Here is a 61,673-nt window from a genome sequence, read left to right as displayed (position 1 = left end):
AGTAAGGTAAGGTGCTTCCACTACGGAACTGTGGTGTAGCTTGCGCTAGCTGTATCTCTATGTATGCATCAGCAAATAATAACATTATAGAATTTTTTTTACATAGAAGACCGTGAAATAGAACTTCATGGGCAAATGTCAGCTTAAGTAATCAATCATTGTAGTAGGTTTTGGCATTAAGCAAATTCGTTCCTCTCACTTGTTCAGCCAATAGTATTATTAAAACATTAAAAAAAGGTTAAGCTAACGTTAATTCAAAGCCATTATTGATCCTCAATTATTCATTGCGTGATGAACGAGTAGTCTTAACATAGATATAATTTGATGATGATTAATTCAGATTGATCACTTTGTTACTTAGAGATAACTTAATTAGTTTAGTTAATTATTCTTATAATCAATTATATAAACTATAATAACCAATTCTTTTGTAAACCAATTCTCATTCTATGCTAATTTCAGTTTTTTTTCTATTTTCTTTCTCCTTTAACCTTCCTCTCTAAGTTTTCTTGCATCCATGGCACACATGGATTATGGATTCTGATAAGTAGAGTACTACAAAGTACTCTAATTTACTTCCTAAATTACTCCTGAGAGGTAAGAAAACAGTTGTGCTGCAATTTTATTTTTATAGATGGGATTTAATTTGGAAATAATTATGTTTCATCATTTTTGCAGCGTTCGAACAAGAACAGAGGACAAGTGCATAGAATGGACGTGATGTCTCTAAGGGTTTTGGGCTCGAGCAGTCCCTCTCTTGAAAAATGAAATTTTTTTATGTATATACGTATTTTTAAGTTAATTAGTATAAAATTATATAAAATTAGTTGTTTGTTATTTATTGTAATGATTAAAGTGTAAAATTATATAAAATTAATTATATGTTCGTTGTTATTATGATAACAATTAAAATTATCATTATTTAATATAAAAATTAGTTATTATTTATTAAAAATAATTAGAGTGAGTCGACAGGGACAACCCCCAACAGCAACACCCTTGTCTCCGCGTTTCCCTGTTTCAGCTTAACAACGCTCTGAATTATGTTGTCGTTTGCTACTGTAGCCTCCACGAACCCCCTTTCTCTCTTTTTCTCTATTATAAAATATAGGTTTAATAGACAAATTACTCCTTCAAAGTGTCTGACAATTTCAAATTAGTCACTAAATGTTACTAATAAACTAGAAAAGAAAAATCTTACTATAAACAATGAGTCAAATTATTCAAAGATTAATTATCGATGAATATTTTTTACAGTAACAATTAACAAAAACAATTTTTATCTCTCACATCCGTCTTTCATGTTATCATCAAAATACAATTTAGTCCATATATATATATATATAAAAGGGAATGAGTAAATTATATTTAATGATAACATACAACAACTTATCTAAATCGAAAAGTATATGCTAAAAATGGAAGCTACTTTCAAGGTCTTTTTGATTTATTTAAATCCATAAACAAACTTGAAAGCATCATATACTTTCAGAAACAAATTGACCATTTAAGCTTGTAATAATAATAATAATGTTAGGCGCTAGATATTAGGCAGACATAGGGTAGTCCTTTTCTGTTGGCTTTGTGCCTTTTATTATTTCCCATTTACAGCGCACGTGTGGCCCACGTGAATGCCGGTGGTTTTGACAGCTGGACACACCGACACACGCTTGAGGTTAAACAAGATTCCACAACATTGGCATTGGAACACTTCTCAACCACAATCACCACTTACCCTTACCCCCCTATCCAAATTGGAAAATGGTAAATTCCCTCTTTTGGAAAAATCTCGTTCTCACAAGTTTTTTTTTATATTATTTATTTGATCCCCCTCTCGAATATTACTAGTATTTTATCCTACCCTTTAACCTAAACTTTGCAATGGCCTCAATTTTATACCATTTGGCAATTGGCCAGTTCTAGATCTTGTTTGTCCCTCCACTAAACCCACATTGGAATTGGAGCCAAGGTTGGTGAAAAGCATCTACCTTTAAAACAACACAAGTTAGTAGTAATGTTGAATCTCTGATCATTGGTCACAACAAGATCTAAAAACTTGACTCGTGGCCATCGCCGGCTCTAGAGGTCCACAAAGAATGGCAATCAACAAACTAAGGCCCACTTAATTAGGATGAGTAGCCATATCACAGCTAACATACAGATCAGCAAACAGCAGCACATCAAACACCGACCATCACAACCTTTTGGACTCTTTTTAGGGTTAGGTGTGTGTGTGTGTGAGAGAGAGTGCCCTCATTTGAAAGAGAGCAACTTCTTAAATGCCCCACATGTGACCTTAACCACGAAGGGCGCACTAGAATGCTTATTTTATAATATTATTCTGTCTTTCATCCATTATCTTAGGGTAAATAAAAAAATAAACTAAGATTTGCTAGGTATATTATTAAATATGACTAAGTGGTCCACCGCCCAATCAAATTACAAAGTTCATGGATGGAGTTATGAATCGTATCAACCACCCGAGACCACACCCCTCTCTATTACATAACCAACCCCTTCATTTAAAACATATGTCCCTTGCCTTTAGATGCCAAACATAACCAAGAAAAGGCCATCAACTTAAATGCCATAACCGACTATTTTTCCAATCCCAAGACCGAGTCAGCTTTTGCAGCCTCTGCCCAATGCATAAATGACAATTCCCTTCTCAACAACACTCTATAGTTATTAATAGTACATGGTTTTAAGTCTTAAAGACAACAACATACAAAGCAAAGAGGAAAAAACCCAAGTAAAAAAAAATGGGAACTTTTTATTGATTAAATGGCTAAGATAGGATAAAAAAAAAACAATGATAATAGTAACATTTTCATCCTCCTTTTGCCAACTCAGTAGCTACCCCACCACTCATCCTATCTCTCCCCCCTCAAAGGCTTCCAGTGTCTTGTATATATCACCACATATATACATTGTACAGATCCCCCCTCTAACTAGCACAACACCCTCCCCCTCCCTTCATTCTATATCTGTCTATATTTGTCTATCTTAAAAGGTAATTTAAACTCATCATTAAATCAATTGTACAGACAAGAAAAAAACAATTTTTTTTTTTTTACTTTTAACCTTGAAGAAACTGGGGGGTACAAGAACAGCTGACCTATTGAACTGAAAAGGAGTGGATAAGACAAAGAAAATCGACAAAAGGGAGTTGGGAGGAACATGGAACCAAAGAGCAATGAGGAACGAATGAATAAATAAAAACTTCAAAAGGAACTACAAGACTATCTCTAGGTTCCAATGGTATTGGCTGCTAAAGAGATTATTATTTGGTTTTGACTATGTCACAGGTATGATATGATGAGGTGATCACTTTATGGTGGGATCAAAAGACTGGAAGAGCTGTAGAGACTAGAGAGTTTAACTGGAGGTTTGGGGAAACAACAAGACGGAAGTGCAGAAGACAACATAGAAGCATTACAAGTCATGAGGTTCTAAAAGCTGTAATGCCTCACAGAGTGTTCCAACATGTCGCGACTAGGGCATACGATTTCCTTCACCCGGCTGCCATTTTTGTATATCTTGAAGGTCGGTACAATCCGAACGTTCTCTGCAGTTGCAACTGTTGGGCTTTGCTGAATGTCCACCTTTGATCAAAGACAAAAAAAACAATTGCATTCATTAGGAAACTCCCATATTGCTCTCTTTTAAATCTAAATTAATAAAATAACAGGTAGTGAAGTTAGAAAAACAACTTCATTTTAAGTTGTAAAGTGAGATACCTTGAGGAAGTTAATAGATGGATATCGACCACATAGTGTATTGACAAATGGCCATATTTGTTTGCATTGCAAGTTAGATGCAACTTCAAAATGGACAACAGATACACCTGCCAAATTATAGATTTATCAGGAGACTTGAAAAATGACTATAATGAGTTGCAGAAGACTCCTCTTTAAACATTTCAATTACCTGGTAAAGAAATTGCAGCTCTAAACTGCTCAAGACCTGAGACTTCTTCCACTTCACCACCAAATTTTAAATTATATACTTCTTCCCCTCGTGATTTCTTTAGGGCAACTTGTGCATGGAAAAGAGATTCAGCAACTTCATTGTCATTTGGAAGTTCTCTCCGCAAGATCTCATAATCTTTGACTGCTTCTTCCCACCTTTCTAGCTGCATTTAACAAAAAGCAACGATGGCATCACAAAACTTCATGACAAAAAACACAGTATCGCAGAATAAAAAATCAATTTACCTTACTGTTTGATGCAGCTCTTCGAAGAAGGGCCTTGGTGTAATTTGGTTGGATATGTAAAGCTTGGTTGGAGTCTTCAATTGACTGTTCCCATTGCCCAAGCTTAAACCAACAAGCTGCTCTATTGCAATATAGAACAGAATTCGAAGGGTCCAGTCTCAAACCTTCCCCATATGCCGAGCAAGCCTCAGTGTACCTTTCAGATTTAAAAAGATCATTTCCGCGCACTCGAGCCCTTGCCACCATCCTCACATTGTTGAGCAAAACAGCAACTTCAACATTCCGGGAATCAATCTGACTTGCTTTCTCAGCAGCTGTAACTGCATTCTCAAACCTGCAATACACCCATCATCCATTTTCACTTTCCAACAGAAACATCTTAGGATTTCAGATGAAGGCTAATAGTGTCTGAACTCACCTTCCCAATGCCATCTCAATCTGAGCTCTGACAAAATAGGAATAAGCCTCTGATAGCATCCCAAAAAACCTTGCCTGAGAAGAGGAATTAGTTTGCAGCTCTGATTTGGGAATACTCAACAAAATTGATTCCGCATCATCAATCTGGTGGAGCTTCAAAAACGCTTCTGCTCTACACATAAAGAGCTGTAAATTCAATTTCCAACCAGTTCAGCCATTCATCCACACCTCAAAAACATATCCAACTCAGATATAAGAAAAAAATTATAACAACCAAAGTTTTAAATAACGGTAATTTCAGCCGCACTGTCCCCACCACAATTGCAGCTGGATCAGCCACATTTGTCAGCAAAGATCGTGACAAAACCACAACTGCAACACAATCTAAAACCATGAAAAATCAATAACAATATTAACAATACCTGAGGCGAAGAATCCGCTCCAGCAGCAACAGCAGCATCAACTTCCCTGAGAACACTCTTCCATTCCCCAACCCTCCGTACATCCCCACATTTGCTGATATGCTTTTCCACCACTTGCAACCTCTGCATCTCAGACGGATCTGGCTGCATCCCAGGATAACAAAGGTGCTTCCTTGCATTCTCAACTTGTCCCAACCTGTCACATTACCACTCCCATTCGAATCAACACAATTCCACACTCCACCCAAAAGCAACCAAAATCTTGTTTAAATAAACTTCTCCATAACCACATATACAAATACAAATGTAAAATAAATTAAGCTTCAAAATCAACTTATGCACTAACTTCTCCATAACTTGAGATGCACAAGTTGATTTTAGCTTAATTAACAAGACCCAAATCAACCAATGCCATCAAATCCTAACAAATAAATAACAACTTCAAAAAAATCAAATCAAAACAATAAAGGGTAAAACAATTCAAACAAAAAATAAAGAACTTGATGAATCATCTCCACCTGAGGAAAAGAGAAGCCAAACGCTGATGAGCCCTTCCATAATTAGGATCCAACCTCACAGCCACCTCACATTCCCTCACAGACTCACCCAACCGTCCGAGGCCCGTCAGCGCCGCCGCGCGGTTGCTCCGGTAAGCGGCACTCGCCGGCGACATCGCAATCGCGCGATCATAGAGACTCAACGCATCAGCAAAGTTCCCCCTTTTGTAACACTCGTTCCCCAACCTCTTCAACTCTTCCGGATCCACACTCTGCACGTGCCCCCCTTTCTTCACCGTCTCATTCCCACCGCCGCCGCCGCGAGAACTCGCCGGCTCCACCTTCCCTCCGCCACGCATTATGCTTCCGTGGCCGTAGTTTCCCATCCCCGACCCCAAAACATCGCTTCTACTAGTTCTGCTACTCCGATTCGCCATCATCCCCGCCTTCAAGATCTTCCCAGATGGACAAATGTTCCCGGTCGGAAGAACATTCATGGCCGGCGAAGTCGCCGTCTGACCGGAGTATATCAACGGCACCAGCGCAGATCCGGAGTCAGATCTCCTGTGACCCGGTTTACGCGCGGTGGGGCTGTTCTCACTTGAACCAGAAAGTTCACCGGAGTTGTTGTTGTTGCTGAGACTATGAGTGTGAGTGTTGGTGTTGCTATTATTTTGAGCCGATTCAGGCTTGCGGGTGGGCCCGGTTCGGCCCGAGAAGGAGCCCGAGGAGCTGGAGCTGCTACTGGCGGCAGGCCCGCGCGTGGTCCGCAATGGCGAGACCGGCGAGCCCAGATCGAGTTCTCGGAAGTCGGGCTTGTTAATATTGTTGTTGTTGTTGCTGCCGTCGTCGCAGGTGAGCGCGTCGCGGAACCGATCGGCGAAGGTGGCGTCTATGCCGACCACCTCGGAAACCGGCTTCCCCGACGAACGCGACATTGCGGAACAAAAGGGGTGGTTCAAAATTCGAACTTGATGAACGAACCTACTCCTCTCTCTCTCTCTGGGTGAGAGTGTGTGTTAGGAATGGGTGGTGGTGGTGTTGGAGGAGTGAGAATTGGGAAGGTCTAAAGAAAAAAGACATGAACGAGAGAGAGAGGAGGGGAAAGAAAGAAAGAGATGGGGATCTCGTGATATATAAAAAGAGCAAGCAAAGAATGAATATGAGTGAGTGTTGGTGGTGGTGAAATTCTAGAGAGAGAGAGGGAGGGAAAATATTAAAATAAAGCTTTTTTTTCTAGAGAGAGAATTTGTGTGAGAGAGAAGAGAATGGAAGAAGAAGGATGGAGAAGAAAAAGATTGAGCTTTTATTTTCTTTTCCTCCTCCTTCACGAGACAAGGTTTGGTTTTATTTTGCTTCTTGCTCTCCTTTTTTTATCTTTTAATTTCATTTTAGGATAAATTACTTGAGTTTAATTGGTATGTATATACTTCTTAGGATAAAATTATGTCCTTAACTAATTTAGAATAATTTTTAGAAGAATTATTGTACTAGCATTTAGATTGAGGGATTAACCTCGTTTAATTGAACAAAGGACATGATGTAAAATCTATTTTTTATTTTTATGGATCAAAAAGTTACTTAATATTTTATAACTTATTTTAATTATTTATCACATTAGATAATTTAATAAAAGTAAATATAAGAATTTTTTTAGAGAAATCAATCTAAAAAACATTTTCAAATTTTTTATTTTTTAAAATAGATATGAAACATAAAAAACAAAAATTCAAAATCAAAGATTTTCAGAAAACCAAAAATGTCTTCCTGTCAAATATCTTCTAAGAGTTAAATTTGTATGGTAAATGTAGAAAAAAATACATTGTAAATTAAGAAGAAAATATTATTAATAAAATTTTAAAAATTATTATAAAAGATAAAAATTAATTATAGGTGAAAACTGCATTGCTGTAATAAATTATTGTGCATAACACTAATTATTCTTAATAATAATTGCCTTATAAAATTTAATTAAATGAGAGTGCAAGAAAATTTATTTTGATAATGTAGGTGTATTAAACTCTTTATTTTATTTATTTAATTAATGTATTCCACATTTTTATTCTGTATTTTTCTACTTCTATAATTCATTTTATTTGTTGTTTTTTCTTAGGGTAAATGTCACCCACTCTCTTTTAGGAGAAGTGAGAATCACTCTATGATCTCATCCTTGCGGCCAAAGCCAAGTTTCTCATTCCATGTCAGTTCTCTATGTCCTCCTTCTTAATTACTTTTTTTTTATAATTATAATATATTTTTTGGGATAAATTGCCAAACTGTTGCAATGAATTTCATTTCTCATGCCCCCCCACCATGAAAACTCATTAATGATATTTCACCTTAGGAAGACGCTCATTAACTTACTAAACTCTTGAAATTCATAATGTACATTCACTGCTTCTAATTCCTCGTAAATCACAAAAGCACAAAAAAAAAATAATTAGATTTTAAGAGCTTCATAAGTTTCGAACCTACCCTGGAATGTTGAGGTAAATGCTTCAATTTTCACCATGCGATGTCAAAAAACGGTCTGAATTAAATACCATATTTAGCTGAAAGGAAAGTCACATGGTCACTATGAAATTCGTTGACAAAACAACAGTGATTAGTACTAATCAATGCTCTAATTCCTGTGTTCAACGACAATTGAAGTGTAATTAAGGCCCCAAAATCCAAATAAAACACTTTTAGAAACATACACCTAGTCTTTGATATTCCTTAAAAAAAAAACATACACCTACGTTACTAAATATCCATGAATGGTATCTGATTCGCTAATAAAAGTTAGTCGATTAGATAAGTATTCTATTCATATTTTAGACTCCCAAAGGTGAAGATTTAATTAATCGATAATGTATAAATATTTGTATAAGCTCTATTTGATTGTTGAAAACACCTATGTGTATGTGGCTTGATGTTTGATATTAAAAATAAAGAGTTTTCCACCAATTAATAAGCCGCTGCATTGCCACCAGAATCCAGAATGACATCCATCTCCATCCCCAAACAAACAAACCCTAGACCACGTGGCAAACAGGAAGGGATGTGGGCTCCACAGCAGCATCAAAATCAACCCTAGAAACAAAGAACAAAAATGTCCCCTCCAAATTCATTGTTTCTCCTTCTCCGTTTAGGAAATGACTCTCCCAAACTGCATCACCATGATGAACCCACATCTTGCTTGAGAATTGAGACCACCACCCCCAGGGACCACACTAGCTCTAAAACAAGTGGATCCCACCTACATCTCACTACACTTACTCTTTTTTAATCTTAGCATATAAATAATTATTATTATTATTATTATTATAATCAAATAAAACAATAAATTCAATAGATCTTAATCATAATACATGAGAAAGGATGAGATTTGATTTCTAAATAATATATTTTTGAGAAAAGTGTGATTAAATTTCAGACAAAGAATTAATTAATTCAAATAATCAAAACTTATAAAAAATACTTTAAAGACTTACCGAGAAATTAAAGAACCTAATTATGTGATTGAAAAAAATTAAATAAAACAACAATTATTTTGTTTGTGTCATTCTATTGAATAGCACTACACTTCACATTTTTCTCAGTCTTACGGATGTTGTGTTTATCTTAGATTCCTGAATTGTCCATATATGTTTTCACCTTCTTACGTAGTTTAATTATATTTTGTATTTTAATTTATTTTTTAGATTTAATTTGATTATCTTATTATTTAAAAGTTCAATTATTGTTTAAAAAAATTCAATTAGACCCTTTATTTTTAAAAGGTTTAATTAAGTTTTTTATTTTTTAGAATGAATTCATGATAATCTCATTTAAAACCAATTTCAGTCTTATTTTAAAAAAATAAACTGATGAAAGAAAAATGAAACCAAATTAGACTCATTTTATAAAATAAAAGACTTAAGTAAACCTTTTAAAAAGTAAAGGATCCAATTGAATTATTTTTAAAAGATACCACACCTAATTAAACCTTTAAGAGGACCAAATTAAACCTAAAATAAATTAGAGTAGAAAAAAGTAATTAAACCTTTTTATACAAACAAGAAGCAACTAACCTCACTAAGTCGAGACTCCTAGTGTTATGACCTCCATGTCCTTTGGTTTTGAGAACATTGAAAAATAGTGTAACATTGTGTGCATAAGGGTTAGGGTAGAGGTATAGGGGCAATATGGGAACTAGCTGGCCATGTGTAAGAGGAGAGTGTGTCAACTGGTCCTTTCAGGGGAATCCAGAGTGTAGTAGCAGCGTCTAAGTCCATAAGGAAGACAATTAAACAACATTAGATTGAAGGAGGCAAATAGTGACCCTGAGAATGATGAGGCACTTGATCTTATTTTTGTTCTTATAACACTTTAAATAATACTTTAAAATGTGAACAGAGTGTTACTTAAAATATTATAAGGATAAACAAAACAAACATGTAAAGATTAAAAAAATTCTACAACAAAAAAAAGATAAAAAAATATTAAATTATAAGAATTAAAAAGATATTTAATTCTTTTTAATTAGATAAAATATATTTTTATTCATCATAAATATGACTAAATTTAGTTTTAATAATCTTTTTTTTTGTTGATTTTGTTATTCATTAATAATCTTTTTTTTTTGTTGATTTAGTTCCTATAAAAAACTTATCTTTTTTTTCCTATAGTCCCTATATGTTTTTTTTGGTTCAAATTAGCTTCTTTAATATAATTTATTTTGTTTTGAACTCCAAGGTTAGTTATATTCCGGTAACATGATACTGTGGCTCATGAAATGTCACATTACCATGTCATATACATAAAATTACACAAGAACACTTAATAATAACATCCTAATGTTAGGGATTAAAATAAAAAATATATATTATAGGAAGTATTTTGAAAAAAAAAATATTAAAGGGACCATGAAGAAAAAAATTATTTTATACATATTAAACCCATAAAAGGGTGGAGATTAATACAATGTGGAGAGGTACAAATCCAGTGAGAGGGGGAGAGAGATAAAATAGAAAAAAAATATACGAGTATGATAGATAATATCACACAATAGAAATAAAATAGAGAATGGATAGGTATTAAATAAGTGTTCAAAAAAATTGAGTGTTTAAATAATATAATTATTGTTTTAAAGAATATAATAAAATATTCAATCATATTTATTTAACATTTCTTTTAACTTATAAGAACAAAGTAAATATAAATTTCACGTTTCATGACTTATAGAAGTTGACTGGGCTTGTAAGATTTAATTGTGCCATACAAAAGTATTCGATTGAATTTTATAAAATTTTTATTAGTAGACATTAATTATGCTGCATCATGCTTTAATTATGGAACAACCTCTTCACCTTTCCCCCTCATTAAAGAAAAGCCTAGTAAGAATCGTACGTATTCCATATAATGTGCGTATTGTATTGTCTATATATAAGTAAAAGATAAATAAAAATGCGCGTATTGCATACATGATAGTATATTATATATAGAATTGTTTTGTAGCCTATGCATCTCTAATTCTCTTCTTTATGTGGGAAGGACAAATGAGTAGTTCAAGCAATTAATTCAACGATGTGCTTGCGAACTGGGTGCTCCACTTCAATTATTTTCTACCAAAAATGGTTGCAACTTCAACTTCCTTTACTTAATGTAAATAGTATATGATATTTTGAAAAAATAAAATACGCTTAATTTCCTTTTATGACAGTCCACTCATCTCTATAGATCTTATTGCAGTGTTGTTAATTAAATGAGGGGTTTTTTTTTTTTTATTATCGAGAATCCTTTACCAAGGACCAAAGAAGAATTAAAAGGTGCAAATTAAGAAAAGAATCAATCTTTCCTAAGCAATACACAACAAAATGGTATATGGTATTTTTTTGTGTGTGACAGAAGTGGTATATATGGTATTCTAGAGAAAGTTCAATGAACTAGACCCTAAGAAAGCATCTACTTGGGATATTGTATCATATTATAATGTAAAATTAATTACTCTCTTACTTTCACCCAAAATAAATAACTATTATCATTTATTGGTTCGTTAAACAAAGCTAGAGTACAAGGCATCTTTTTTTTATGGTATTTCTGCAATTATTACATTAATTATATCAAAGAGTTCAGCCAAAGATATGGTTAACAAGCACTAATTAATTTTGTCTAATAAAAAATCATTATTAATATAAATTATAAGATATTTATTATAAAAATTAATAAATTTATTATTTATAATAAATTATAATTAAATAATAATATAAAATTATTTTATCTGTACATAACTTTTTTTTTATAATTATAATAGACACTGGGATGCGAAGACATTATCACTATTGGGTTGACTAAGATAGTTTTGGTGGTATACTAGGTCTAGGTCCGTGCTGGAGTCAAAATTGTGTATATGCATGCGGTTGATTGATTGGACACTTTTTTACACAATTTATGGCAATTGGCACTTCTATAAGAATTGGGCAACTTTATTATATTAAAAGCTAACACCAGTTTCATAATCTGAAATTTATAGAAGCAGCAAAAGCACTAATAATTTATGCTATAAAATCTATAAATCCTAAGATTGCTTGCCAAATGGTCCCTTAATTCCAACCACCCTAGCTTCCTCCAAATTATAAGGCTCCCTTTGATTGGTGCTGTTGTAATGTTTTTTCTTCTTTCACTCTTATTCTGGCAGATGGGTTAGGTTAGGTAGCAGGATTTATCATGCTGAAGAGTGTTTGACAATTATGTCTGAAAGAAACAAATCAGTTATGATCTCGACCATTGGAGTATGGTAGATCTTCCTATAACCACTCGCTTTTATTACGGTTATAGCTAGACTATAGAGATTAACAATAAGTCATATAAGGTGGAAAAGAAGATTGAAAAAGCATATTCTATTGTGCAAAATGACAATACTATGAATAATGCAATTCGCGTATTCTGGTGAAAATAATGGCTATGGTTCAATAGTCATCATCAATTTTTTTGGGAGATTGACTGAAGAAGAGTCAAAGCCTTGCGTTAACTTGTCAACCTGCTAGCATTTGAGTTACTAATAAAAATTATATAAACACTCATTCTTGACGAAAATTCATACCCCAGAGTACCATTCAAATCCGTCTCGACTTTGACGGATAATATTTGAGTTAATTAGGTATGGGTTCGGGTTTGAGTTTTCCCCCATTAACCAAAAGTTAGGTATGGGTACGGGTATGAGATTACTACATCCAACCTCGATCCCACCCCGTCACTTAATTTTTAGAATTTTTGCATAATTTAATTAAAGGACTTATAATTTTTATTACTAGTTAATTTTATTTTATAATTTTTACATAATTTAACATTTTTTTTAACAATTTTTGTAGACTCATGCACTATAATAAATTTATTGATATATAAGTAGTTAAAAATAAATGTTTAACAATCAATTTATTTTTTCTAAAATCAAATTTTTAATATTCTTTTAAAAAAATTATTTTTCTAATTTGAATCGGGTACGGGACGGAATCGAGGATACCCGATACCCAACGCGTAAAGGATGAGATAATAAATTAAATTTTAACCCATTGGATATCGGATACAGGATATGTTGAGGAGTCGGAGTAGGGGATTGAATTAGGGAAATAATATCCGTCCCCGCCCTATTGTCATGTCTATTCATTCTAGCGATTATTTTAAAGATATTTGTTGATAAATTATGAAATGAAAAAAATAATAAAAATCATATTCATACGTTAATTTAAAAAAAACTTAATTAAATTCTTTATATTCTTACGTTTTCAAAAGAAAATAAGTTTTTAATTTTAAATGATATTTTAATAACATGTTACTAAATTCTAATACTAGTATAGTTTTAAAATATCATTATTTAATTTAAAAAATTAATGATAAAAATATAAAATATTAAAATTTAATCTATTTTTATTTTAAAATTATTAATAATGTCCTAGAAATACTGTTAATATTTTGCAAGTATTAATTTTTTTTTAATCTTGGGTATCTGTTATTAAAATAATGATCAAACAATATAAAAAGATTAAATGGATTACTGTATTTTTTATTTTTAAAAAAATAATACTCTACAACCTACTTTAATTCTTTGAAATTAATCTTTGTCTGCCTTTTTGCAACCACAAGTTACTGTTCTAACTGATGGCATTTACTGAAAGTTAATCCTTGTTACTGAGACACGACAGGAGTAATAAATTGTCATTGTTTTGATTAATGAATTGCGAAGTTAAACGTGCGACAGACTTTGTGCTTTCCAGTTAAGAAAATCATATGGTGTATGTTACGTACAGGGCGTAAATGCCTCTATCATTTCGTGACATTATGTTAGAATATACAAGTTCATTTTATCCGAAAAAAGAAAAAATAAAAACGAATGCTTCAATTAAATTCTTATTCTTTACCTTTTATAATGGGTGCTTGTTTTTACTTGGATCAGAGAAGTACAAGAGTACGTATTTAATGGCGTGTTTGAATTTGTATTGGATTAAAATTTTGTTTAGTTGAAGAGAAAGTAAATAAAAAGTAAGAAGAAACAAATAAATAAAAAATGAAGAGAACTCAGTAGGAAAAATTATATTTTTTGAAGTTGAGAAAAATAAATAAAAAATATGTGAGACTAATTATAAAAAAAATTCTCTCCTAGAGTAGAGATCGAGAAAGAAAATTTGATGAAATAATAAATTTATCCATTTATTTACATACTCATTAAATTTTCCTCTCTTATCTTTTTCTCTGATAAAAAAAAAGAAAGAAACTTTATAATTTTTCTCACTTACTTTTCCTTCATATAAAAAATAAATTCATTTTTATTTCTTCTCATGGAATCCAAAGAAAGCAATTAATGATTTGATTCTTAAACTTTGACTTAGCTAGTAAAATAATAAATTAATCTCTAGGAAATTTTCAAACACGAGTTTATAGAACAATACTGTTCACCCCGTTGATTAAAAACGATGGATAAAGTTTATTCTATTCAACGCGTGCTTGGGTTGGGAGTGTATCCTTAGTCAACTCACAGCAGAGTAACGTTGAAGGTTTATCATTATGACAAAAATCAGAGGGCGTTTTCTAGCAATCAGAAACACTTGTTTTCTGTTTAGTTTAATTTAATGATTTTACCCAAGATTCACTCTTATGTTTCAAGGAAATTGGGAAATTTGTCACATACACACGAATTAATTAAGTTCAATCACCTAAACTAAACAACTAGCACGTGAGATCCCAAGAAACAACAATCAGTACTCAAGTTATTATTATGTGTTTAAATGATCAGTAATATTAGTTTTGAAAGCATTCATATGTAGAAAATAATTTGTTTGACTGGACACTGAATATTTTTTTAGAAATTTTTTCAAACAATACTATTTGATGAAGGAGAAATAGAATGAAGATGAAAGAAATAAGTAAGGAATAAAAAGGTGAATGTGTTTAGTAAGAAAAAAACGACAAAAGACAGAAATTTAAGGGTGCAAGATTAATTCACTAGTTATTTTTATTTTATTTTTTACTTACGTTCTGTTTGATAGTGTTTGAATGGGAGAAAAATGTGAAGAAGGAATTGGTGAATGCACGCGATTACACTGTTTGATATCGAAGAAATAGAGTGGAGAGGTTTAAAAAAAGTGTGAGCTCCACTCAAAAATATTTCGAGACAAGTATGTGAAGAAATGTGTAAAACTGTGCTGGTTTTTTTTTTTTTTTTTTTAGCATTTTATTGTACTAGTCTATCTCACTTCTTCTCACTCGTGTTTGTTATTTGCTTCTTTTTTTTAGAGGTTTTTTTCCTCATAATTAATTTTTGTAGCTCATAACTGATTTTTTTAACCATAATTGAGTGTTCTTAAAAATAAACATAATTGGGTTAGTTGCTTGTGTGAAAATGTATTTCAAGTGACATATTGAACAGATACGTGGTACACTATTATATATTGAGTAGAGAATCGATTTTTATTGTCTCGTAATTGATTATATGTACATATAATTGATTATTTAATTATAAGTATGCATAATCGTATAATCGATTATTTGATTATATGTGCACATAATTGATTATGCATGTGCATTATTATATTAAAAATGCCCTAATATGTTTAGATATCTACATTTGTGTCGTTCCTTTATGTATTTTTATTAAAAATTAATATAAATATTTTTATGCGTCGTCCCTTTATAGTATTTTTATGCCATAATATGTCAATATCAATTATGTGCCATTCTGTTTAGAAGAAAAAAATCCATAACCAATATAATCAATTATGCACTCACATTTGTTTCCAAAATGTCAATTATTCAATTATTCTATTTTTTTTCTTTTTTTAATTGGGTTCTATATTTTTATGAAAAATTAACCAAGATACTTAATTAAAAATACAGATAATAGACCGATATTCCTAAAGTACGTTGTATGCACAGCAAAGTCAAATTGTAATTTTTTTTTTATAAAATTTTATCTTTTGCATAACTAAACAATTGTAAGAGATTTATGCAAAAATATTTTTGAGTTAAATTGACAAAAAATTAAAACTTTCAAAAATAAGTCACAATTAACTTAATCTAAAAAAGATTATTGGGTTGAATTAACCTAAAAATAAATACATCATAGAAGTGACTGAAAACCTAGCTTTTTCTAAGCCTCTTTCTACTTTGCCCACAGATAAGAAGATATATATGAGAATTTGATTATTCCTCCACCGCTGCACCTGCACGTGATAGAAATGAATTGGGGAGTTTGCAAATTTAGAATGTCTAGGACTTTGAAACCTCAGTTTGTAAGATACGGTCATTGAGACTTGAGAACCTTTGAGGATTACACTTCAGACCCAACAATCATGGGTGTCAGATCCAGCAATACATATCACATGAGAGAGAGAGAGAGGGAATTCTGGGGCTTTGGGAAATGAAAGAGGTGATGAAATTTCGTCCTGGCTTTGCTGTTCAATTTTTGTCCCTCATTGTGCATGAGTCAGAGGTGCTAAATGCTAATATTACTATAGCTTTTAGCTTTTGTTCTCACTTGTCCCAATGCAGATGCAAAATGAGATAGTACTGTTTCTTGGCCACAAAATTAGTTTTTTTTATTATTTTTATTGGTCGAAATATTTGCATCAAAAGTTTTATAATAATTTATATACTCTGTTAAATCAAATGACTTAGATTTATTTAGTAGTCCTAAAACTCAGTTTGTAACTTTGCTTTGTGGTTACAAATTAAGGGTCACACTAAAACTATTATTGTCATTTCTAAATGTTGCACAAAGCTAGCTAGCGGTGCTGTTCCATGAAGGGTAGTATCAGATGAGTTTATAGGAACTCCTTTTACATGATCAATTGTAAACCTCAACAATTGTAGTGTGGATAAGAAAATTTTGTCATGGAGCTACAAAGACACGTGATAGGCCATGTGGTAGTGGAAGAGAAATCATAAACCTTTAGGTGGACTTTGCCAGTGTAAAATCCTTTTCTCTAGCTTTTGTATCTGTCTAAAGGAACTACACCATTTCTTATCCTTATCCCTGAACACACATGTTTGATTCTCCTCTCTTCATCTTCCTTGAAATCATGCCAAGCCAACACAATCACAATCTTAAACGCATTATTAACTCAACTCCTTCCCCCAATTTAGTATCTCACCATCAACTACAAAGCTAGAAATGGAAAAAAAGAAGAAGAAAAAGAAACCACTGTGGCTTAGTCTTGGGGGGATTTTTGATAAAATAAACAAAGCCACTGAAACTATGGGTCCACAGAAAATTAGAAACCAAACCAAACCACCGATTACATTTAAAACATTTTTAAGGCATATTTGAAGTTGGTAATTTCCAAGAGGATAAAATGTCATGTGAGTAGCTTGCAAGAAATGGTGCTGGAACTTGGAATGTTGTCTGAAGTAACCTCGAATTATATTAGTACGGGGTTTATATAATTGAAGGGAAATTTTTTGGGACACTATAATCATGGGTGTCAGGAACATTTTATTGATCAATTGCTGTAGTTCTTTAATAGGCATAGACATACCTATCTTTAGGCTTTCATGTCTTGTTCTTTGTCAAAGAAAAAAAAGCAACTAAATGGCACGCTTTTCTTTAGGCCCCATGTCCTTAGATGAATAATCAAATCATCGACCATGATTGTAAACAATATATAATATATTGTACAACTAATACTGCATAGTGCATTTCCTAATTAGTGAATGAGCTAGAAAAACTTTATGATTTGTTTTAGATATGTTCATTCCTTAAGAACACAAAATCCACATATATATATATATATATATATATAGGCATAACTATGAAAATGAAATGAGTAGATAGCCTTTATGTTACAAGATGTTTGAGGAGTTTGTACATGTTCTTGGGGGCACTGATTGTGTGTGGAAACAGGTATAGGGCACATGGCAATTATAATTGGGAAGAGATGGATGAACTTTAGTGTCTGCTGAAGTTAAGGTCATTCTACATTGGATTCTTGGACTGGCAAATAATAGGGCTAATTAGTTTTCTTCAGGGAAGGTCTCTATTGTCCTGTCTTGTTGTGTGTGTTCAGTCTTTGTTTTTATCCTCAACTAGATTTTTTTTACATGCTTTGGATCTAAGTTATTGTGTACATAGAGATGCTATTTTCTACATTAATTTGTGGTTAAATTAAGTATATAGTATAAATAACATAGAGTGGAAAAGTGGCATATAAATGAGGAAAGTGTGTCAGAACACAGCTATTTATCATTGATCCTTGTTATGTGGAATTGGGATAGCCTACTTGTGTGTCTCTATCTGTCTTAGTTCATTGTCACCATTCCCTTCCCTTTGGTTTTGAAATTGAATAGAGAGTTGAGGAACTGCAATGGCACGTGATGCCCGTTAGGAATTAAGAGACATTATCATAGTACTGGTAAATGCAGCAATGGCCAGAAAGAAGAAATAAATAAATAAATGGAAAGGACTTCTTGTGACTGGAATTATTCCACCTAACACTTTGAAAGGAGAAAATTTCATGTACATTTAAAGTGGTTTCAAGATTCTTTCCCATATGGTAATTTGATTGACTCCTATTAATGTCATGTATGATTTTTGCAATAATACCTTTCGATAAGGTTCCTAAGAAGACGTTTCTGTGTTGTGCATTACTGTTAATATTACTTTAGTTTGAATGTAAGCAGGTTAGAAATGTTTTTTAATATTACTTTAGTTTTATAATGGATAGATGTCATTTTCTACCTGTTTGTTCGGTTTCTTTTATCTGCAAAAGGAATAGTTCATTCCCAAATTTTAAATTAGTATATACAAACTTCTTGCCTGCATGTTAATATCGTATCTAAATAGGTTTAAATTGTTAACTCTATTTTATTTTGAAATATTAAAAGAAAAATAAAAGTAACGAATGACTGGTCGATTTTCTGAACTTTTTATTAATCTTGTTGGAGTTACTAATATGCTTTAGTCCTTAATAGTAGCTTTTTTTAATGCTTAAGACATTTGAATAACATGTCATTTTCTTAGAACTTCTTTATGATTAAATTATAATTTTCATCCAAAAAAATTAGTTTAGATTTCACTTTAATTCATTATTTTTTTTATTCAATTTAGTCATTTAAGTGTGTGGGTAGGGGGAGGGGGTTCAACTTTTATTCAATTTAGTCTTCTGAGTTATTTTTTATGACATTATTTCCTTCTAACTTGTTTCGGGTCCCAATTTAATGAAACTTTCTCAAATGACAACGTTTTGATAAGGATTTCTTCTTCCTTTCGTACTTCATCATTAAACCACCATTCAAAGCTTTCAAATCACTACTAGAAAGCACCATTGTCCTGCACAAACTACCCCTATCTAGACCATCTTGTCTCCATTCTCTATTTAAGACACTCAACAATCACCATATAGACCTTTATCTCTATCATTGGTAACCATTTTTACCATAGACTCATACCTATATTAAAAATAAAAACATTTTCTAATTTAGTAAATATTAGAAGAAATAATCTGCTGTAAAAAAAAGCGTGCACGAACAAATAACATAAAAGGCTATATAAAATAAAAAGTTACCAACAAGTCTATGTCAAGGAAGATTAGATTTAATTCTTTTAATATCTTATATTAAAATCTTATGAAAAAAAATATTATTAAAAGAAAATATCTCATTAAAAATTGTCAGTCAAATTTCGATGAAGATTAGTTATTAATAAAACTGATAAATATTATATATATATATATATATATATATATATATATATATATATATTAATGTCATCATGATAAAAGAAGTTAAAAAAAATCAAATTAAATGTAGAGGATAAAATCATAAGAAAACTTGAATTTTACTCTCTTTTTTCATATTTCTAACCAAGAAATTCAGCTATTGTGTATTTATATACGAAAATACTTTAAAAAAATTGGAGGTGGGGGAGTATAATGAGTACGGCAAAATTATTTTCATCAAAATTCAAAACTGAACAGTAACTGCTTCTCATTGGTTACCGACAACTGCAACCTGCAAGGTAAGCCAGTTTGTACCTGGTACTTCCCTTCATCATTTTGTACATCATGTATATATGATAAATAAATGCATTACACATATAAATTAGAAAAACATGCTGTGAAATATATAAAGAAATAGAAATTAATTCCAACTGTATAACTCTATAATGGTCTGACCAACGTATCGGTGATTTGTTATTTTTGTTACTATCTTGAAACAAACTGATAGTTGAATTTATTTCTTACTTTAATATAACATAAATGAACAAGTTTTATTGATACAAACAAAACACTAAATTTGTAAAATCAAAATAAAATAACTTTGACTATAAACCAATTAATATCACCTGAGAAAATAAACCTGAAAGCATGAGTTTTTTTACTGAGTAAAATATTGATACAAAATAATTAAGCTAAAAATAATGATAAATATTCATTGAAAATCATAAACATACACAACATAAGTATTCTTCTCCAACACCACCGGTCATGAGTTATTAAGTCCTCTATTAGGGTTCTGAATGGACAAGCCATACAATGAAATTTGAAAAATAGTATATAATTTTCTCAGGTATATTTATACCAGCATAATGGTATGAATTATGAAATTATTGATCACGAGCCATTCCTTATTTTCAAACCTAATATATGCCATAATGATCGTTCCTTCTCTGTGACAAATCCCATTTCTTCAAAACTTAGGTAGTGCTGTCTGAATCACAGTCCATATCATGAGGCCAGTAAAACCACTATATGTGATAGACAATTAACACAGTAATCAGAGGATAATGTAATGATTAACATAATTATGCAATTTATGCTCTGTCATTTTCCTCCCCCAAATTTTAAAGGTAATAAAAAATTACTGAATCAGGACTCCACAAATTATTTTTTTAGAAGGAAATCAAAGATGGTGTTGGGCTATTAGTGTCATTGTTTAGTTTGAAATTTTCTTTTGGACACAATAACACTACTTTTATTTACTTTTTGTGTTCTTTTCTTTCTTTATTTATTTTGGTAAAGGTCTTTTCCAAATCTAGAAAGCTAAATTATTAACTCCATCTTAACCCACTTTGTTTATCTGAGTTATGTCTGAGTAACATAAGTAAATTAACTCTTAACAGTGTTATGCTTTTCTCGCAAATAGTATATATACATTGTACTTAATGCGAATATAAAAAAGAGTTTGATTTATGGTTAATATAAATTTTTTTATACTGTCAATTAAATAAAAAAATATTATTAGTATGACTTTTATCGCAATTAATATAAAAGTTATTAAGCTTATGGTACACGACAATTTATGAGTTGATAAATTGTATTACACTATTAATACATAGATTATTTACTATTGTAATAATTTGATTTTTTTTTAAACCAGATTCCATGCAACCATATACAATCATGCCAGTAATTTATGCACAATTGTCAAAAACAAATCGTACAGGAAAAAAAACTATTCATTCTGAGCAAGCCATGCCTCAATTATTATTTTTTCATGTCAAATCAGATAAAAAATAGCTTTTAATTTTGCATAAACAATTATGTGAGCAACACTACTCCTCTCATAATATAAATATTTGATTTTGGTTGCCCATAGACCATAGGTTTTAAGGCTTGCAGGGAGCAGAATGTGTCAGCTCCAGATCAGCAGGAAGCAAGTTCACTATTTGTTTTTACTTATTGGAACAGAAAGGTATGTGTTTGATGGGCCACATGGGTCCCTCTGTATCTTGATCCGTTCAAAAGCTTTCCAGAATTAGGAAAATGGCCCAGCATGATTGATTTGATGGCCCAATAATGGGTCCATCATTGGAGGCCCATATTTCCCACTACTTATTAGGAAGTACTCTGAAGCACTGTCTCTCATCCATTCATTGGAAGAAATTGAATGATACACAAAGTTCAACGAAAGGTGATATACCCACTTTTTATGGGGGGGGGGATGTGAAAATAAAATTTCCAAGTTCAGGGGTCTCTTCCACTAAGGCACACTACACTTAATGGGGTCCAATTTCTTTTGCTTTAGGTACACCCGTTCTTTCTGTCAATAATATTCATTCATAATGTTATTTGCCACTTATTTGTTTTTTTGCCTTTATGAACATGGAGGGGCTAGAAACATTGGCAAACCAAGCAACAAGAAGTTCCTATCATACCTTGTAACGGCATCAAGTCACAGTAAACAAAAATTAAAACAGGGTTTTCCTACCAATTTGGCTAGTTTTCTTTTTATGCATGTGGATAAAAGACTGTACAAGAAAATTTACAACACTCACACATCCTATTTGGACAATTGAGATAGACCACCTTGATATTAGACTAGTTTTCTAAAATATAATGATTGATACGAATTTATTTAATGAACAAAAATTGTTGGTCGTTAAAAACACGTGAAAAATTTTAGGATCTAATTTTGTATGTGAAGATAATGTTGTGTGTATTACTAAATTAAAAGAAAGATACACTAAAAAGATATAAAATAAAAATATTTTTTTTAATTTCTTTTTGAATGATCTTCAATGATGATATCAACCTTCAACAAATTTATTCAAGTGAAATCTAATATATTTCTTTACAAAGTCTTTATGAAGAAATTTTTTTGAACAATTGATATACAAGTCTTAAAAATGATCCTACGAGGGAAAGAAATAAATATATTCTGTTTTCTTTTTTTCCTTGTCACAATTTTTTTTCATTAGATTTTTCTAACAAGATTTTAATGAGATAATGTAAGATAATGTACTAGATAATGATGTATTATTTTTTCTTCATTAGTTTTTGAAGAATGAACATCTAAAAGGGGAGTCTTATAAATAATTATTGATTAGTTATCTATCCATATTCTACATATATCATAGAGTAATTATATTTCTTCTTAATGCTATTAAGTTATTTGTAATCCTTCATTTACAATTTGTACCTATAAATAGCCTTCTCTTTCCATTCTCTATACTCTTTATATTTTCTACTTCCAAGTTTATTTAGTCTCTTCGTTATTAGTCGGTGTCATCTAAAGTTGTTAAAAAGGAATTTGGTTCAAGGGGTATTGTGAATTTGTGATGACATTTTCTCATAAATCAGATGACTAATGCAAAACTATCAAGCATTTTCTCATAAACCTTCCTTTTGCGTTCAGTTTCCAATGGTCCGTTGGATTTTGTCTCAAAATTTGTGCAGAATAATCACCACTTGGAATAATTCATAATGATCCAATCAAGAATTTGTTTCTTACATGTATTTTAGTGAGAAAATTATGTATGCATGAGGCTAGATGTATATTACGGTGTCATCTATATCTGAATTTTCTCATCTATACTTTGATGCCAAGTATAAATTTCAGAATGGTAAATTGCTGATATATTACAACACGTATTAAGTACAATTGCATAGTCTTAAAATTACATCAAGATGGAGATTTTTCTTCTTCTGCTTATTATTATTCAATACGGTAACACTAGCAGTCTGTAGACTCGGTAACTTGCTAAGGCAATCTGTCTGTTGAAATCATCCTTGTACCAAAGGGGAAACAAATAAATTGTAGGTAATAAATGAAATTTTAAATTGTATTATTACATCTAGAATAGAATTGAACACCCACAAGAAAGAGTTAAAATGAAATATAAAAGTTGTAGACCTTAATCTGCAGCTGCAAATTATTGTCAAAACCTCAGTAATTATTTGTAGGACCACAACTTCCTTCCCCTCACAAATGGTCAAGACTCAAGATATCTTCCAGTTATACTGTTTACTTCCAAACACACACACACACAGCTCACACTAGTTCATAGCAAAGGCTAGTGCTCCATTTCTTCAAAATAATGACACGATTTACTACTGCATATAATCTTAAAAAAGAATGACATTAAAATTGAGAAATTAGTGAAGTTAAATGGTATCATCAACCGTGAAGTCTATCTATCTTCTTTTGCTCTATATAAACTATAAAGCCTTCCTCCCTAAGGAAGGTAAGGAGAAAAAGGAAAGATGATACAAGGGAAAATTTGACTAGAAATAAAAAAGAGAAAAAGAAAAGAAAATACATCAAAGTGTCTTCAGACATGAAGAAATATGAATCAAAAAGAGAAAGATCAATGGATAGAAAAGGATTGCAATGGTAGCTGCTCACGGCAGTAAAACATAACAAGAGCAGGCAATTCACCTTCGCTTCATAAATATACGGACAAATACTATTCACCAGAGTCCACAGTTGGACTCTGAGTACAACTTTCCGTTTGATGGAGTTCCAACATTCTCTTTTCTGGATTACAAAGACCTGTAGGTAAACAATAACAGTATCATTAGGGAAAATATTTTTCTTTGAACTGCACTACATGTTATCATTATTATTTTTGGAGCCAAACTGCATAAATTTTATGCAATTTTCAGAATGTCCAAGGGAATGCCATCATACAAACTTCTGGAAAATTAGATAGTGGCTCGTACCTGCAAGATTTATCAGTATAGTTATATAATATTTTCAACCCAACAAAAGGAGGTAAAAAAAAAACAATTCAGGTCCCCTGAGGTATATTTTCATGGTTGGAAGGTAAGGTAAGGAAAGAAACCAAAAGAAAAATAAAGAAAAGAGATGAGAAAAGAATGAGAGGTGGAATATTGACTGTCCTTGCCTTTGATTGGATGTTTAAAATCCTCAAAAACTTGAGTAAGTTTAAAATGTTAGAAGTGAATAACAGAGGACCTCAGAGGATAATCATTCATTTTCTTCCCTTTTTATAAACTTCCAGACACATGGAAGGATTACTTAAAGCATTCCCTTGTCTACCTTTTTCCTCTTTTCTTCTTCATCAAAACATCCCTAAAAATCTAATATTGGCAATCCAGTCCATCTAAAAGGCCTATAATTACTTAATCAGTCCCTAGTGAAATGGTGATAGTTTTCCATCTCAGTATGCATGACACTGCTATACAAGAATGATATCATTTTTTACAATTTTCATATTTTTTGTTAGTAGATATATTTATATTTATTAGAACCTTAAAAATCAACATATTGATGTGCGCACACTTCTGCAAATTTGAAATCTGTAGTCTAACTATCCAATGCAGTCACTCATTTTAGCGTGACAGCCAATGAAGGTGGAGTTTAGTTAGCAAACACTTTACATTGTCAACCAATAATAAATAATCAGGTATTTATTATAAAAGTCAACAAACTTATCAGAGGGTTGGTAATTGGATGACAGTGCATGTACTATTCATTCTTAAAGATGTAGGTTAGGAGGAATAAAAGGCCTTACAAGTCTAGTAAGGTCTGATTAGTTATTACTGAATGTTATAGGTCAGTTATAGTATTCAGTGTGGTAGTTATTTGAATGGTTTCTATTTGTTGTAGGACAGTTATCTACTTGTGGTGACAGTTATTAGTGTAAAAATAGATAGAGGAGGAGTCCACAGCAAATATGCTCATTAAGTAGTGGGTTGTTCTGCAGTGACATGGTGAAAGGTGCAGAGTAGGGGAAATTAAGCCAACACAGGATATCATAAATATAAAACATGGAGACAAAATATACTTGATCTAAACAGAACTAACTATTTGAGTTTGGGATCAGTGAAAACAGGGCCCTTTTTCATGCATCCTATGTAAGTCTGAGGGTGAGATAGCTCTTTTGCCAGAAGTAATGAAAGACGGTCTGACATAAAAAATGAAATATGATTCCATAAATCTTAACTATAGGAGTAATCGTTAACCTCATAAACAAAGTTTATCACTATATTCAACCAAGTAAAGCCCTGAAAGATATGGCACCTGGCCTTAAATATATGTCATCATCAGCTTTGACACAAAAGTCAGCTTCAAAAAGTGCATAAGCAGCTTTGAAGAACGCCAACCTGTAATAAATGACCAAATTCTTCTCAGCAACAAACTACAAACATGAAATATGGCAGTTTACTAATTCCAAGCACACACGTTTTTTATGGGAGCTTACTGTACTTCTCTTCAATATCCAGAAAAATGAAATCATCATATTGTGCCACTTCCTTCTGAAGTGCAGACATCTTTGATCTATCACAAACCTAAAAGCCAATCCAGTGGCTTCTTCCAAGCTGCAAGCAAGCAAAAACCACTAGTAAATATAATAGTCCCATTAAATCACATCATATTTAGACACAAACAAATTCCCTCAAAACATGCAATCCAACAACAAATCAAACAAAACACTTTGAGCAGTTCGTGCACAAATGCACCTAACCATTGGCCTACTCATTGCAGTTGAAGCCACATCAGCCACATCTGTCTGCAATTTTAGGTATAGATAGATAAATCTGAGCTAGGCCACACAAATACAGAGAAGAACCTAGCAAGGCTAGCATCAATCATACTAAAACTTTCATGTAACACACAACTTATGAAGACATCACAATAAACACATGACACTCCAAGCAATCGAATAGTTATAAGCACACACACTCACTTTCTCATTCATCTCATCTCTACTTTTAGGACTAGAAAAACAGAAAAGGTTAAAAGGGTGCAATGAGGTAGTGAAGGTGGTGGTGGGTGTAGTCGAGAGGTGGTTCAGAGTGGGAACATGAACTGTGAAAGAGAGAGAGAGAGAAAGGGATGGTCTGGTTTGTGCCTTAGCAAACAAGCATCTGTTATTGACAGTTATATTTATGTTCTCTTCCATATTATAGACCATGTGTACCCTCTGGCTGGATAGGACAATAAAAGCGGCAAAATTGTATGTATTTAACAATGTTACATATCTAATACTAAACAGGAGATTAGTAGCTAAGCTCAAATCAGAGTATTTTTCCTTAGTTTTTATATCTTTGAGACTCATGATTATTTTTTATTTGCATGTTATATAAAAGTTTATTATACGTGTGTTTTATTTTTTGGTGTTATAAGTGTAATTTTTTTACACCATCAATCAATAGCTTTAGAGGATTTTAAAGTAATTTTTTTATAGAAGTTAACAAATTGTATCCTATGAAGAAAAGGATAGATATATTTTATATCAAATTAGATTTTTTAAAATAAAAAATAACGTGTGAGTTGACGTAAACTTACTAATATTAATACCTGTGTTTAATTTATACACATAATAAGAAAATTAAATCTCTTAGGCCCCACCTCTTTCTAATAAAAGAAATTAAAAGGAAATGGAAAGATAGAAGGAAGCCAAAGTCAAATGATATAGAGTGAAAGAGAAATTGAAAAGAGACAGAAAAATAAAGAGATGACATGAAAGGTTAATAGAGTGTAATGTCATTTCTTAATAAATTGTCACTGACATCATGTATTAAAATCGGAAAAAAAATGTTAGATAATAAAATAAATAAAAAATAATAATTTAGGTAATAAAACCAAAATTAACTATTTTACCAATATAAAAAAATATATTTAAGCTAATAAATTAGAATCACTTTATCTGAGGTCTATAGGCAAGTGGAACTGAGTACAGTGAACACAATTAAAATGAATGGTAGAAATTGTTATATGACACGATTCAAAGCACAATGAAGCGTAATAAATAATTTTTTTCTTTGACCTAATAATGTTCTTGGTTTATACAGACTCTTGTACTATATAGTGATCAAGATTGTACAATAGCCTTACAAATAGTGGGAGCAGCCTCAACCAAAAGAAACTAGAAGATAGGAAGTTCCCTTTTTTGTTGTTCGCTTATAATTTGTTATCTCAAGTTGAAATATGATATGAGATTGTAGGAATTAAAACTCATTAAATTTAACATGGTAAACTGTCTAGATCAGCTTGACAGTACAATTATTTAGTGAAACTTCAAATATCTTATTTTAATCTCTCAATTAAATGCATTACTAAAAGACTATCCTCTCAATACTGTTGCGATTACGAAAGCCTCTCAATGATATCCAATTTGAACTCATTTCATTTTTCTATAAGTAAAATTCACTTACATTTCTGATAAACCTCAAATTCCTTTACCATAGTGAAAAAGAAAGGTGTGGATTTTAAAAAGAAATACTATTTTCTATTACTTTTGTTTTTTTTTTCAAATTACCTTTACATGCATAAAATTTTCTATTGTAAGCTTTTAGGGAGTCATTATATAATTTTCTTGGAGTAATAAAAGAAAAAAAAAGTTAAATGTTTCCATTGTACAAAAGATAAAGTGTAATTCCTTCAATAATGAAACTCAGCTCGCATATAATTATCATATTATTGATATCAAAATTATTTCAACTAAGTGTAACAAAATATATTCTGGATTGACAAGAATCAAGATTGCAATTGAAAGAAAAAATTGAAAATAAAAGGAATCAACATCAGAGAAGTCATCGACAATGGAGAATCAAAATCATAAAATAAACAATGATATCTATTATTAGTTGACAAGAGTGAATAGTACTAGTTACTAGTAGTAACCAAAAGTTACTTATAATTGAGACCTTTGTAATATGAGTTAGAACCTTGTCCAATGTTTATAAAGTTTGTTTATAAATACCAGTCGTTACTACATATTTGTTCAATGTAGTTACTAAACAAGTTTCAAAAGTTATCAACCATTTTATTTACAATCACCAATCATTTCAATTTCATTTTGTGCTCTTTCCTTCTTTTTTAGTTATTTTCTTTTTCTTTGCAATCTATCCTCTTCATCAATCACCAACAAATACTTAATAACTAAAAATCTTCGAAAGATCGTCCTTCTTCTTACCTTGAGATCCAAAAGCAAGTTTAAATGAAAGTTAAAAACAGATATAAATAAACATTTTGATGTGTTGTTATACCTGAAATGTTTGCACCTTATTGCATGAGTAATTTTCATCATCTCGTAATAAGTTGTTTTACATCATCGTGCAATCAATTTGTCATAGTTGAAACCTCAAAAGACTAGAATTTATTTTTTAAAATATTTTTCTTAAAAGTAGGTGCATAAATAAAGTGATTTGAACATCCCAACGATGCCTAATTTGTAGCACAACCTCCTTTGACCTCTTATCTTCCTTACCACCAAAGCAAGGCCATAAACATTTTTGTTTGCCTTCATCCTATATGCCGCACTGGTCCCTAGTTACATAGTGTCACAATTTTACCTTACCTAACCGGTTATTTTTCCATATTTTGCAGTTAGTTTCCCTAAGATACCCTACAAGTTTGTTATGAGCATCATCACACCATCTCTCTAAACATCTACTTTCTTTCAACTTCTGATTCAGCTTGCAGACTTTGCAAAAGTCCCAAAAAAAGCTGTTTCATCATACATCACTGAGCATTCAATATTGGAATCCGTGTCAAAATTGCTGCCTAAAAATGTTTTGCAGGACAAATTTGAAAAATGACCCTGCAAAGCATTTTCCTGACACTCACCTATTTTGATATTCTTGTCCTCAACAATACTAATAGCTGGTTCAGCACCATCTTTGTCAGCACAACAATTCTCACTAGATTGCTGTACTGAATCACTTGTCATTTCTGCTTTGTTGCTTGTTCTCAATTCATTCACATTGTTTTCTTCAATAGATTTCTCTGAGTCACCTGACACTTTCAACTGGGTGACCTTCTCTTCTCTAGAAGAACTACTTATTTCTGTTGATTCTTTGGCTTCTATTGCAGTGTCAACAGCTTGTATTTTATCATCTCTGCCTGTTTCACTGCCAGCTTCATAGTCTGATTGATTTTTTCCATCCACAGGTTCATGTTCTGACTTTGCTCCACCTTTGTTGGTAGTTATGTTTCCAACAACTTGTGCAAATGATTCAGAAATGGCCATTCCTTCAGAACAGATACCTGCTTTGATTGATTCATCTGTTGCTAGAATTGATAGATCACACAGTCCTGTTTGAGATGACAAGAAAATGAATGTTAGTATAACAATATTAGTACACTGACAAAATACACCAAACAAAAATACCTTCAATTTTCTCCTTCCCATGTAAGGATTTCACAAGTAACACTGTCCCAGGAAAAACCATCAAGTTAATTTTATTCAATCTTTGCCTTTCAATGTCATCAACAGTTATAAATCCAAAGCCCTTTGTCCATGTCTCGACCAAATCTGGAATGGCTGATACCACAAGCTTTTCCACCTTGAAAGATATTAACATCTGCTAATCACAGATAAATTTAGAAACACAAAAGTCCAAAATGAAGTAAGTGTGGAAACATTTCAAACTCGTAACTATAATATAGGAAAGAAGTCACTAAACGCATGTCTAAATCAATTTTTGAAGAATAATTATTTTGATGGACAAGGGAATAATAAATGAACATGAGCAAACTGCACTATATTTCCGATCCATTTTATTTTACTACAAATTTTTGGACAATCAAATGAAACTGCAGCCAAATTATACCTGTTCAATAGCACTCACAAGGAGTCGGCACATTCCCTGGCGACGATACTGACTGCAAGTAGCAATTAGAGGCATCTCTGCTACTGTAGTTCCATGCACCCTGTAAAGATGTAAAGGGCTTGAGAACAATGCAATAAAACATTCATAGCATTTTGTATAGATCAAAATAAACATAGCTGTAACCTAATTCATTCATAAATCAGCTGGAAGGGTAATTGTCTTTACATATTAGAAAAGTAACTAAAATACAACCATTTACATAAAGGTCAGAAAAAGGATTTTAAAAGCATCAATTTCTACCATAGATTTCATAAGGAAAATATCTATATTTTAAGTTTTACCTGATAGATGCTACAGATATTAATACATCCTTTTTCTCCAATACAATGGTGTAAAACCCTTGAAAGTTTAAACGAGCAAACTCAGACCTGAAAACCATATGAAATAAAGCCTCTCAAATCAAAATAGAAACAGAGAACAGGAACAAAAAACAAGGATTTAAAAAAGGGTACGAGGGGCAGGAGATTATTAAGGTGGTTGTAAATACGAAAGCGCACAAAAAGAGGAGGGAAATTTGTCAGAGGGAAGAGGCACTAACCCCCAGTTGTATAAAACTTGGGGTATCATGTGGATGCCTGTTCTAGGATCAAACATTGACACAAAACACTCCTCCATTATAGTAAGAGCAACGGCTAATTTTGTATTGCATACTGCCTTTAGGGCAAACCACTGTGCAGAATGAACTTTTTGATCATCGTGGATGCATCTAAGAAGGGTCCATGAGATGCCATCAGCAACTTGATTAACTAACCCCACCTGAGTCTGGAGTCCAGAGTACACCTGCACAAACCAAAGTCTCAAGTCATTGAATAGAATGTTGGGGTATTATGGCGTTATTAGGTTATTCTAGTAGTGTACTTAACCTAATTATTAGTAATATAAAATAGGAGTACTAGGTCAAAATATCACAACACATTCTCGTATCAATAATACAGTGTTCATTGCCCACAAAAAAAATTGTATCCACAGGAATAATGCACATTCTGTTGTTCAATAAGAAATCCTGTTGTTCATTAGCATTTGATAATTAAAGCACAAAAAAAAAAGGAATCAAAGGAATAATGCACCCTAATACACCATTAACTATAGTATCCACAGTCATGGAAGCTCCACATTCTGTATGGCTTTGAAAATCTGTCAAATTCGATCTGCTTTTGGAAAAAAACTACAGTCATGGAAGCTTCGATGCTATATTGCTCAATTATTATGAGTTATAACCACTAAAATTATATTTGGGCAGAAGAATTTTAAGTAAATCACTAACATATCGATTACTAATTATTTTTGTCTCACACACAATTTATATCAAAGACTACATTTTAAGTTTTTTTAATCTTAAACTTATTTATCTGAAAAATGCAACCTTTTATAACTATATTTACCACCTACAAATTTTAATCAAACAATCATCATTTAATGTTCAAAAATTTGGTGCAGAGTTTGAAATATAAACCAAATTTTCAAAAAGTTTAGGACATCTAAAATTATGGACAGTAAAATGACCAACTCACATTACAAGCCACTACATTATCATGCAATATAATAGACAATTAGCCAACATTTGCTAAATTCAAGAAATCCATTTCAAATGGAAGTCTAAAAATTTGAGAAATTGTAGTATAGTACCTCCTGACAACTCTGACCACAAAACCAAGTGTCTGAAATTGCTACTTCTTGTTTATCTCTATCTTCAAGGCATTTCTCATGATCTATTTATTACAAGATCATAAAAGTCAGATGGAATCATTGAAGCATTACAAAGGGAAAAAGTGCACAAACTTCATATCAAAGAAATCTTTATTTCAAATTAAGTAATTACTTATTATAACAAATTAATAAAGGAAGCTGAGATCATGGGGCTCCCACTATTGTGGCATTTAGGGAGACTCTGATGTACACAAACTACACTCCAAAATAATAACAATAATTTAAAGCATAGCCTTGGTTATGTCATAATGCAACATGATCATGCAGGCATACTTACATTTATGTTCACACTGTGAACATTGTAATGAATCATGCGCATCTGAAGTGTCTTTGTCAATGACCAAATTTCCACATATCCTACAAGTGCAGTTAGTGCAGTACCAGTCGCCATCTGGGATCTCCTGATGTATGAAAGCAAAAAAATTTGTATATTCTTCCAACATCGGGTAAGAAAACCTTAATAATAATCACATCCTCAAAAATACAAGCTATATATATAAAAAGACCTAATTTACTGCCGAATGCAAACATATAGGAGAAACATAAATAAATGTGTGCAAATGCTGGTAACACTAACAAAAAGCAACACATCCATACCATCAATTGGTTATAATACATAAAACCTGAACCACGAGTCATAGAGCTGACATGTTAGTATGTCAATTTTCTATTATTAAGCCACATTAGTTACTTCTAATTTCTCATGTCTCTAGTTACAGAGGAATCATTTTACAATTATTTTTAGGGGTGAGAATGGAAGATATTAATACATCTAAAATTTTTAAGTAATTATCTAATAAATGAGTTTCTTTTGAAATGGTCAATCTCATGAATCATTTTTTTATTATTTTTTATAAAAAAAGTAACAGAAAGTTAACCTACCATAGGAAGAGATAACCTGCTGCTTGGCAAGTAATATCCCTTGAGATGTTTGTACCAAGCTCCAGCTATTGATTTTATGTGTTCAAGAGCAACCTAATATACTACCTTGCAAACCTTACTTGAATTCGACCATGCTTCTCTAAATTCATTCGTGTGTGAGAAAGAATGATCCAGACATATTGTTAGTAATGGATTTAGGGACAATAAAGGAATAGTATTTTGGTTATGTAATGTCCATATGAGTCTCCACAACTATTAAGGAGCTAACAAGTATAACACTATCAACATAGCTTATTTTTCATTGTGTTTTTTTTATAGTATTTACACTTTTATTTTCAATCTATTTATATCAAACATATTTTGATATGCAGGATATTATGCTGCCATATCAACGATTTAGTTGACATTGCTTTGTAATTAAAAAAGGATTTACTGTAATTTTTAAATATGAAGAAAGCCATATTATATAACTTCTAAAATTTATAGCACTCATGCAATGCACAGGTGGCTATCTAGTTGTCTGTAAAGTGAGAGGATATACTCATTGAACCTATTTATCAAACCACAGCTAAACTAAGCACAAAGTCCATTAATTCATTTGCTACAGTACCATGAAAATTAAAAAACAAGTTAATCACAGTCCACACCCTTGATCAATTATTCATGTTCACAAAAGTGAACCCACTCACCCACCATAGAAAGTCTTAATTACCATATTCTATATTTTCTAGTAATCAGCTAAGTCGGAACAAACACTCCTAACTACAGACTTCAAAACTACATGTGTTATGCTACTGTAAAGACATACATATATACATTATTACATTTACAGTACATATATAGGACTCGCATAGGAACATGTTAAATCAATCACTTAATAGTTAATACTAATAGCATGTCTGAATTCCCAAAACAAATTAAAGAAAGAAACTAGCATAAACCTAAGAGCAGACAGACCTGAGTGGACAAACAAGCTAGGTGAAAAGTAGATGGACAGTTATCGCAACATATCAGCTCACCCCCCTCGCCACACAATCCGCACGAATCATCATTTTTATCATTATCATCAGCATGTACGGCTTGATTTTGGCTTCTCCTGGCTTTGTATTCAGCTGACCAAGCTTGAAGGAGGCAGAGTGTAAAGGGCTCACCAGACTCCATGAAAATATTCAAGCAGGGGCGATTCACTGTAAACCCAGCATGAAACTTGAACTCTGATAATGTGAGCACCTTATCACAACATGTACAAATAAAACCATCTTTGGTGATCCTACCATCCTTAATGACAACATTATCCTTAGGATTTCGGTATTGAATCACATCATTTAAAGATATGACCCCATTATCAATCAACCAGGACAATATTGTCCTAGCACCCAAATAAAACCTATTGCAGTCCTTATTGTGCTTCCCTGCATTACAGGGATTCCTTGGTAGCAACCTGCAACGGCCCTTTTGGCTTTTAAGCTTTCTCTGACCCCTTGATTTGCGGGATTTAGCACTAGAATTACCCCGGATTGCCTTTGGGCTGAAGTCCTTATTCCTGAATATTGCAGACACCAATAAATCATCGTCTTTAATCTGGCATCTGTTAGACTTATCTGTTCCAGCTGTGGGGCAGTTTGTTTTCCTAATATTTCTCTGAATTGCACCAACAGATGATAACTTTCTGCAGTTTCTTTTCTTTCCCGCATTGTCAACTAGATAATCCTGGACCTCTTCCAACCCACTTGCTTCACCATCTAGTAACTGCACCTGGTCAGTAACAGTTGAACCCAGCATGTCACTATGGTAGAACATACTCAGTTTGATTTCAGATACCCTTTTGCACTTCCTCCGCATTTTCTTTTTAAGAATAACATCAGAAGCAGAATATTTGTTATCTTTCCCAAATACAGAATCTACTGAGATTTTGCCACCTTCTTCCTCACTACATTCAGACTGTTGCATATCCCTTGAGTCATGAGAATGAACCAGGCCATGGCTCACACTGGATGCATTATTTTCTTCTGACATGTCCATTGGCAGATCTCCATCAATAATTTTATTTGTTTCCAGATAGTTCTCTGAACTCTGTTTATCAAAACTTTTGGAATTTCTAATTCTGGCTTGATGAACAGCACCTACATTAGACCCTCCAGGTACCTGATTCAAATTCCCAGAGCTTGAACCAATGGGAGCACATGCCACCATATATTTGCTAGAAACTAAACTCCAAGTTGCTTTCACTGCCTCTCCCTTTTTCAGCACACCAATCTTTCTATCAAAAAATATAACTACTACAAAAGGATCCAAAAGCCACCATCGATAAGCCAATACAGCAGCAGGGTCTTCTGACTGCATCTTTGTTTTTTCAACATTTATCAGTGTACTGGATAGATCAGACCAGAATTGACTAATATCAGTCCATTCCTTATAATCTCTGCACATAAAATTGCATTTTTCAACAGACAATAGCTCACCACATAATCTCCAAGCCTTTGTAAACTCCCGAATAGTCTTTCCCTCTGGTGTCCTATAAACTGACTCTGGGTAACGCCTACTAGGCCGTTGACGCTTCTCAATAGACCATCCTGCCATCTTTAGCAACTGCAAAATATGAAACTGCAGTATAGTACGAGGGTCCTCTTCCTCTAGCATTGAGGATGCATTTGAGATGCCTACATTAGAAGATTCCACCATTTCCTCGGGATTTAAAGGAGACCCAGACTTCTTCACAACAGTGGTTGACGGACTGGTAACTACACGCCTGTTCGCAAAGCTTTCCTGGGAAACAGGAGAAGCAGCTGCTTTACTTACACACAACTCTTTTGCAATATTTCCATCTGCTGTTGTTGAGTTAAAATTTGTAACATCTACCTTATCCTTGGCAGCTTGTTTATTTACCTTGTTATGGTTCAATAGATAACAGCTAGATATCACACCATGTTTAGATGATTCAACTAAATGAAATGCAATTGGTTCACTATCACAGCTTGTAGCAGCACGAGACAGGTTAGAAACTACTACTTTTGAAAGTCGTGATGAACTCAATTTTTTTTCTGAATCAGATCTACTACAAGCAAGTTCATGCAGAGAAAATTTCATACGTTTGACATTCACATCCTCGTCATTCTGGTCTTCACAAATGAAACTCTCTGGCACACACCCCAGAGCAGCCTCTTTGGAATGCTGAATTACATTAAAGTCCTCTTCTTCAGGGTGTGTAAGTCTAGAAGATGATGGATGCAATACAACTGAGTTTTCATTACTAGAGCAGAATGATTTAAATGTGTTTTTAGCGGATTCATGTTCAAAGCTGATAGCTACAGGAACAAGACACTTCTGATTAGACTGAAAAATGCCATTACCAGAAAATACCTCTGAAAAAATCTGTCTTTCTTCGTTAGATCCTTCAAAGTTATCATCACATAAATCCTCTGTTTCATTGCTGATCAACATCCCTGCTGACAAGTGTGGTTTCACTATAAAATTTCTATTGGTGGTCTACATGTTGGCACCATTACAAAAAGCTACTTTGGCATATTGTAAACCAATTTATGAAGAAAGCATTTCTTCAGCCATACATTACTGGTTGACAAACTTCATCACTGCCGACCCCAATTAATAGAATAAAATCTTGTGGTAAAGGCTTTGGAATCTGCACAATAAAGTGAGGAATGTTATTAAACTGTCTTCAAAATTATAAGATTCAAAACAAGCTTTAACTTCTTAATTAATAATCAAAAGAAAAAATTTGCACGAATGATAACATTCAACAAAAACAATCATGAATCATGTAAGTATCATTTTCGTTTTTTGGCATCATTTTCCCTCAGAGTCACAGTTGCATTAAATACACTATTGAAACGTAAATGAGGTGAAAGATTATCAGGCAACAGCCAAAATCAATTTTGCACCCATGAGCATCCATCACAAGGATGCATTAAAAGATTCTTTCTCTCTCTTCACTAAAATCTGAATATCTTACTATCTCATTAATAGAAAAAAAAAAGTAAAGTAAGAAAAGGTGTGGGTAAACTATATTTATACACAAACAAGAAGCCACCAAAATAATTAAAGCATTTAAACACCTAAACAAGGAAATTTTTAGTTTTGGAATAAGATAGCTTCCAGTTTATCTTCTAGATATGGAACCATCATTACTCTTTTTGATGCATCAGCGTTCATTGCCTAACTGCCTAAGAAGACCAAGCAAAGCAATAACATCATCTATTGTTTGCCCACAAATTCACATGTGTTTTTCATTATTGATCCATGGCATAAGGGATCAGACATATATTGTCTTTCATGCAACAGTTTCTCCTAGAGAAATATTATCCTCGGACAAAAACAGCATATAGCATATAACCAAGGGATAGGGAATCAGAATTCAGAAATAATATACTTTTCATGCAATAATGTTTTGCAGCAGAGGGAGTCTCATTTCTTCCAGTGCAGTTTGTAGATCTAGTTTTAGTGCTATAGTGATTACTCTCTTCCAAATTAACTAAAAAAGCCTCATTACATTCTTCTTCAAAATATTCATCATGTTTCCCTTGTTAAAAAATTTAAGCCCCACATAGAGGCGATGGAGAATGGTCTTTAAAGGCAACAATTACTAAATCCTGTAATGTTTTCTGCTATTAGCAAATTTTGTGAATATTTACTAATAAGCATCACATTGACAGAGTACATGACCAAATGCAAATACAAATGCAAAGGTTGGCTTGAATCAAAATGAACATGCAATCATACAAAGGTTGGCTTGAATCAAAATGAACATGCAATCATACGAAGATTATGGGTTGCACGAACACAGCTACTTTTTCAAAATACAACGGTTTGGGATATCAAAAGTTGTTGTCAAACTTCAAAAGCTAAAATTTTAAGAACATTTGGTGAGACACCAAATTTTAAATAAAGTATCATTTAATACACCTTGCATGCCTTCAATTATTTACAAAGAAACAACATCAAAAGATTTTTATGTTTCGAATATACTGGTAATAAATATCCTCATTTTCATCAAATACTTAGCATTCCCTTAAATAAAAGAGCAACATACACATTAGTTGAGCAAATCACTTGAAAGAGATGGGAAAACCCTGAATTCCTGAACCAAATTGAAGCATAAAATCCACATGCATGAATAGAGAAGCAGCATTGGCACACAGAACAAACACCAGGTCCAGAAATGGATAATAAAAACGAAAATCACCAGGTCCAGAAATGGATAATAAAAACGAAAATCCAAACCAGTATACACTCACTTTTAACACAGATCACAACCTACTCTACCCATCTCAGATTCTCAGAAAAGAAATACACAACCCATCATCAGAAACCGCCAAAAAACAAAACTTTTCAACAAACAAACACGACCCAGAAACTCTTTTCAGAGAAAAAATCTCAGAGCCGCCCACCAGAACGGCTCAATCTCACCCCCAGAATCAGGGTTCCTCAAAATCCCAAAAGCAATTCAACATTTTCTGAGCTGAGAGCACGAATTGCAATCTTCCCTCGCTTCATTTCTCACCTTCAACCCCACCAGAGATAGAATTGGAAACCCAACAATGCTACCACACTGCAACAGATGGCAAACACAAAGGAACATAAAACTTTCTCTCTCTAAAAAACTTTCTCTCTCTAGGAGCATCTACATGTGAGTGTTGTATCTATGTCATGGGACGGACTACTTACATGTATGTACAGTTGTACCCTCTTGCATTACCACTAGGCCTTGTCCATTTGTGCATCATTTTTCAAACCCTTTTCGAATGAAGCACCTACGCTCTCGTTGAGATCGAGTTCCTCGCTATGGAAATGCCCGAAAGGCCCCCCATTAAGGGAATCATATTTTCATTTTTCCTAGACATATTTTATTGAATTTAATGGTCACTAATAGCAAAAGAAAAATAAAAAAAAGTATACACTATTATTCAACAACGTATTTTCAATTGCATGAGTTTTATGATAATTATTGAATGGTGTATTTAAGAAAAAAAATTAAGGTTGAACTTAACTTACATTCTCACATAACTAATAATGTAATTATTTCTACATTTATTGCTTTGAAAATCGTAAACTATCGATTAGAGGTTTCAAACATAAATTCAAATACATACATAAAAATTAATAAATTTATTATATATAATAATTTAATATTAAATAGATATATAAAATTATTTTATATTATTAATACATACTCTTTTCATATTCTTTTGGAGATAATTTTATTTAAAATTTAACATGTATCAATGTGAATGTTAAAATATATGTCAATATATTTTTGCATCCAACTTTCTTATTATAGCTTAGGAACTCTCTTGTGTATAATTAATATCTTTATTATAGCCTAGGATCTATATTGTAATTGTGATATATAACCACAATTTTGCTAATGGAATGAACAGAGAAATATATACTTTCATGGTAATAGCAGTCTAGGGTATGATCATCTCTTGCTTCCGTTACGACCTAACTTTTCTTCTCCTTTTAGTTGCTATTTCTCTTTTCTCCTCAGCCACCATGACTGACTCCAACAAATTCCACCTAGTTATTACTATCTCCAACATCAAAAATCATATCTCCATCACCCTGGAGATGGAAAACGTCCAATATGGGACGTGGGCAAAACTATTCAAGATTTATGCATGTTCTCACAAGGTCCTCCACCACATTGTCCCACCGGAGAAAGGTAGGGAGAAGATGCCTAAAATTGATGAAGAAAAGAAATTGTGGTCAACCCTTGATGTTGCGGTCCTTCAATGAATCTATGCAACAATTTCACATGACTTGTTGCATACTATTCTTGAACCCAACGCAACAGCAATGGAGGCATGGAATAGGTTGCATGATATATTCCAAGACAATAAGAATTCTTAGACTGTAACTCTTGAGCAAGAATTCTCCCGTACCAACATGGAGGATTTCCTGAATGCCTCTGCGTATTGTCAACGGCTCAAGGAATAGTTCGATCGACTCAAGAACGTAGGCACACCAATATTGAACAATTGTCTTGTTCTTCAAATGGTGGTCGGCCTCATCGAGGCTTACAATGGGGTTGTCACACTCATTCGCCAAAGCTATCATCTTCCACCATTTTATCAAGCCCGCTCTATGCTCACCTTAGAAGAAGTTGGTCTCGCGAAGAAGGCTGCAATCAGTGGGGGTGCCGCCATGGTGGCTTGCGACACTAATGACTCTCACTCCCTCTCCAAAAATTCCCATCAAAATTGGAATACTCATGATGATAAAAGGGTCAAAACCACAACAATGGTGGCAATCGCGGTGGCATCAAGAGCAATGATGGTGGCAACCGCAATAGTGGCTAGCAGCAGCAGTCCGGCCAGTAGCAACCGGGGCACTAACAGTGGCCTACTGGACAATAGTAATGGTCATGGATGCCTTGGGCTCTTCCACCTTGCCCATACCCCTCATCCAACGGCCCACCCCCTTCCTCACATTGGATTAGGCCAAATTTTTCGCAAGCCCAATAGCACCAGACAAGCATCCTTAGGCCAAAACCACTACAGGCCTACATGGCGGCAACAACACCTCCACCCACTTTAACAAGCATCGAAGCAACGATGCACACTCTTGGGCTTAATCCTTCAGATGTCAATTGGTACATGGAAACTGGTGTCACTTCTCACATGACATCCAAGCAAGGTAATCTCCTGTCTTATTTTAATTAGAGCAATAATCATGGTATAATTGTTGGTAATGGTCATTCAATTCCAATTCGTGGTTATGGTCACACCTATTTGTCTCCCTCAAATCCACCCTTTGCCCTGAAAAATGTCATTCATGCCCTTCAAGTTATTAAAAACTTAGTGACGATTCGAAAGTTTGCAACTGATAACTCAGTTTCTATTGAATTTGACCCTTTTGGTTTTTTTGAGAAGGATTTTCAAATGAGGATACGTTTCATGAGATGTGAGAATCGACATGACCTTTATCCCATCACCACCAATCAATCCACTTCACAATATACTTTTGTTGCTTTAGCACCATCGTTATGACATGCTCATTTGGGTCATCTAGGAGCACCTGCTTTTGACTCCTTTAAGCTAAATAAATTTATTGAGTGTAATCAAACTCGTAGTTCTCATGTTTGTCTCTCTTGTTCTCTTGAAAAACATGTTAAGTTACCATTTGTTTCTTCTCATTCTTGCATTATTATGCCTTTTGATATTATCCATAGAGATATTTAGACATTTCTCGTTTTGAGCTCTTCGGGCCACCAATATTATGTTTTGTTGTTGGATGATTACTCTAATTTTTTGTGGACATTTCCATTGTTTGTCTCAAGTTTTTTCCACATTTTAATCTTTTAGAGCTTTCTTCCACACTTAGTTTGAACGAGAAGTAAAAAACATTCAATGTGATAATGGTAGGGAGTTTGTTAATGGACCTTTTTGGGAATTTTGTAATGTAAATAAGTTAGTTTTTTGCCTCTCTTGTCCACATACATAATCACAAAATGAGAAAGTCGAGAGAAAAATCCATACCATCAACAATATTATTCGTACTCTACTAGTCTATGCATTTTTACCACCTTCCTTTTGGCATCATGCTTTGCAAATGACAACATATATTCTCAACATTCTTCCAAGTAAACAATTATCTTATCAATCACCTCTCAAGGTTCTTTATCAAAAGGACTCTTCCTACTCTCATCTTCTGGTGTTTGGGTGTTTATGTTATCCACTCTTTCCTTCTATTACCATAAACAAACTTCAGACTCGTTCCACCTCATGTGTCTTTTTTGGGTCCCATCTAATCATCGTGGGCACAAGTGCTATGATTGGTCCTCTCCTAAAGTCATACTAAGTTGTCATGTCATTTTTTATGAAACCTAATTCCTTTTTGTTAAGTTACACACTCCACAACCTCACACTTATGGTTTATGGACGACAGACCCTCCCCTTATGTGATCCACCATTTGACCTCTTCGCTAAGCTCAAACCAACCTGCCCAGCAGGTCTTGCCACACCCACAACTTGCTGCCCAACCTACACCTCTATTCGACCCACTCACACCTAGCCCATAGTCGCCACAACAACAACCATCATCCAACCTAGTGTTTGCACCTTCACCTCTATATCAGCCCACTTCTTTTTCAGCTCCTAAACCCATGACACGTAGTTAACATGGGATTTTCAAACCTAAACGACATTTAAATCTTAACAATAGTGTCACTAAATCCCCCCTACCACATAATCCCGTGTCTGCCCTTTGTGACCCGAATTGGAAAATGGTTATGGAAGATGAATTTAATTCTCTTATTAAAAATAAGACGTTAGAGTTGGTGCCCCGTCCACTTGATGTTAATGTGATTCGGTCTATATGGATTTTTGCTCATATAGAAAAATCTTATGGTGTTTTTGAGAGGCATAAGGCCCGTCTTGTAGGGGATGACAAAGCACAATAGGTTGTCGTGGATTGAGGTGAGACTTTTAGCCCGATAGTCAAACTGACAACTATTCGCACTATTCTTAGTTTAGCCATCTCTAAAGCATGACACATTCACCAACTTGACGTGAAGAATGCTTTCTTGCGTGGAGAGCTCAAAGAGATTGTGTACATGCATCAACCCATGGGTTTTAGGGACCCAAATCATCCTAATCATGTATGCTTGTTGAAGAAATTTCTATATGGCCTCAAATAAGCCCTTCGGGCTTGGTACAAGAGATTCGCTAATTATGTTTCTACTCTTGGGTTTTCTCACAGTACTTTTGATCATTCTCTCTTAATTTACCGACAAGGTACAACTATGACTTACATTCTTTTGTATGTGGATGATATTATCTTGACAACTTTCTCTGATGCTATTCGCAAGTCTATCATATCCCTTCTTAGCTCGAAATTTGCTATGAAGGACCTATGACCATTGAGTTATTTCTTGGGTATAGTTGTAACTTGTCATACAGGTGGTCTATTCTTATCTCAGTGAAAGTATGCAACAGAGATCATTGAACGGGCCAACATGTCAACTTGTAAGTCATCTCCTACTCCGGTGACACGAAACCAAAGCTCAATGCTAATTCCAACACACCATATGCCGGTCCATCTCATTATCGAAGCCTTGCAGGTGCTCTTCAATATCTCACCTTCACGAGACCTGATATTGCTTATGTTGTGCAACATGTGTGTTTATTCATGCATGACCCGAGGAAAGAACACATGCACGTTCTCAAGCGCATTGTGCACTACATTCAGGGTACTCTTGATCATGGCTTGCATCTTTGTTCACTCTTTTCTCTTATACAAATGATGATTGGGGTGGGTGTCTGGATACCAGATGCTCTACATCAGATTACTATGTGTTTCTTGATGATAATTTAATTTGTTGGTCCGCCAAACGGCAAGCTATGTCGTCACGATCTAGTGCGGAGGCGGAATACTAAGGCATTGCCAATGTGATTTCTGAGTCTTGTTGGTTACGAAACCTTCTTCTAGAGCTTCATTGTCCTATTCAGAAAGCTACCTTGGTATATTGTGATAATGTTAGTACGATATATCTCTTTGAAAATCCTGTTCAATATCAGTGTACTAAACATATCGAGATGAATATTCACTTTGTTCGTGAAAAAGTTGCTCGTGGGGAAGTTCGAGTCTTACATATCCTGTCACGTTATCATATTGCAAATATATTTACAAAGGGTCTTCTCTTGGTTCTATTTAAGGATTTTTGGAACAATCTCAGCGTACGACAACCTCCCGCTTCGACTGCGGGATATGTTAGAATATATGTTAATATATTTTTGTAGCTAGTTTCCTTATTATAACTTATGATCTCTCTTGTAACTATGATATATAACCACAATTTTGTTAATGGAATGAACAGAGAATTATATTCTTTCAGTGAATATATATATGAAAGTCAACATATTTTCTCTCCTATTTAAAATTTATTGTTAAATTAATAAATTTATCATATATAATTATTTACAATTAAATGACAGACTAAAATTATTTTATATTATAAACTTTTTTTTCTGATATTTAAGATTTTTTTAGCACCTCTTTTATTTAAGATGTTATTAAACATTAGATATAATTAGTTTTTTTTACTGAATTAAATACAAATAGTTTTTAAGAAAAAAATTCGAACTTTAATTCACATATTATATCACAAAAGACTAATATATCATGCTAGATTTGATGTTTGTTGGTTCTGTTAAGGGAACTATTGGTCCCATTAAGGGAACTATATATAGTGCTCTCTGTTGATTCCTCTTTTTCCTTGGCATTGCCTTCTTTATGATGGCATATCTTGTTTTATGCTATAAGTGCTCAAGGTACTAGTCTTAAGGAAGGGACACAGAATTATGCTCACTACTTCAGGGAGGGCCTAGAAGATTTTTGTGTTCATATTTTTGCGGCAAATAATACTAGTTACTAGACATGATATGACTAATTCAATTTATTTTTTTACCTACTGTACGTATTTCGTGGATCCATCAGAAACAAACATGCACGTGGATCCATCTCGATATCTTATTTGCGAGACACGCATGGATGGAAGTAAGTATCTACTTTCCCTTTCGTTTTGAGGTTTGACCATGAGTTAACGTCCTATTTAGAAACTTTCACAGGAGACCGTGGTTTTAGATTGCATGTACAGTTATTTATTGTTAAGTGATTGTTAATACCCGTATTATTTCGAGTAGGTGGTTTACGTTAACCCTACAATGTTAAAAAATTGAAAGATATGAAAGTTAATTATAACAGTGAAGATATATATAAAACATAAGTGATCAACGGTGAATTGTTAAAAATTTATAATAGTTATTAGTAGTTAGAATTTGTAATTTATACATATCATACTTATACTTTATAATAAAGATTAAAATTTATAAATACTTACATATCCTCTTAACTAATTTTATCATTCACTTTTACACTGTACTTTTTCTAAACTCTTAACTAATCACACTCTTTTTATTTCTTACACCTTTACAGTGGGGTACTTTACTTTTTTTTACTGTACTCTTTGTGATTGTTAAAAAAATAAATTAATACATTATTCTATGATAAAAGACCTATTAAGGAGAATAAAAAATATTAAAAAAAGTATTTGTCATCTTCCTTAAATATCTATAGAACTATATTTGTTAACGAAAATAGACATCAAATTTCATCCTAGACGGATATATATATATATATATATATATATATATATATATATATATATATATATGTATATATGGAGATCAGCTCTCTTGCCGGTTAGGTGCTTATCAATGCAAACAGGGTCATAGAATTTGTGTTCTCTACTAGAAAATATTCAATGACAATAAGATCTATGGCATATGATCAACTTTTTTTTATTAGCAAACAACATTATATATTATTAACAAGGTAACAGAAGTACCATCAAGATTACAAAAAGACCGAAAGGCTAGCGTCCCAGTTCAACCATTACAAAATACAATTCATAAATTCTTTCTCCTCTATCCAATGAAATATACCATAAACTCTGCACCTATTTTTAACCCCCGCGTGTATCCACCATCGGCAATTTTGCATGTTTCGGGTTTTTCTTCCTGCACCTTTTCTTAACTTAGTCATCCCAACCAATGGTATTCCTCTGAGCAGTTATAAACTTTGAATACAAATCAGAAGATTACAAAATCATTAAAAAAAAAAGAGAAATGAAAGTTCTTAACATATGAGTGCAGCCATAGCCAAGATTTGAACCTAATAGTTTCCAACACAAAATCCAAGTCTAAGTGCATTATCTTCAAAAATAATCTTGTTACGATGACACCACAATGACCACACCGCTGCATTCCATATTGACTTCCACACTTTATTTTTTTTCCTTCCCCAACCAGCTACAATCATGTAGAAAGAAATGTTGAACGAGTTCCTTATGTTAAGCAGAAACAATTCCCAACCAGTCATACCATGCATTCCAAATAGTTGAAGCAAAAGGACAAGTGAATAATAAGTGTTCGGGTTTCATCCATTTCATGGCAAAATGGACAAGATAATTCAACCCCCACTAGCCGGATTCCACATTTGCTAAGATTGATCCGCGTTGGTAACATATCCAAGAATATCTTCCAAATGAAAATAGCAACATTTTTTGGAATGAAGAGCTTCCAAAGATGCTTGTGGAAAAGGCTTTCAACACGGTTTGGATCAAAAGATACATTGTGATATGCCAAATTGACCGAAAAGGAACTTGTTGAACTAAATTTTCACAACACCTAATAAATCACTTTTATAGATACTTTGTGTCAGTTTTTGTCCCATTTGCATGCATTTTTTTGGTAAAACTTACATTTGGGTGCTAGTTTTATCTTGTAGAATCATAGTTGTCCAATTAAGTAAAAAGAGTATAAATTTGCACTTTTACCTAAAGATTTGAAGACTCTGTCACTTGACCATGATCATAATATATCTAGCACGACCATGATAAGCATGATAACCATGATAACCATGATAATATGATGACATCCATTTGTAGATAGTGTCAGTCTTCTGACAACAATTATAGTGAATTCACTACGATCGTAATCACATCATGACAGTCATATTCAGTTCATCATGCTCCAAAGTTTTAGCGTCATAATTTTTTACTATAGTCGTGGTAGATTTCATCATAGCCGTAGTGCACCTCAAACGAGTTTGTATTCTTAGGAAGCTATATAAATAGGGGGTAGGAGTCAATAAATGAACCTTTTGTCATTATTACAAATTAGAGAACATTTTTTAGGGCTGTAAATGAGAGGCAATACTATGACGACTGATCATGATCATTGTTCTTCCCTTGTGATAAGTCTATGCTAATTTCGTATAGTCTTTCTAGTTTTGTGATGATCATAAGCGACTAGTTACCCTAGTCTAAGGTTTATGGTGTAACTGTACAATTGTATCCACTTTCTCTGTTCTTAATGGAATTCTTCAATGTTCTATGTTAATTAATTATCTTTGTTATTTTTATTGTTTATTTGAGAATTGATCAATCCTATGTTTAATCGAATATACCTTGATGATCATCTACCTATGTTTGGTAGACTTAGGTACAAAATATTTTACACCAAATTGCATGATCAAACTGTTTGGGTAATCTCTGATTAGTTAATTAATTCTCACCATCTTTTTTTTGTTTGGACATACGTTTAGGTAAATCCGAAAATGATGATTTTTTTACATTAATTATATATATAACCGATATAAATATAATATTTTTTATATAGATTATGTGAAAAATTGATATAAATGTAACATTTTTATATTAATTATACATATAATCAATGTAAATAAATAATACATATAAGTTTGAATATTCAAATCTTATTCCGGGCTAAAAAAACGATACATTAAATCTTAAGAATGAAAAAAATATTAAAAATTTGACATGGATAAATTTTAAATATTTTTACATTTACTACAACAACAAATATAGTTTAGTCTTGCTTAAATTAATATTTAAAAATTTAAATGTAAATATTGTACATACAATTGTTTTATATCAATATTTAACGTTTTAAAAGCATCAGAATAAGCTTTTCATACAATTTTTTTTTATAGTTTTAATCATATATTGCACAAAATTTTGCCTTTGATGTCCCTTGAAAAAGAAAAACAAGAAGACTAGCAGTAGTAGTAGCATCTGATACCGGGGATAGACGGGGCACATGAAGGAGACACGTAGACAAACACACTAACACAGCGAGGCAGACATAGGAAAGGGGGGGAAAAGGAGCATAAATGGCATTGCGTCATTTACGATTCTTCCCTCACACACTTCCTCTAACTCTCACTCCCACTCCCAATCCCAATAACAGTAACCGTTTTTCCTTCTTCACTCCCTCACTCTCTTCCACCACGCTCATGGCCACTGCTCACAAGGTCCTGGTTCCCATCGCCGACGGCACCGAGCCCATGGAGGCTGTCATCACCATCGACGTCCTCCGACGCTCCGGCGCCGACGTCACCGTCGCCTCCGCCTCCGACAACCTCGCCGTCCAAGCTCTCCATGGCGTCAAGATCATCGCCGACGCCCCTGTCCGAGACGTCGCTGCCACCTCCTTTGACCTCGTCGCTCTCCCCGTACCTCTCTCTCTCAATATCTCCTACATGCTTGTTGCGTTGCTCTTGAAATTGTTTCGATTGTTAATCATCAAATTAAAGATGATTCCGATAAATTGATTAGTTATTAGTTGTGAACCATTGTTGTAACATCACGAATTGATTCACTGGTTAATTTTTTCTTAACTGTTATTAGAGAAAAGAAAACCACAAATTAGTCCATGGAATTGTAATTTAAACCATCGTTGAGTTTATGAAGAGTGTCATTTTTAGAAAATACAAGTACTATGGGTCTATGGTAATGGCACTGACATTTGTAAACATTCTTTTAACCTTCATTCAATTACAAACTGCAATGAAAGGTAATGATTTCAGATTGGTTGATACTGTGAAAAAACTTATTTAAACTGGTTTACATCACTGTTAAACTATTTTTAGAAAGTCAGAGACTAAACAATAAACACTGACATTTACTTATTGTTATTGTTTTTGTGTGTGTAGGGAGGGTTACAGGGTGTTGAGAATCTGAGAGACTGTAAAGTTCTGGAAGGGTTGGTGAAGAAGCATGTTGAGGACGGACGGCTCTATGCGGCGGTGTGTGCTGCTCCTGCGGTGGTGCTCGGACCTTGGGGTTTGCTGAATGGGAAAAAGGTAAAGTTTGCTTAGCAATCCACTTTGTGGTGTTGTGTTGCTGATGGTGATGGTTTTGGTGACTCTGTGTGTGTGTGTGGTTGTTGGACAGGCGACTTGTTATCCTGCATTGATGGAGAAATTGGCCGCTTATGCAGCCGCTACTTCTGAGTCTAGGGTGCAGGTGGATGGCAGAGTTGTGACCAGTCGTGCGCCGGGAACTACCATGGAGTTTGCCATCACTTTGATTGAGCAGTTAATTGGAAAAGAGAAAGCAGATGAAGTTGCAGGTCCATTGGTGAGGACTTCGTTTGTGCCATGATAACTCCACTTGTTGTTTTTGAAAAGCAGAGAAATGTAGCATACACTACCAACTTGTTGCATATCATTATCAGGTGACTGGTGGGAGGGACCAGTCTAAATTATACAATCATACGCGGATGATCGGATTATATTGAAGTGAAATTGATCTTCATCATCCATGTAAAATTAAATGGTCAAGATTAGTTCATCTCTCCTCTCACACTATAAACGTGGTGCCTACTTATAACTGATAATATGCTTAATCTGTCAGTATCCGGAAATAATCTGGGAATTAATATGGTTGGTAATTGGTAATTTGGTTTCTGCCTTTCTGGATTATTTTAATAGACTTCTTTATGACAAACCCTCACTGACATGTTCTGTGATATCTGGAAATAGAAATGGGTATGTGTTAGGCTTTGGGAATTGGGAATGTATGAGTGAACTGGTGCACATGGGTGCGTTGAGCTTTCAACTGCTGAATTTTTGACATACAACGCAAGTGCTATTTTGTATTGCTTTATGATATCAGATCCTTGCTATGATGTAAATTACTTTACCTTTTCTCATCAGTTTCTTGTGTAATTCAACATTCAGGTCATGCATTCCAATCATGATGATGAACATACTTTTAAGGAGTTTAACCCAGTGCAGTGGACATCAGACAATCCACCCAAGGTGAGGTTTTGACAATTTTGCTGTAAAATTTCTGTTTATTAACAAGAGTATCTCAGAAAGGAAGCACGACTATGCTATTTTGAATTTCTTTGGTAGGAATATATCTACACCTACAAAGAAAATTTTTGTCACTCTATTTGTAACTTTGACATGTATTGGTATTTGCACTTGTCTTCTTTTCAGATTCTTGTACCAATTGCAAATGGTTCAGAGGAAATGGAAGCTGTTATCATCATTGATATTCTGCGAAGAGCAAAGGCAAAGGTTGTGGTTGCTTCTGTTGAGGATAAACTAGAGATTGTGGCATCACGCAAAGTTAAACTGGAGGCAGACATGCTCCTTGATGAAGCAGCCAAACTTTCATATGACCTTATTGTGTTACCTGTAAGATGGCTTCTTATTTTCTTCATAGTAATGAATCAATACATAGTATTTAGTTTGTGCATATATTTCAATTTTCTACAGGGAGGACTTGGTGGTGCCCAAACTTTTGCAAACTCAGAAACCTTGGTGAGTTTGCTGAAAAAGCAAAGAGAATCAAACATATATTATGGAGCAATATGTGCATCCCCGGCTTTAGTCTTGGAGCCCCATGGCTTGCTGAAGGTATTTGTTTTCTGGGTCTATCTGTGATCCTTATAAAGCAAGATTTCAGTAAAATGACAATAATATACATTCAATTCTCTTAGTTGCACGTAACTTGATCTGAAGTTTATTTGGTTTGGTTTTCTGTAATCAACGTCAACTTAGCCACATGCTCTGCAATCAGCAAGATTTAGAAAAACATGCATGACAAACTGTACAGTAAGGTTCAAGTTCATTATTGCTAAAGACACTCTCTGATGATGCTAATTTCCCTGTGGAGTCTCCATTCTAATATTTATGGTGTTATAAAATGCTTGCTAGACCTAAATAGTTCTTTGAACTTGATTTCCAATCCATGCTTCTCCAATGTTTATGACTTTATTTTGCACCATGGTGTTAATTTGAGACATGATTTTTTATTTTCTTCAATACAGGGTAAAAAGGCCACTGCCTTTCCTGTAATGTGCAACAAGTTATCAGATCAGAGTGAAGTAGAAAACAGGGTGGTAGTTGATGGCAATCTTATTACCAGCAGAGGTCCAGGAACCTCCATTGAGTTTGCATTAGCTATTGTGGAGAAGCTGTTTGGACGCAAGTTAGCACTAGAACTTGCAAAGGCAGTAGTGTTTGCACGCCCTTAGGATTTTTGAACGCGAAGCTTTTTGTACCGATGCATTATAGATATGTGTATGGATAATTGAGTGTATCTGAACCTTCTTGAGTTGTAAAAATCACGAATATAAGTGGTTGCTAATTACTTTGATATCTCATTGGTAGTTGCTTTCCGACTGCCGTGGAATCTAAATTTTACTTGAATGAAAGGAGAGTGCTGTGGTTTTAATGCTGTGTAAGATAAGATGGTTTTAGTGTTTTTCTTTTTTCTTTTCTTTCAATGTCTACTTTTTGTATTATAAATTAAGATAAGGTGTTGTTGGTAGGAAGTGTACGAATAATAATTCTCCAGTGCTGTGCTCTTGTGCTGGACTCAATTTAAGAAAAATGTTAGTTCCATAATTTGCACATCTGATGGAAAAAGAGAGAAAAAATAAATCAGATTCTGCGCATGGTGTGACCTCTTTATTAACTGAAATATATACAATTAGCAACCACAACCTATGGTGTGACCTATGTTTGTGTCACTGGATTTTCTCCCACCCTTGATGTGATATTCAATCCTGATGCCATTATTATGTTCTGTTAATAATAGTCTACAATTACATTTTCGTAATTCATCGGTTACATTCCGGTTGTTGGTAAGTGAACTCGTTTCTGCAAGGAGGAAAAGAAACTGAATAATCCTTTTTATTTTTTCATTCTCGTTCTTAAGTATTAAAAAAAAAATCTCGTTCTTGAGTTAACAGATAATGTATACACTGCGTGTTAGAATAAAGAGCACTGTAAGTATTGCGTGCAAAGAGTTACACACGAAGAAGGAGATCATAGCAGCATGGAAAATTCAGAAGAATCAGAATAATATTGATAGCCTTGTTTTTATTGGTACAAATAGTGATAGATTTTTGCCGCGTGTAAGTATGAACTATGCATTGTCATTGATGAAAAAAAAAATCAAATGAAAATCCGTGGAAGGACTGTAACGAGTACCTAAATCTGTTGTAAATCTGATCTATTTTCTGGTCCTGTAACATCTAAACCAAAGAATAAAAAAGCTAAGCACTCTATAACCCACTATGAAGCTCAACATTACAGCCAAATTGGTCCATTTTTGTGAATCTCTCAGACCCTGTTGTCTTAAGAATTCAACTCCATATAGTATGCATTTTCCATTGTTAATTTCTAAGCATCTCATTTTCCCTTGCTCTCCCCCATATTCATTTATCATAAGGCACTCAAATGGATACTTGAATAGGCTCAAATAGTGCATAAAAATCCAATAACTTGGTATTTTTTCTTCTGATATGAAATACCCTGAGAATAGAAAGAAGGACCCCATTAGACCTGCAATCACAGAGGTTCCGAGGATGAAATTCGGCACGAGAGCGCTGAAACAAGCCACAAGAGAATTCGACATGAGTAGGACCAACCAAACCACTAAGGAGAAGTAAAGGAAACCATCAATGTCTTTCCTTAATCCTACAAGCCAATACACTGGAGTAGAATACAGAAGACCAACCAATAGAAGGAAAGGAAGGAACACAAGGGTATTTGCTAAAACATAGGAGGAAACTCTATAAGCTCCTCTTGAGGTCTCTCTCATGAAAGTTCTTCTCTCCTCCAAGAAAATAGGCAAGCCTTCTGTTGTTGATGATAGCAAAAAAGTAAGGCTGAAAGCAAAGAAACCACTTCTTGTTTGCAATGCCACATGACTGCGTTGACTGCCAACATTGAAAAATATGCTCCCCAGTATAAAACCAGCTACTAAGGCTTGTATGACCCGGGTGACAAAGAGTTGCTTGGTTCTGAATATGTTGCAGCAAAATCTTTGTCCTAGGATTGAAATCTCCTCCGTTGGAGAATTTGAGTACATAAGTGCCTTTTCTTTGGCAACCTTAGAGTACTGCATCCTCATTTTGTGATCTTGGTTCTCTTTGAGCAGAAACTGGTTGTCCACAGATTCTGAAGTATGTATAACCAAGCATTCCATGACATCAAGAGCAAACTCGAGTACATTGACATGGTCAGGAATGTGGTGCCCGGCTAACTTAAGCCTAGCCTCAAGAAGATTCAATGATCCATTATGCATCACAAATCCATCAGACAGCAAAATGAGGCCATCAAATAGCTCTAGGATTCGGAAACCAGGTTGGTGGATGGTTAAGATAATAGTCTTACCTTGGTTAAATGCAACAAGTCTAAGCAATGAGACCACACTAAGAGCTGATGCTGAATCCAACCCTGAAGTTGGTTCATCAATCAAAATAACTGCAGGGTCATGAACCAAGTCCACACCAATGGAAACTCTACGCCTCTCTCCGCCAGATATGCCATGGTCTGATCCACCTCCAATTCTTGAATCTGCAATATGGTCCAACCCAAGTTCCTTCACCAACTCTTCAACTCTGATGGCAGCAACTTTTCTTCCCCCGGGAAGCCTCAGCATGGCACTATACATGAGTGTCTCTTTAACTGTGAGTGATGGAAACAAAGCATCATCTTGTGTGACATACCCTGATGTTCTTCTAAACTGATTCACATCCATAGGCCTATGATTGACAAGAACTTGGCCAGACACTTTAAAGGAGGGTATTCTCCCAGCAAGAATCTCAAGCAGTGTGGTTTTTCCAGCTCCACTAGGGCCAGCAATAGCAGTAAGCTCCCCTGGCCTTGCCTCACAATTCACATCCTTCAAAATGAACTTGGCACCTCTCCCCGGATTGGAACCAAAACAAAGGCTTCTACACTCATCAAGCTGGCTGCACAACTTGTATGACAAGTTCTTTGTTTCTATTATGTATGGAGTTTTTCTGGTACATGAGATGGGCTTGAATGGTGATCCCATTTTGTGTTTGTGTGCATGCAAAAGTGAGAGAAGAAAGGCATGTATTGGCTAAGTTATGTGAAGAAGAGGAGATAGAGAGAAAGCTAGGGAGATGAGCTAACACACCAAACTATATGCTAGTTTTTAAGCTAGAGAAGCCAACAACATAGGTTTTGTAATTATGCAAATGGAGTTTGAAAGTTTGGACTTTGGACAAGGGACTTGACTTGGTGTACTCTTGTATTTCTAAAGGTGTGTTGGATTTGGAAAGAGTTTGGCTGAGTTATAGTGATTCAAGAAAACCAAAGAAAGAATGTATACGTAGAAAGTTTTTTATTTGGTAAGCTGAATATTGACTATGCATTGTTAGTGTTTGGTTCCCCCACCATCTTCCACACATGCTGAGGTAGCTTCAGAGTTTAGTAGGTGGAAGATCAAAATTATCAAATTCAGTTTTACAAGTTAACTGCAATCTTTTTCAACTGTGATATAGAATTTTGTCTACATATTTTTTAACTGTAAGTTGTGTATTTCTTAATTCAATGGATTGATAATTCTACTAGATCATGAATGAGTAAACACCTAATCAAATTTGTTTAATCGATGACTTAATTTTTTGTTTTGGCGAGCATCAATTACTCAAATAAATGCGTCTTTTTTTTTTTTGCTCGTAATAAACTACTCTTGTGAAAAGAACAAAAAAATGATAGACAAACAACAACTTATATAACATTATTTTATGTGTATATCTTACCCTATTAATTATTTGTTACATTTCAAATGATTTACCTGTAATAAAAATGAGTCTTGTTTGTTCTAAACCCAAAACTTTAAATGGTTTTTTGAACATCCTTATGCTTGAGTCATCAAGTGATGTTTTCTAAACACTAGATTTTAGACACGTGTCATGCATGATTTATTTATATTATACATTTTTAATATTTTTAGTTTTTGTGTGAATGTAAATAAATTTTTTATTTTATTTTTTATTTTTTTGTAATATATAATTACATCAAAATTGTGACTGTTGTTTCCAAAAAAATTAGAGATATTTAAATTTATTATAAATTATTATTTTTTGACTAACGATAACGATACAGTATCTTTATAAAATTTATAAATAAAAATGTAAATATATATATATATATATATATATATATATATAATTGAGTGTTTGTTTTTGTTATTATGGATATAATATTAGAATATATTTTTTGTGTTCTTTGTAATTAATAATTTTTAATTATTTTTTTCTAAAAGTAACAGATAGCGTAAAAAAATAAATATAAAATAATATAATACATTAAATTAATTTAAAACTTAAAATATGAAAATTGATAGTAATATACATACTACATATACACAAAAATAAGAGAAATTCATTTAATTACCACTTAATATTATTATGAATCAATTTAAAGAGATAAAAAATACATTTATAACAATAAAATATTTTTATTCTTGAATTAAAAATATATATTTGGATCTAAAAGAAAAACATAAAATTAATTATGTATTATACATAATAAATTCATAAAAAAATATTATATAAAGGAAAAATCTTTTTTAATATATTAACGCAATACAACATAAATAGCATTAGAAACTACATTTTTTTTATCATAAGTTTACTTTACTGTTTTACTTTTATTATTTATTTAAAATATGTTTTATGAACAATAATAAATAAAGATATATTTCATTGTTTATGTATTTTAATATTAATTTATTGATGGTTATTTTGTTTTGTAAATATATTTTATGATTTCTTTATCGGTGAATATTAACTTATATTTATGAAATAATTTTTTAATTCTTTTTTATATTTTAAATTTATTTATAAACATGTATTTTTTTATTAATTTATATTTTTATTCAACGATTGAATTTTTAAAAAAAATTTATGAAGTCTTGCATAAATTAAAATCGAAATTGAACTTCAAGTTCACAAAATAATTAAAAAAATCAACATTTTATCAACTAAGGATAATACAATAGTCAAAATTGATAGGCTTTTTTACATACTAACATAAAATTCACTTTTTCGTATTAAAAATTAATAAAGAATAAATAAATTAAGAATTAATATCGTGACACTCATAATTAGGGGTGTTTAAAACTAAATCAAACCAAACTATTTGTAAATAGTGAAATCATAATAAAAAAATAAAAATTGCTCAAATAAAAAATCACAACAATAAAAAATCTAAAAAACTTCATATTTTACTTTCATAGATTAAAAAATGATATATTAATATTGTTAAAAAATATCATTAAATATCAAAGTGATGTACAAATTATTATATTACAAAAAGGATCGGTAATATCATTTTATACTAGTAGTGAAATTAATAATTTTTAACTAAAATATGTTAAACAAAATTTAATAAAAAAAATAAAATTCTTTTTAAAAATAATAATAATGTAAGTTTAGTTCATATATTTTAAATTATGATGATAGATTAAAAAAAAGTAAAATAAACTAAATCAAACCAAAAAAAAATTGATTTGAATTTGATATTATTTTTAAACGGAACTAAATTGAATTGTATCTTGATTTTATGATTTAAGTGATTTTTGTTTTTATCTAAAAACCGAATACCACAGCATGTACACCCTTAGTCATAATCTTATATATTAAGGAATTAGATTAGTTTTCTTTTTGGGTTTTTTCAGAGCAAAGTGTCTACAATAATCATTATCCACTTTATAGTATGATTAATCAACCAAATGGTTAAATATACTTTTTTTTTTCCTTCTGTTAACGCAACCACTGTAAATTTTCTTTTACTTTTCCCACTTCAACGAAATCAAAGGTCTTAATGTAATATTAAACATACTAATGACAATCAAAATAAGTGGATCAAAGTGCTTATTAGTTAGGCTTAAATAAGAGTTAGTGATAAGTAAATCACTAAAATCAGAATAAATGGGACTACAAATGTCTTGATGTATTATGAGCTTTGGGGGTTTGTGACTTTGCTCGAAGTTGCTTGGGAAGCTGGTATTCAAAAACTGTTATTTGAGAGTGACTCTAAAGTTGTGGTCCAGTTTGTTACAAATGGAGTTAGCCATATGCATCCATTTTGGTCTACAGTGGAAGCTATTCGGAGTTGCAGGTAGCTCATGTTTAGCTGTAGTTGCTCATTCGGATCACATTGGATTAAATGTATCGCCTTATCCACCCTTTGGGGTGTCATTTTTCTTTTTGTTAAATAATCACTTTTCTCATTGAACATGTAATTTGTTGATAAATACATTTCTGAAAAATAAAAATATAAAATTTAGTTTTTGGAAATGTAAAAAGTGCGATAAATATATTCGACCCTTAACTTTCATCTGTCACTCTTAATAAATGAATTTACTTGACACAGAGGGACGAATTTGTCAATGAAATGATAGTCAATTTGATCATCTCTAATTGTCACATAAAGACATATTTATCATATAATATTTTTTGACTTTTTCTCTTCCACTCCCCTGATAAATACGTTCTTACAAAATGAAAATACTAATAGATTGTCACACTTTTTACACTTTTGAGACTAAATTTTATATTTTCATCATTCTGGGACGCATTTATTAGCGAGTGAGAAAATGAAAAGTTAAAAAAATACTATTTAACAAATATGTCATTACCTTGACAATTCAATATGGTCACGTTAGCCATTATTTCACTCATAAATTCGTTTATATGTGTCACGTAAACTATTTTATTAACGACGACAGATGAAAATTAACAATCAAATATATCTGTCACACTTTTTATATTTTCTAGGACTAAATTTTATATTTTTATATTTGAGGGATGCATTTATTAGCGAATTACATGTTTAAAGATAAAAGTGATTGTTTACTAGCCACGGGTATTTTTGTAAATATCATATTGCCTTGTAAATGGGATTAAATTAGTATATATGAAAAAAAATCAAAACATTTTTATTTTTGAAGGAGAGTAATTTAAAATTAATACAGAAATTAATTATTCACATTAATGATATATTAATTAGTGGTTTTAATCAATAATAAAAATTAACGGTTTTAATTCATAAAATACATTTAATGTACTCTTTATTCATAAAATTGTGTGATATTCTATATTTCAATATGCAACATTTCGGAAATTGAATAAACATACTAATACTTTCTAATTTTATGTTATATTATATTCTTATTCTATTTAAACATATGACACCTTGTAGATAACTTTTATTAGAATGTTAAATATTTGAAGAGTGAGAAAGAAAAAAATAAAAGAAGAGAAAAGTTTGTTTGTTGTTGGTTTTTTATAGGATATTTTACACCATTTTGTTGTGGCAAGCATTCTATTCTGTATTCTAGAATCCTCATCACAACAATGACTCTATAAGGCAGATAGAAAACCCTAAACCCTTTCCACTCACTCTCTCTCTCACCAACGATGGCGACTCAGATCCTCTCTCGCATCTTCCCCAAAACCCTAACCCTAGCCCCCTTCCTCTTCCGCTCCCTCACCACCGCCCCCTCTCGTCCTTCCCTCCCCGCGCTCTCCTTCCTCCGCCGTATCTCCGTTGCAGCCAACCCCTCCCTCCGCCGCGTCCTCCTCCCAAACGCCCCCTCCCTCCGCGCCCTCTCCACACGCGCCACCACCTCCTCCCTCAACGACCCCAACCCTAACTGGTCCAACCGTCCCCCGAAAGAAACCATCTTGCTCGACGGCTGCGACTTCGAACACTGGCTCGTCGTCATGGAGAAGCCCGAGGGCGACCCTACCCGCGATGACATCATCGATAGCTACATTAAAACCTTGGCCAAGGTCATCGGAAGGTAATCACTCTTATTCTTAATATTCCTCATGTTTTATCCATGATTCCAATTTTATTATCCAATTTCTTGTTTTATGTGTTTTAATTAGTTTTATTAAGTGTTATATTATATTGCTATCGTTTGCTCTAACAGAATAAATAAAAAAGTTGCATCTTTGTTATGAATAATATAACGGGTATGATGAATAGCTCAATCAATATCTTAATTTTAGTTTTTATATTTAACTTGGTATTATATGATAAAAAATAAGCCCGAATGAGCTATGTGGAGGCTACTGAAGGTGCATTCTCCACATGGTTGGGTGTATTGGGCTGATTGTTTGGTGTGATTGGTTTGGTTTTTGTAGTGAAGAGGAGGCGAGGATGAAGATATATTCGGTTTCGACTAGGCACTACTTTGCGTTTGGGGCTCTTGTGTCTGAAGAGCTTTCTATCAAGCTTAAAGGTATTTGTGGTTTTCAACCTTAAGGGTATTGTTTGTGTTCTGTGCTAGTGTTTTTTTTTCTTAATTCTAGTTTTTGGTTTTTTGGAATTGCAGAATTGCCTGGAGTTCGGTGGGTGCTTCCTGATTCTTACTTGAATGTTAAGGAAAAGGATTATGGAGGTAAAATCTCTTGTTCTGTTACCTGGCTTTTTGTGTATATTCAATATTTTTGAGGCATGGCTTTTCTTGTCTGTGTGTGCCTTTGGCATTAGCATCTCATGAATCCATGAATGTTGTTGGATTGCATTAGCATAGCATGGTATGTTATGATTGTGAGGTTCTGTTTCACAATGGGGTTAGGTTGTAAACTGTTGCCACATAGCATGTTTTTCTTGTCGCAGATATGTTATAATATTGTGTTTTCTGAACTTTTTTGTTTTTCTGACCAGGTGAGCCCTTTATTAACGGGCAAGCAGTTCCCTATGATCCCAAGTATCACGAAGAGTGGGTTAGAAACAATGCACGTGCCAATGAGAGAAACAGGCGCAATGACAGGCCTCGTAATGCTGACAGGTCAAGAAACTTTGAGAGGAGGAGGGAAAATGTGGTGAACAGAGATATGCAGGGCAGGCCTCCTATGCCAAATCCTGGCCCTAATATGGGTGGTCCTCCTCCAAGCAATGCAGGCGGGTACCCTCCAAACAATGCAGGCACCCACCCTCCAAACAATGCAGGCGGGTACCCTCCTAACAATGCAGGCGGGTACCCTCCTAACAATGCAGGATATGCTCCTCCCAATGCTGGAGGTGGTTACCCTCCTAACACGGGTGGTGGCTATGGTCCCGGTGGTGGTGTACCTCAAAATAACTATGCAGGGAACATGGGAGGGCCACCACCAAACCAGAACATGGGAGGCTTTCAACCAAATGCAGAATGGTCAAACAATGCTCCCAGTAGAGATGTGCCAAGCAGGGATATGGGAGGACCACCTGGTGGGAACCCATATTCTGCGTGAGATCACTGCCATATTTTTCTAGCCAATGTAGATAACGAGGAATTGTGCCCAAGACAACATAGAGTTTATGCCATGTTTCTCAAGGAATTAGAATTTATTAGTCTTACATGTTACAACTATTTCTAATGAACCTGCATGTTGTGTATCCGAAGTCCACAATATTTAAGGCTAGATACGATCGTTTTGTATTGTTTGTGAGGTTGACGGTCTATAATTTGTCATTTGATTGAGGTTGCCTTGCAGACTTATTATTATATTACTGTAGTAATAATTACCTGTTTAGGGGTCTAGTTTATTGACAAGAAGTTTGTCTCAAATTTTTCCACTGAGGTGATGATGTGTGTGAAGTTTGGGTAGTGGGGAGCGAAATTGTTGAAAGGCAGTAAGAATATATATATATATTTATTTATTTATTTATTTTTGTGGATAAGCAGCAAGAATATATTGTGAAGATGAGAGGTGGATAGGAAAAATCTACATTACCTGAGATTATTTATATTGGGCGTTATTTAAGCAAGTGATTCTCGACGTTGTAGAATTGTGGTTGTAGCTGCCTTGTCCGGCAAAGTAAACAAAAATTACGAAGTTAAAATGGTTGGTAGTATGGATGTAAAGGGTTAACATAACTTAATGAGTGTTGTAGTTCAGTTGTGCTAACATGGTTTTGATTTCTATATAGGTTAGGTAGAATTATTTTACAAGTCCAAGTTTAGTTAGTCGGCAACTAGCTCTGTTATGACATGGATTTCATGGTGTAGGAAACTAGCTCTGTTATGACATGTTCAATTTGAAAAAATATGTTAAAAGAAAGTGTTAGTATTTGATTGATGATAAAAAAAAATGAATGGAGAGTGAATAAAATTTAAAATCAAAAGGAAAAATGACTGGCAAGTAAAACAATGAGTGAATGATATTTTAGTAAATTATTTGATATGATAAATATATTAATTGATGAGAACAAAGTTGTTACCGTTAATGGACCTGCTAATGTTTTTTTATTAACGTTGTAGAGTAAGTTATTGAAGAAAAAGATTAGTTAAATGATGATAATGTCCTTTTATAATCCTACTCATTATAGAGTACTGAATTCTAGAATAATTATTCAAATAAAAAATATATCGGAACAAAACTTTAATTTAATTTATTTTGAAACATAGTATAAAATATACGAATACCTTACGTTCTGTCTTTTCCCGCTAAAATTTCTTTTGGAGTTACCACTTACTTATGCATTCAATGTTGGTGATGTTCAAAATTTTCAGTTGGTGTTACTTTCGACCAATCGTTTCCAATCAATCATTATTGATAATCTCGTACAAAAGGGAAAAAAGATAGTAGTTACCATTACATTTATCAGCAAATTAAACCACCAATGTCTATGTTCTTTAGTGTTCCTCATTTACGTAGTTTGTATTCTTCTTAGTAGCTAATAGAAAAGACTTGTCCTTCTAGTTTTACAGGTATGAATGAATGTAGCTTCAAACAAGGTTGTTATTTATATTGGTACAGGCCTACAGCACTGCAAATTTTATATTAGTAAAATGACGGTAAATGTTAATTATTTGGTAAAATCTTACATCAATCTTATCATAAGTATGGTAAAGTGTGAGAGAGAATGTTGTTAATATTTTATTTATATTATTATTTTATTTAGTTAAAATAAAATTATTTCTACTTTATAATTAAAATAATTTATTATATTAATTATTGACAAAGTTAATGAATATTCTATATGAATAACATAATTAAAAAAATGTTTTGTTAAATAATTTTATAGTATTAGAATCCGCATTGCACGGATTTT

The 61,673-nt window shown here is 33.1% G+C and overlaps 5 protein-coding genes and 1 long non-coding RNA gene across 12 annotated transcripts; 2 read left to right on the top strand and 4 right to left on the bottom strand.

Moving 5' to 3' along the window:
• Positions 1 to 2,753: 2,753 nt before the first annotated feature.
• LOC114379468 (TPR repeat-containing thioredoxin TTL1-like) lies at positions 2,754 to 6,822 on the bottom strand. The gene is made up of 7 exons (XM_028338135.1): positions 5,575 to 6,822; positions 5,057 to 5,252; positions 4,636 to 4,820; positions 4,218 to 4,551; positions 3,931 to 4,135; positions 3,741 to 3,847; positions 2,754 to 3,605 (listed from the first exon to the last, which is right to left on the bottom strand). The coding sequence occupies exons 1-7, from the start codon at positions 6,489 to 6,491 to the stop codon at positions 3,453 to 3,455; spliced, it is 2,097 nt and encodes a 698-aa protein (XP_028193936.1). The 5' UTR covers positions 6,492 to 6,822; the 3' UTR covers positions 2,754 to 3,452.
• A 17,184-nt stretch (positions 6,823 to 24,006) lies between these two features.
• LOC114379725 lies at positions 24,007 to 26,595 on the bottom strand. Of its 3 annotated transcripts, none has more exons than XR_003659577.1 (4): positions 26,441 to 26,595; positions 25,955 to 26,072; positions 25,774 to 25,856; positions 24,007 to 24,279 (listed from the first exon to the last, which is right to left on the bottom strand). It is a non-coding gene; the product is annotated as an uncharacterized LOC114379725 (long non-coding RNA). The 3 variants fall into 3 exon arrangements; XR_003659578.1 differs by lacking the exon at positions 26,441 to 26,595 and adding an exon at positions 26,219 to 26,428 and having other exon boundaries at positions 25,936 to 26,072; XR_003659576.1 differs by lacking the exon at positions 26,441 to 26,595 and adding an exon at positions 26,219 to 26,428.
• Positions 26,596 to 28,776: 2,181 nt separating this feature from the next.
• Positions 28,777 to 38,625, bottom strand: LOC114378396 (increased DNA methylation 1-like). Of its 5 annotated transcripts, none has more exons than XM_028336984.1 (9): positions 38,213 to 38,625; positions 33,918 to 36,600; positions 32,356 to 32,479; positions 31,998 to 32,080; positions 30,910 to 31,151; positions 30,653 to 30,739; positions 30,312 to 30,411; positions 29,870 to 30,062; positions 28,777 to 29,793 (listed from the first exon to the last, which is right to left on the bottom strand). In XM_028336984.1, exons 2-9 carry the CDS (start codon positions 36,399 to 36,401, stop codon positions 29,171 to 29,173), a joined length of 3,936 nt encoding a protein of 1,311 aa, XP_028192785.1. In that variant the 5' UTR covers positions 36,402 to 36,600; positions 38,213 to 38,625; the 3' UTR covers positions 28,777 to 29,170. The 5 variants fall into 5 exon arrangements, with proteins under 5 accessions (XP_028192785.1, XP_028192787.1, XP_028192786.1 ...); XM_028336986.1 differs by having other exon boundaries at positions 38,366 to 38,625; XM_028336985.1 differs by having other exon boundaries at positions 38,385 to 38,625.
• An 8,963-nt stretch (positions 38,626 to 47,588) lies between these two features.
• On the top strand, positions 47,589 to 51,076 carry LOC114380017 (protein DJ-1 homolog B-like). The gene is made up of 7 exons (XM_028338900.1): positions 47,589 to 48,014; positions 48,495 to 48,644; positions 48,736 to 48,921; positions 49,524 to 49,604; positions 49,788 to 49,988; positions 50,070 to 50,210; positions 50,624 to 51,076. Exons 1-7 carry the CDS (start codon positions 47,673 to 47,675, stop codon positions 50,828 to 50,830), a joined length of 1,308 nt encoding a protein of 435 aa, XP_028194701.1. The 5' UTR covers positions 47,589 to 47,672; the 3' UTR covers positions 50,831 to 51,076.
• Positions 51,077 to 51,650: 574 nt separating this feature from the next.
• LOC114379550 (ABC transporter G family member 10-like) lies at positions 51,651 to 53,887 on the bottom strand. The gene has a single exon (XM_028338226.1). It carries the CDS (start codon positions 53,644 to 53,646, stop codon positions 51,814 to 51,816), a length of 1,833 nt encoding a protein of 610 aa, XP_028194027.1. The 5' UTR covers positions 53,647 to 53,887; the 3' UTR covers positions 51,651 to 51,813.
• A 4,031-nt stretch (positions 53,888 to 57,918) lies between these two features.
• On the top strand, positions 57,919 to 60,123 carry LOC114380043 (multiple organellar RNA editing factor 8, chloroplastic/mitochondrial-like). Its single transcript, XM_028338954.1, has 4 exons — positions 57,919 to 58,431; positions 58,778 to 58,875; positions 58,969 to 59,034; positions 59,304 to 60,123. The coding sequence occupies exons 1-4, from the start codon at positions 58,046 to 58,048 to the stop codon at positions 59,867 to 59,869; spliced, it is 1,116 nt and encodes a 371-aa protein (XP_028194755.1). The 5' UTR covers positions 57,919 to 58,045; the 3' UTR covers positions 59,870 to 60,123.
• The last annotated feature ends 1,550 nt before the right edge of the window (positions 60,124 to 61,673 follow it).

Source organism: Glycine soja, chromosome 12, assembly GCF_004193775.1.
Source record: "Glycine soja cultivar W05 chromosome 12, ASM419377v2, whole genome shotgun sequence".
Classification (NCBI taxonomy): domain Eukaryota; kingdom Viridiplantae; phylum Streptophyta; class Magnoliopsida; order Fabales; family Fabaceae; genus Glycine; species Glycine soja.
Note: the sequence above shows the minus strand (reverse complement) of the source record. Positions and strands in the feature narration are given on the sequence as shown.

What these genes read in the sequence shown, in the direction of transcription:
- LOC114379468 (XM_028338135.1), bottom strand. Translation starts at nt 6,491, where the DNA reads ATGTCGCGTTCGTCGGGGAAGCCGGTTTCCGAGGTGGTCGGCATAGAC. An exon ending in GAGCTGCATCAAACAGTAAG is followed by an intron (nt 4,136 to 4,217) that starts GTAAATTGATTT and finishes TGTTAAATGCAG; the next exon opens with CTAGAAAGGTGGGAAGAAGC. An exon ending in AGCTGCAATTTCTTTACCAG is followed by an intron (nt 3,848 to 3,930) that starts GTAATTGAAATG and finishes ATAATTTGGCAG; the next exon opens with GTGTATCTGTTGTCCATTTT.
- LOC114378396 (XM_028336984.1), bottom strand. Translation starts at nt 36,401, where the DNA reads ATGTTGATCAGCAATGAAACAGAGGATTTATGTGATGATAACTTTGAA. An exon ending in ATATCTGTAGCATCTATCAG is followed by an intron (nt 30,412 to 30,652) that starts GTAAAACTTAAA and finishes ACATCTTTACAG; the next exon opens with GGTGCATGGAACTACAGTAG. An exon ending in TTGTGAGTGCTATTGAACAG is followed by an intron (nt 30,063 to 30,311) that starts GTATAATTTGGC and finishes TGTGATTAGCAG; the next exon opens with ATGTTAATATCTTTCAAGGT.
- LOC114380017 (XM_028338900.1), top strand. Translation starts at nt 47,673, where the DNA reads ATGGCATTGCGTCATTTACGATTCTTCCCTCACACACTTCCTCTAACT. An exon ending in CATCAGACAATCCACCCAAG is followed by an intron (nt 49,605 to 49,787) that starts GTGAGGTTTTGA and finishes TCTTCTTTTCAG; the next exon opens with ATTCTTGTACCAATTGCAAA. An exon ending in AGCCCCATGGCTTGCTGAAG is followed by an intron (nt 50,211 to 50,623) that starts GTATTTGTTTTC and finishes TCTTCAATACAG; the next exon opens with GGTAAAAAGGCCACTGCCTT.
- LOC114379550 (XM_028338226.1), bottom strand. Translation starts at nt 53,646, where the DNA reads ATGGGATCACCATTCAAGCCCATCTCATGTACCAGAAAAACTCCATAC.
- LOC114380043 (XM_028338954.1), top strand. Translation starts at nt 58,046, where the DNA reads ATGGCGACTCAGATCCTCTCTCGCATCTTCCCCAAAACCCTAACCCTA. An exon ending in TTGGCCAAGGTCATCGGAAG is followed by an intron (nt 58,432 to 58,777) that starts GTAATCACTCTT and finishes TGGTTTTTGTAG; the next exon opens with TGAAGAGGAGGCGAGGATGA. An exon ending in TAAGGAAAAGGATTATGGAG is followed by an intron (nt 59,035 to 59,303) that starts GTAAAATCTCTT and finishes TTTTCTGACCAG; the next exon opens with GTGAGCCCTTTATTAACGGG.